Below are 71564 nucleotides of genomic sequence, written 5' to 3'. Positions count from 1 at the left end.
TCTGTTTGAAATGCAGCCATTTGCATACACAAATCAAACTTTTCTGACAGTGCACTAGCTGGTAGCTGCACTTTTACCGAGAATTAAAAAGCATTAATGGAATTAGGTCCAAAGCCGCAATACCACTCCGATGATGTCGGAACGTCGTGGATTAAATGCAGACGAAGACGGGCATCCCGCAAACACCGACAAGCTGGAATGTTGTATATGTATGTAACTTAAAACCTCAAAATGACAAAATCCCTTTTAAACACAACCATCCCACCCAATTTCTTTAGCTGGGAACAGAAAAAAAAATTGTGGGAGATTTTCCCTTTCCCATCAGCTTTCAATTATGGAACCCTTTGCCCAACAATGCAAATCCAAAAAAAAATGACTGCGTATGTGGTGCACATTTGCTGACAGTCTTGCATTACTTATTGTTGTAAGAGAAGTCGCCATTGAACATGTTGAGCCTGCAGACTTTTGAAAAGTAGCATCAAAAGCGAGTGCTTTGATCTACTTATCATGTCGTTATTAGTTTTACTACTTGGGATTTTTTTCTGAAACAATTGGAAACTTGATTGGCACTTAATTGCCTGTTAAGGAATTAATGACTGTTACCTCTGGGCCAAATGATTAATATTTGTATAAATGGAATTTTTGAGAACAGAGCGTGAAATAATATCCAAGATATTTTATTTATTGTTCTATATTACAATGTCAATGTTCAATTTACTGAGAGAATAGAAGAAGCAGAATTAAAAGTGAATTCTTGGGATGTGCTGCATTATTATGCTCTAATAATTATATCAGTGACAAAAGCACAATACAATCATGATGTGCAACATTGTAATGAATAAATATTTTTAATTGGAACATTTAATTCAAGTTATGAGATGTGTGATTGAAGTATTGCCTTCTGTTCGAGGTCGAATAGTTGTTTATAGTGAAGCAAATCACTTTTAACTTTTGTTATGCAATCAAGTCTTTGACAGACTTTTGCCATCCTGAAAATGGATGGCAAAAGCTTTCAAATGTGTATTTTCCTTCTATGTCTATCTTACCTGACCGTCAGCCTCTAGATGAAGATCAAGGAATAAAGACACTACCATTTGCCGTTGCCGTGGCCCGTAAACATTCCACAGCACATCCGCTTCCCAAGCGCTCTTCACATGTTACGAGTTGAGCATAGCCAGAGCGTTATACGACATTTTATCCAGTCCTGTTCAATCCCACGAATGCCAAGATTAAGCGAATGGTCTGCGTGTTATCTTGTCATGCAACAGTGGTAGCAAAGTCAAACCGTTCTTGGTTGCCTACTGCCCTCTCATGTGGTCCGTGACGGCTCTAACAGTCGTGTGATTACCAGCAGCTGTGTGGGCAATGGAAACCTTGCATGTCATGCTGTTGGAATCACAAGAATACAGGTATGTAATCACACAAAGTCATCTAGCCGGCACTCCAAAAAAAAAAAAAACATTACCTGGCCACTCGGGGAGCCAACAAAAAGTAGCATGAAAACTGCAAATTTCAATGTCGGCCTATTAAAAAACAAAACAAAAATTGTCAAGGAATATGACTTTGGATTTCATTGATGGAATTAAAATTCTAACTCTTTACTGATTGAGGCAAGAGAATCAATCAATCACTCTTTCTGCCCAACTATTTGTTAGTCTGATTGACGTGTGATAAAACGCAACCAAATTTTCAACAGGGCCAAATAGGTGTTTACCAGACACACCTGTCCTCCTCCAAGCAGTTTCTCTTGGCTTGTGCAGCCAGATTTGTGTAACTAAGTCTTGGTCACGTCAGATTGGACGAACCGGACGAACAGAAAGTAATAGCCGTACATAAGATCCCTGTAGTATAGTAACATGTAATATTAATCATAATTCTTCATGAAACATTGTTAGTTTGGTTTACAATAGACCAGGAAATATTCAAATACACATCACACAGCTGCTAAAGTACATTTATCATAAGCCAGTGCTTCAGTGCATATGGTTACTGTGGAATTTTGGCTGTTATTTCCTCTTCTTTTATTTGCCTATGAAACCTTATGCCTGTCCGTCACTTTAGTCAGTCGGTTTTTTTGGCATCTGAAAATGTCTTCTTTAGCGTATAGAAAATCCACACCACCCTAAGTAAGACCTCTGGTCTTTTTTTTTGGGGGGGGGGGCTCACACATGACAAAAGTCCATTTTGCAGCTTGATGTAATTGTTTCATTTTTTCTTTCTTTTCTTACCTCAGAATCTTGACAAAATGTCTGTTTAAAAATCTAACGCTTTGTCGCCATTATGACAATTTTAAACGTTCATAATCGGACTCCAGGCATGTAAAGCTCACTGGTATTTAACTGGTTGGAGTACAACATTCTTCTACGAATTGGCAGGTCCCATTGTCAACTTTTCTTTTCACAGCAAACTTGGAAGTTGATATGCCATTTTTCTCCAATCTAGGCTCTTACAATAGGCAAATTCTCCTTGAAAGTACAAACTTTCACTTGCAACAGCAAACCCAGTTACCCAGCAATAGGCTCTCTGTGTGTCATTGGAATGGAAGACAAGTTCTGGTAGACACATGCTGACCCAACCAAAACACATATTGTAGGACATTTTTCGATTCAGCCACTCCTGCCACATGGCAGGCGCCGCCACATGCGGCACCAGCCTCAAATAATAATGGGCTGGTTGACGGTGCACTGCGGTGTGCGACGTTATGTCCATGCTACTACTCGGAGAACAACCAATCTCATTTGAACTCGGAAAGGGCCGTAACAATTCATATAACACAAATGGGCCATTGTTCTAGAATCAACATTTCACTCATTCATTACTAAAAACATAGACCATATACTGCTTGACAAAAGATTTATGATGGACTTCGGTGTGCTTGTAAACCATACCCACCACCCCATAAAGTGGTTTACGTCGTTTGAACATCATCGGTCTGAGAATGAACAAAAGATGACAGTCGAGATCTCAGAAACCTCAAAACTGACCACAGCCATGACAGATTAGGGGAGGGACTACTGAAATTGGTAAATTCTTTTCAAAATTTTTCTCCCCTGAGAATTTTGGTGTAACTAAAAAGCACCTCGGCAGTAAACGCTTTCCTGCATCTTGGATGCCAGAGGTTAAGGTATGTTCGGATGCTTGTCAAACAATTGTCTATGAGAACAACAAACTAAAATTAAATCAATAAACAGAAACATATTGCTATGAAATGAAGAAAATCTACCTGATAATATGGATAAGTTTGTGTTGTTCACTGTAGGTGAGGTTTACTTTATGCATGTTTTTATAAAGTTTAAAACATTCTCCTTGGTGTTGTGCAATACAGTATACTGATGCATTCCTGTCAGTTTCTCTATGATTGCATTCATTAGCAGTTACTACTTTTGTCTTTATCAATTTGATATTGAGTAACAACAGTTCTGTTATCCTCACTTTCATTCTTCTTGTCTGTACTCGCCAACTTTTATTAGTCTACCACTGTGCGACAAAGTCCAGCCATACTTTATCAGTTGGACCAAAGGGAGGCTCTTGGGTTGATCCCGCCCTGTGTCCCCCCAGCAATGAGGGGTGATCCCAGGATTAGACCTCTGTTGGTTCAGGCAGGTCACTGGCCTGAGTCTAAGGGCGCTGCAGTAAAAGAGACATTAAACCTGAAGGATGGGTCGTGGGGGGGGGGGGTGGCGCTAAAGATTGGTTATAATACAGAATGTAATGTGATGGGAATGAGAGGGGGGGAGTGCTGTCCTTGGCTGGTGGAGACACTACAACAGCAACCTGGTAAAAGCTGCAAAAAGGGACTTGTTGCCATTATCATCAAAGGTTCATTGTTAAAAAGATAGAAACTTGTCAATTGATTAGGATGGAACATGACAAGTACGTCAAAAATACATCTTTGTTTCTGTGTTCCCTCCTCCTGATTCTGGTTTTCGATTGCTGGTTTGCACACGGCGGATACCTTCGCAGTGACTTCATGATGACTATGTAGCGCAAAGGAGAGGAGCGGAAGTACAAAGCAGACTTGCGAATGGAAACCATCAGGGCAGACATTTCTGGCACAAATTCACCCACTTACAAGGTGGATGGAGATGGAATGCAAGTCTCAAGAGTCATAAAAATCAAGAAACACTTTTAACACAAAGAAAGTTTATCGTGTCCTTCACCGGGGTTATGATTAAATTAATGCAAAAGATAGAAAAACACTAGCGACTGTAGGCTTTACGTGTAACAATTGACAGCCGATAACTAATGCATCTGGTATTCAGACAACAGTAGCAATATAATCAATGAAAAATAAGACTGAAAACAACTCTCGGTACTGTAATGACATATGAAAGTACTAGTCTTAATGGCAAATCGTTCTGTTTTTATTGAAACTGTCAGAGAGGTACTAATTTAACAATGGGTATATAATAAGGTTACCGTTTTCACTAAATAGCTTGCTTGCGAGAGCTCCTGTCGTGGATGTTATCTGACGTGCTGGCGTACCTAATGTTGTGGCCAGAAGTATCCTGTTTGCCGTAAACAGATTAAGATTCAGATGAATTAAAAACCCAACAATTACTGTCAGATGGAATCAACTCACAATATGGATCTATTGTAAATATTGAATAAAAACGAGATAGATAGATAGATAGATAGATAGATAGATAGATAGATAGATAGATAGATAGATAGAGATAGATAGATAGATAGATAGATAGATAGATAGATAGATAGATAGATAGATAGATAGATAGATAGATAGATAGATAGATAGATAGATAGATAGATAGAGCTTCTTTATCAAGGAGGTTCATACAATAGGCTATAAATGTATTTACAACTGAACATTTCCAGCCAAAAGCCATCATTCGAAGGTCTTTGATGTGCACCGTAGCTTGCAATTGAGCCCTGGTGATATCTGGCGTGATAATGAGTGTAAAAGATGAATCCAACTAACCGATTCCTTCTTTCCCCAGGTGCAGAAACTGTTGTTTCAGACGGACGTCATTGTCACCCCCCTGTTGAGGAACAAAGTGATGACATGCCCAGAGGACCGAAGCCTTTAGCTGCTCTTTGCTTTGACAATAGCATGACTTAACCTGGCTAAACAGTGAGTTTGTGCTTGGAGAGGAGGTGCTAGGTGTCCACAAAGACAAAGACAAATAAGCACATATGCACACATGCGCATGCACACACACTCACACACACATAAATCTCTTCTCTCCTGCTTTGACCTTATGGTGTCCTCCACCAGTATCTGGTTCACCTGTCCACAAGGGATGTCCGCATTTTCATCACCTCCTAGTGTCCACTTATTTTATTGCTGGAGACAGTAGCAGTTTTGGAGTCATAGCAGTTCTGAAGTGAGCTAGTGTTTTTGGCAATCACCACTCAACAAATTGATAGATTTATTCATCTAATATGCATGTATAACCAGATGAAAGGGATGAACACTGTAGTCCAAATACAAATATGTGTACATATACGTATTTGCCCCTATATATAAATGTAAGTGTGTACAGTATTTTGTTTTAAACGACTCTGAAGTATAGAGGTGGAGTGTGCCTAATGAGAAACAGCCCGTTTGCTCTCTCCGGTGGGCAGAGCAGTCACATATGACCTGCAGTTAACCTATCCATGATCAGAATTCACGAGATGAGCTGAGCTGTTGTTTGCTCAGTATTGTTTGTTTTGTACCTTGAGTAGTTGCAGCACTTTTTAATACATTTTCAAAGAAAGTGTGCTGCTATATTTTGTCTGCAGAGACAAAACAATATATGCAGCAAAACATAGCAACACATATTTATCAAACAATCAGGCCAAACAATTTCAGTGGAGCAACTCCACTTTAAACCTGCAGTGGTTGTGAGTGAGAGTTTATACAAGAAACTGTAATTTTGCAGAGGTGCGTAAGATTTATGTCCAAGAGAACAACATGCAGCATGGACTTGATAGTGTTGTCTAATGTCTGATGATGACAGTTCCATTCTGTTCTGCACCTTTACGTGACACCCATCCATCCAACAGAGCGCAATGGCCACGGTGTGTGCATACTGTATGTGTGCGTTACCGTTTGTGGATGTGCATGTGTATGACGGAGACATCCGTGGTTTGGACTACTGAGCCTGTCCTCTCATCAAAGCTCACAGGTGAGAGCAGCATTGTGGGTAGTGACTTCTCATATTTCCCTTTCAACTTTGGGACGGGGAGGGGGGGAGAAGGGGGTGGGCACATCAAAGAGGACACGCACACACACATATACAGAAACGGCACACAAAGAGTAGATTTCCTCCTCACAGAGTCAAATAAACACCATCAAGTGGAGAAGAACATGACAATACACTTGTGGGAAATAAAAAAATGAAAGAAAATAATGAGTTGGTTCCCACTTTTCGTTCATGACGATTGCGTAGTGTGTCACAATCTCTGTTCTAGCGATGGGGTAGAAATTAGGTCACTCATATTGTTGCCACTAACTTCCAGCCAGCTTTACAATGGATTTTAAGGTTGGTCTATAAATCACTAAATGGGTTAGGTCTTGAATAGATGAAAAAAAAAAATGGAATACGTGGGCAACAGAGAAGACGTCAGACCCAAGTGTGAATGTTTTTAAATCCAGGTTGAAAATGTTTTCCATTATTTCCATTTTTAAATGCTATTTCTTTCACTGTACACTGTTTCAATTGTACTGTTTTATTCCCTCTGCCTTAACTGTTTATAAGCTGTTTTTACCCTTTTTAAAATTATTTTAGTCATGTAAAGCACATAGTACCTTATGTATGAAATGTGCTATATACTGTAAATAAATTTGCTTTGCTCCCACACCAAACATATCAAGCTGTACCTATGTGGACCTTGCATTACTCCTGATATATCAAAAGAGCACCTTCCCCCAAAAATATTTCCCAACATGTTTAAATTGTCACAACCAAACCCTTGATTGATGAATATATAGATACAGTGAAATAATAGGTGAGACATAAACTTAAGCGTAACTCGAGTGCATCTTTTCTTTACGTTAAGATGAGCAGACCTCTCAGCTCCCAAAATTTCTTGAAGGAACGTGGTCTTTGTCACTCTGACCTTACCCTGACATAACTGTTCATCTCTCACTATACATCTGTATCTCATAATCCTCCGTGGAATATAGCGTAGACATCTCCTTCCTGACTAAAATATGAATAGAGGCTTATAAATAAGGCTATTCTTGCTTAGGTTTGGCCATTACTCATCCCTCATCTGGATTATGTGGGGATCCTGGGGAGATACTAGTAATGACCTGCCAACTCTTTAGGCCCATCTTTGACTGTTTTCCTGTCCTGGACTTGTATGAAGCGGACCTGTCAAACCTTGTTAGTGAGACTGTGGGGCTAGGCCAGGTGCTTCATTGCAGAAGCCAGAGCAGACTTGAGACACGACTTAAAGGCGCGAGGAAGCATCAAGATCCAAACCTCAGGCTGTGGAGCAAACCACTTTCTCAAGGGCAAGTCAACGCTTTTTTTCTTCTCTTGGAGTACAGTTGGGTTTTTGTGACTTCAAAATCAATGTGTATCTTTGCGTCAAAACCTTGTTGTGAAACCTTCCAAATAACACAGTAATCACAAATGTATTCATGAATCTTCAAGCTCTCTTTTTTTTCCTTTTTGGGTGGACGGGGATAAACATTTCTCCTTGGTGTGCTGTAGTGCAGTGAAGTACCTGTGCTAATGTTTTCCAGTTGTAATGTAAAGCTGCTCATGTCAGATTTTGGCCTGCTGTGCTACTTTGAAGTCTGATCCTTCATCTGATCCAGTGTCTGCTTCAATTTGTCTTTGTTATCTGTGATATGGTCAGATGGGAAATATGTATTCGAAATCCAAGTGTATCGATGTTGAAATATCTCAGATGCACCAGAGTAAGAGAAGACGGTAACAGTATTTACAGTTAAAGTAATAATACCTTCAAAAGTACAGTTCCAAAATCATTTGAATGATCTGGTTTGTTTCTTTTCCATGGTAACCACTGATCTGTTCTAGTGGTCTCTAATACTGGTGGCCCAGCCTTATGTTATGTGATCAACACAATAGGGTTTTGTACGTTTCAGGTTAAAGTTGAAGAACTTCCGGTGAGAATGATTGTTGTATGAGCACTAGAATGCCTGCTTGGAAGTAAACATGAAGAGAAGACATATTGGATGGAGGCTGCTGCTTTGCTTTGGATTTGGACCTCACTTCTCTGAATTTATTTGCTGTGTTGTGGATGTTATGAAGTATGATCCACTATATTTATTGTCACTCTGGACAAAACAATACATTGTTTTAAGTTCTTCAATTTGTCTGCATGCTTTTATTGGTGTTCTCAGATGCAGTTGTTGCACAAACTTGATTTCCTCAATGTTAGTGGATTCAATAAAGATGCATACATGCCATAAGGTAACACAATGATGCGATGATTGACATTATTTTCCTCACTTTTTAAAAGCAGTGTCACAACTTTTTGATTACAAATTGTTGAGGCCACAGACACATTCCAAAAACACTCATGTCAGATTGATTGACGACTCTAAATTATTCAGAGACATGAATGTGAGTGTTAATGGCTCTTTGTCTATATGTGCCCTGCGATTGGCTGACAACGAATTAAGGGTGTACCCAACCTCTCGACTCAAGCTGCTGTGATAGGCTCTGACTCACCAGCTACAGAAAATGGATGAATTAATGTGTTGCCGAATATTGAACCAGTTGGGAACCATCAACAACATAGTAGTTTGCAGAGGTGGGTAGAGGAGCCATATACAGTATTGTGCTCAAGTAGTAAAGTAAAGTAAGATTTGTCCAAGTAATGCTAAGTGTAAGCGCATTTATTTCTAAACGCTAACACACGTGCAAAGGTGTGCAGTGGGCATCATTTGAACCATTGATTAGCCCCTTGAGGTAAAGTTAAGAAAAAAATACAATGGAAAAATTGTTGGTAGAGTTGTAGTTGCTGGTGCTGTCAAGTACTTGCAAAATAATATTTTTTAATATTTCTCACAGTGGCTGAAATGTAGTTTGCCCATTTTGTATCTTCTCTCAGTCTTGTGCCACAAGTTTAGTAGCGATTCAAATATTATGTTTCACTAACTTTACTGCTTCAGTTTTCTTTCACATGGCGTCCCTATTGTTGTAATGAGGAAGTTTTTGTGTGTTGTGTTTTACTAACTGCACTTCTTGGGTATTTTTAAAATGTAGTATGCATTATTCATTCATTCACCTTCTGTACTGGTAATCCTCATTAGGATCGCAGGCATGCTGGAGCCTATCCAGGCTATCTTAGGGCGAGAGGCAGGGTACACCCTGAAATGATCACCAGCCAATCGCAGAACACACATAAAACAAACAACGATTTGCACTAACATTCACACCAACGACCAATTTAGAGTCTTCAATCAACCTACCATAAAAGTTTTGGCAAAGTGGCAAGAAACTGGAGAACCCAGAGAAAAAACACACAGGCATGGGGAGAACATGCAAAGTCGACACAGGGGAGATTGGAGTCGAACCCGTGGTCCTCAGAACTGTGAGACAGAACTGTAACCAGTGCAAAAGAAATGTTCTGTTTCAAATGATCTTTTATGTTGTAAGTAAAGCTTAACTAAAATAAATACAAATAAATCTGGTTGCATGAGGATCCACTCCCTGTTATAAATGGGATGTGACTGTTCAGAAGTACGGTAACATATCACATTCAAACTCCTTTTCGCGGGGAGTTCACGCACCCCTGTCAACATTCAGTTTGAAGTGGGGAAAAAACATGAATAAGGGATTACAGGAACATTGTTTGCTTAATCCACTGAAATGGCTGAATGAAGAAGCAGTTTGTGTGTGTGTGTGTGTGTGTGTGTGTGTGTGTGTGTGTGAGAGAGAGAGAGAGAGAGAGAAACAGAGAGAGATGACAAGATGCATTCTTTTACAGTTACATGTGACCATCAAATAGCACTACTTTTGCCTTATGCAGAGCCAAAAGAACAACATAAATGTCTGCAATTTAGCACAATCTGGGCAGGGAGAAAACTACGCCACTTTTTAATGTTGTTGTTTTTCGTATTGTGCAATGTAAACTCGTTTTTTTTGGCCCGTAAAGTCCAATAAAAGACTTTGAGTCACTTGTGACTTTCTCGTGCCTTTTGATTGGTGAACATAAGTCCAACATCACTGTGGTAATCGCAGTGGATGACACCAAAGTCACCTGATGCAGTAGCAAAATACATAAACCAGGATGTCCAAAAATAGATTGTGCATGCTTTTATTAAATAAATAATAAATGAAAGTAATGAGCGGCATGTAGATTATTGTGACAGTAGAATGTAATTTGTTCTTAACAGAAACTTGTGTAAAAGTAAAAGGTGTGCATCATCAAAACTACTCTGACAAGTACAACTTGTCCAAATGTTACTTGAATAAATGTAACAGAGTAAATGTAATGTAAAGCCAAAGAGGCAAAACACCCGAGAACAGAGATATTGTTGTCTGCCAAATTGAGCCCGAAATGAACAAAGTGTTAGTAGTTATGGATGGATAAACAAGTCAAAATTTTGCATATCTGTTTATGTTTGATGACTAAAGCTCACATTCTTGCAGAGGTGGCCCGTTTGTTGGGTCTCGGCTCAATTGAAAAAGAAATTGAAGAGAAAGAAAACCTGCAACAAATTACATCGTGTGCAACTTTGCCCCAGCAGGACTCCACAGGTTTTGCCTGGATTCATATTTTGTCTGCACTCCACCAGCATACCATACATTCAGTTTACATTGCGCACATGTGGGCAGTATATTTTAGTCTAATAAGCATAACCTCGACCTGTGCACATTCAGTGCCCTCTGCAAAGACAACAAATGAAGGCATTGGCGGACTGCAGTAAATTACGTGAATGATGTCCATCAAACAGAAGAACTCACCCATATTTCATTTCTGGAACGTACAGTATGCTATTCCCTGCTGTGTATCACAAAGGGGTGCACAGCCATGGGCCTACTGTACAGAAGACCGAAGTGATATCGAAGTTGCTGTGGATCGGAATGGATGGGAGTTGACTGAAGACAGTTTATCCACGGTCTGTATTTCTTATTACATTACAAATCACTGGAGTCTATCTTCAGAATCCCTTTTAAGGCAGAAATGATCTGTTTGTAAAACTCAAACATTGCAACGCTGCAGGGAAGACAACTGCTCACCTGTTTAGCATTTTTCAAGGCATCACAGTCCATGTAGGACAATTACACATCTGTTCACACTGACCTAACTGACTGTAAGTCACTTTTATGAGAATGACCCTCGACTTTAAAAGCAACCGCCGATTAGTGTTCTTCCGATTTTGAAAAATCCATCCATTTCCTGAGTCGCTTCTCTTCACAAGGGTCTCAGGAGTGCTGGAGCTTATCCCAGCTATCATTGGGCAGGAGGCGGGGTACACCCTAAACTGGTTGCCAGCCAATCGCAGGCCACATGGAGACAGATTACAGTCGTACTCACATTCACACCTAGAAGGAATTTAGAGTCTTCAATTAACCTACGATGCATGTTTTTGGGATGTGGGAGGAAACCGCAGTGCCCGGAGAAAACCCACACAGCCACGAGGAGTACATGTAAACTCCCCACAGGTGGGGCCGGCTGGGATTTGAACCCTGGTCCTGAGAAGTGTGAGGCAGACAGCCTAATCAGTCAAATCCACGGTGCCTACTTTGAAAATATAGAAAAGATAATAAAAAAAATATAGGGGGATGGTTGAAAATCATTGTGTGAATATACTGTAGATATAGAATACAAAGGACATGCCAGAACAGAAAAAATGTGTCAAGTCCTAAATACAGTATTGGGCCTCCTGGCCACAACAAAATGAACGGCTTCTGCTGTTTTCAGAAGATTCTGAATAAATTTGAGGTCACTGATGTTGGACCTAAAACAAGGTCTGGGTCTCATTCTGTGTTCTCATGCACCCTAAAGGTGTTTGGTTGAGCTTGAGGTCAGGGCTCACCATCATCTCTCTATTACACCCAACTCAACTAAACCTCATCAAAACTGTTTCCTAGATGGGTTAATCTTCTCCAAAAAAATAAAGGTGTATAAAATAGATATCAAGGTGCACAAATGTCTATTCCCAGTCATGCGAGAGGGGCTAGGAAAAATTAAATTGGGTGAAATTGACCCACATGGTCCACAGAAGTGTTTTCATTTACTAAAAGTTATGACCATGCGACATGCCGTCTTTTTAAATTTTCATAATCCGGTAGGATACTAGATTTCTGTCACTCAGGTTCTCAGCAGAGTAGCGAAAGGCCTCCGTCATAAGCTGTATTTATTTGCCCTTGTTTTTTGTTGTAACCTCTTTGGGGCCCCAAGCAAGATTTAGTCGGAGGGCCAATCTCTTTGCTTTGTACAAAGTGACACGCAAAAAATTTTCAATGTACTATTGACATCTAACACCTACGCAGTAAAATCCTCCCTAAAATAGATGCTTTCATATATGTGGTTGGTTTGCCCACAGATGAGAGCTGTGGACAGTATTTTGCAGTGACTACTAATCCGCATGTTAATAGTCACTGCTCACTTTATTTCCACTTCAAAACCTTAAAGTGAGAGACTGCGCAGTTACTGTCTTAATTTAAAGGTCAAGTTTCATCCCTATAAACATGCTAAAATAGATATTGTCATGAAAAAACATCCAACATTATTCACTTCAATGTCTATACAAAAAAATAAATATGAGGGGTGAGCGCGTCATCCATGCGCAAAATTGCGGAAGTGTCATTCGATGACATCCAGGTGGTCGCCATATTGGCTGCATCACCTGTCAATGACGTCACTTCGGACATTCGCCATTGAAAACACGCGGTGGACCCTACTATGGGAAATGAACACACCCCTTCTGACACGAAAGCTCTTTTCGAAGAAGAGAAAATCACACAACAAAGTGAAGTTACCGGGGCAATATTACCCTATTGTTTCGAGCTATATTTAGATGGTAAGCGATCACGGCCAGACGCCTACCCATCCAATCCACTTCCGCAGCAGAGATGAACCATGGCGGCCTGGCACCGGGACGAGCCACCCCGGAAACAAGGCCGGCAGCCTGCTAAGATGAGCCACACTGGGGGGCGACAAGGCCGGCGGCGGGAGTGGCTTGTCGCAGCTGTCCGGGGTGGCTCATTTTCAGCGCCGAGGTGGCTTATCATGGCGGCGAGCCGGGCCGCTTTACAGCATTGTTCATAGCCGCCATCCACGATGAACAACACCGCCAAGCCGGGGTGTGCTTTAGGGCATTGTCGTCCCACGGGGCTGAGTGCACCATTGTAAGGAGCGTTGTTCATAGCCGCTGCCATCCGCCCGACACACAGCCTTCACTGGGAAGGAAACGCAGCAGGCTTCGCCGGCGAGCCCGACGCGCACATCAACACATTTAGCACGCCTGTCATACGTATGCGGATCTTTTGTTACATTATGAGAGACAGATTACGTGGTCCGCCACAAACTATTATTTTTTTTAGTAGCTGTATATACACCTACCTGTCATTTGGAACCCATGAAGCTCTTGTCCATTGCACCCATGCAATCAATTTTTCACGACGAACCGGGTCTCCTGCAAACTTATGAAGGGTAAATCCATCCTTCCGAGTGTTCAAGCAATGTCAAGCAATGCAACGAGCCGGCATTTTGGCTAACACGAAGTAACAACGAGCTAACTTCCCGGAGGTAAAACTAATAGAAACAAACCAGTCCACTTGGGGGCGGTCCTGCCATGCACGTCACTTCCTGCTTCTTCTCAAAAACAATTCCCTTGAGAGGATTTTCATGGCGGGAGTTACAAAAAGCTGTCATAATCATGTTTTGTGTTGAAAAAACGCATATGTCCATGCCAACTGCTGTTTTTATGAATAACATTCTAAAAATCATGCATTTCATGATAATGGCCCTTTAAAAGCCATGTGTCTCTGAAGTGTGATCCTGTTCATACATTATTTGGACAGGCTGTGTGTGAATATTTTAAATTAGTTTATGACATGGTTATCTTTTCAAAGTAAGAGGTTGTGAAATTCAAAGAAAACTCATTATGTTGGGAAGAAAAGAAGTAGATTACTTTCAAAATTCTGGGAGTGAGTCATCATTAGCAATTTGTTTAATTGACCAAAGTTTTACTTCTGCTTGTTTTTGGTTCTGCTCGCAGCCTCATGAAGGAAAAAAGTGCCCAACATCTTCTTTACATCCACGCCTTGAATCAACCCTCATCATATCTCCACCACCAGTGCTAGCAGCTAATCAGAGCTTTGAATAGCATGTCTGTTTTATATCAATCTTAAAAATACCATATTGCACTTTTCACTGCTTAGCTTTCTTTGCGGAAATGATTTTATTTGAATTTTCTTTGCTTCAGGATGATAAATGACTTTTGGAAGCTGATGCAATGTTACACTTCAGGCACATGTATGCACCTTTGATGAGAACTAGAGACACAGATGACAGGTATTTGTTGGTGGGCTTTTCCTTTTTCAAAATAAAGGCTCTCCATACTTTCTTTCAGTGAGTCATTCACATGTAAAAGTGTCATGTTTTTTTTTTTTTTTTTACTGAATGAGAGCAGATCAAAGCTAGAGACATCAGGGTGGAATTTCTTGCCTGACTTCCTCCAATGAACGTGTGCTTTGCATTAACTGTCATTTGTAATTTATTTCCGTGGATCACACCATGATGCTGGTTTATTTCTATATAAGCGCGTCATGAAAGTTCACCAATTTTTGATCACACAGAGGACAAAACAGAATATGTTTGCCATCATCATTAAAAATTGGTATGCCTCCTGAATATTGCAACATTAAAAAAAAGCTTAATTTTTGCTGCAAGATCATTCATTGTGCAGTATTTTTCCAAACTAATGCAGCTTAATTCCACAGTGGTGTGGAGTGACTTGTTAGTGGCTGCCACAAACACCCACCTGGAAACACCTACCAACACCTGCCACTCAGACACACTGTGGCTACAGGTTGGCAAGCCTCCAGTACCCATTTTTACAACTGTCTGGAATACCTCTGATGAGGTGCTAAGCGACTCATAAAAGGTGAGATGAAACTGCTTAAATAAGGACATGAATCCTACCACCTTACGGAACTCTCTTCATCATTTGCCAACAAATGTACCCAGCGTTTTCTAGCACCACACAAAATCCAAAATCCGGTTCAAAATGTGCAAACATTTTGGGGGGAGGTGGGGTGACAACCTTATGTGGGTGCAAAGATACTTTACTTCCTGCAGCTTTCACAACCAATTATACAATTGTCTGTTTAGTAGACTGCTCTTCACTGGCGAATCATAGATACCACATTTTTTGTCATAATTCCAGTCATTTTTGTTTTCAGCAGTTTCTCACATGACCTCAAAACATTAACATAATTTGGAATAATTGAATATATTCTAAATTGCGACCCTCTCCAGAACCTGTCACAATGTGATATGATTACATCAGAACATTTTGTCAAAAATTCGAACCTCTCATTCTGCTCTCCTGGTAGAATCCACCACATCTGTTACAGTTCTAAAAAAAAAAAAAAAACAGCATGCATTTTGAAGTGTGCAGATCACGCCTGCCTAGCTGACAGAACTATAAAAGAAAATTACATAAACGTCAGTTTATATCAGAGCGTACAGTGCAAACACAACTCAGCTTTATTTCATTTAGCACAAATAGAAGTGTACATGGAATAGGTGGCGTTTTTTTCCAAGGTCGTACAGGAACAGGCAGTAGAATGTACTGCCCTGCATTCTCACCAATGCTAAAATGTTCAGGAATAGTTCAAAGAGCCTCATCCATCAATTATGCAAAAAAAAAAAGAAAATGCTTAATTTGTACACTCAGTCACATAAAAGTGAAGAGTCACTTTCTCAAGTACACCAACCAAGCACATTTACAGTATAGTCACATCAGCTTTATATTGATCCATGTACTTTTGTATAATATAATATGTCCATTTATTTATGGTCCAATGTCGTCAACTTCCATTTTCACCACAGTTTTGTGCATAACAGGTCAAAATGAGCCTGTGACATGGTTTGACATAAGTATATTTCTACATCCTTCATTCACAAAAGGGTCAAAAAGGACTTCACAGGCCTACAGTTGGCAATGATTGAGGACATGCCCAAATGTAAACCCCCCAATCAAGAAAGGAAAAAATCAAAACCACATTTGGGAAAAGGAAAATCTTGAGAAAGGACTACAGATGGGGTAATCGCCGTTCCAGAATGAACAGGCTGCAATGGATGTTGGCATCATTTATCATTCTGGTGCTGTACAATGTTCTTTACGGTGACAAGATGCAGCGAATTCATTAAGATGGCATCAGAGTCCATTTAAAGAGAAAAGGCACAACAGAGTAGGAAACCTGTAGATTAGCCAGTAAAATTTACAAAACCCTTGGGTGTTTCTGCCTCAGGACCTGGTCCAGTTGGTGGAAAGAGAATTCGCCACGGCAATGACTCCGGGGCAAGTGGTCCACCTCCATTTTGACCACTGCCAGGACCACGGTACCACTGAGTGGCCTCTTAAAACAAGACATCTTTTGATACTGGAGACATGCAAGATTCACTGCCAACTTTGATCAGCAGAGGCCCACACTGAAGACCTGTGATGCTTCCAACACTTAAGTCGAGGCTGGCCTGTCCTGATTCCAACATGGGACTGTAGGTCAGTGGCGTTTGCATCTAGGTTACTCGCTTCTGCTGGACAATAGTACTCTGTTGGGGAGGATTAGGTTCTGTCGAATGTTTGGGAACCTGAACCTGAACCTGAACAATGGGACACGTACTTGTGTGTACAGGTGCTAAGAGGCTAAGACAATTCAACTGAGTCAAGGTTGAGCACTCAAGCTGGCCTGGAACAATGTCTTTACCAAGCATCTTGAGGGCCTTTGGGCATTGTGAACTTGAAACAACACTGCAGAGGCCTCACTCTGATGGCCCGGCATTGATTGAGATGCGGAAGACCTGCTTCATCCTCTGCTGTGCCCAAGTGCCCTGTGGACCCACAGCTAGGTGAGCTACTGCGGAGACCTCCGTGTTATAGCTCAATATCAGCGCTTTCTCCTAGTGGCACAAGATCTCCATTCAAAGTGCCCCAAAGTGCTGCCTGCCGGGTCCGTTACGACCAAGAATGTCACAGATTTCCTCCGTATTTGGTTATTGGCGTGTACCTGACGGTATCACTATCAGTACTATTAATGGGCCCAGTTCATCTTGACTGACCTTGCAACATTCATGGAAGAGAGAGGGATTAAACATCAGAAGTGCCTTATATCACCCAGACCAATAGAAGTGTGAAGAGATCCAAAGAAACTTGGGTTTCCCGTCTCTTTTGCACTGCAGAGAATTCAAACACGGTCATGCTGGTGAGCTGGCCCTAGGTAGTTCAGAGGAGGCTCACCTGTGCAGATGAATCCACTTCACCCTGCAGTGATACGGATGATAGAATCCACAGGGTACGGGAGGAGAAAACATTTGAACATACAAGATGTCATGCATATACCCTGGCCCCAAAGAAGCAGCGTATGCATACCCTCATGGATAAGACATTCCACTCAGCTAAAGATCCATGATAGCACTCAGCAAGCTGTTCTCAAAAATGGTATATACTCTCACTGGCCAAAACATTAGCTACACCTGCACAATGAGAGATGTAACACAAGATAATATTAGAATGGCAATCCATTTCAGCCTAGAACTGCACCAATTTGGTTCTGCTTTTTTCATCAGAAATGAATTCCCGCAAACAACAATGAAAATCCATATTTAACTCATATTGCCGTGAGATTTATGATATAACCTAGCACTTCACATCAAAAGTTCAGGTTCTATAAACAAAAAACAGAAAGGAATGTGATGTGAGGTGCTTCGATGTAGAGTCTATATGGGAACTTATGTGAAGTCATGATTGATATCGTATGCTGAATAGTGTGGTGTATGGTGTTTTACGTGTATTCTGCATTCTTGGGGAAGGATAATAATAATAATATTAAATGGCCTGGGTGGCACAACTGGTTAGCACATGTGACTCACAGTTCTGAAGACTGGGGTTCAAATCCTGGCCCTGCCAATGTGGCATTTGCATGTTCCCTGTGTGGTTTTAGCCGGTTACTCTCCAAACTACAGACTTTTTTTTTGTGCATGAGTCTGTGGGGAAATTTGTCACAAGTTCCATTGGTTGCCATTTTGCATGTATTTGTGTGTCTGCCTGTCAGGCAATTACAGTACCTACAAGTCATCATAATTTGGCTTCAGGGAAAGGTTTTGGGCGGCACGGCGGAGCACCTAGAAAGTGTTTGCCTCACAGTTTTAAGGACCGGGTTCAATCCCGGCCCTCCCTGTGTGGACTTTGCATGTTCTCCCCGTGCCTGCGTGGGTTTTCTCTGGCCACTCCGGTTTCTTCCCACATCCCAAAAACATGCAACATTAATTGCACACTATAAATTGCCCCTAGGTGTGATTCTGAGTGCGACTTTTTGTCTCGATGTGCCCTGCGATTGGCTGGCAACCCCACCTCATGCCCGTCGACAGCTGGGATAGGCTCCAGTACACCCATGACTCTTGTGAGGATAAGCGGCTAAGAAAATGGATGGATGGATGGATGATGGATGGATGGATGGATGGATGGATGGATGGATGGATGGATGGATGGAAAGATTTAGTCATAAATGGTTAATGGACTGCACTCATTGAATGAAAGACAGCGCCGACCCGACACCAATATAGGCAGAGTGCAATATGCATTAAAATTGATATACAACAATAGCAAACGAGAAACTAAGTGGGAAATAGATTGGTTTATTTAACACCAGTGGATGTAACTTCCGGTGATAAACACTGCAGGAAGGTGCTATATAAATAAAGCTATTATTATTATTATTCTAAGAGTTAAAAATGGCCATTGAGTGCACAGATTGACTGGATGAAAGAAGGAAAAGGAAGTTGGGTGACAGGACGTTCAGTAACCCCTTTCTCTTCCGAGGCTAACAACCTTATTTGCCACTTCCAGGCGAGTGTCTGAAAGCGGATGTTGCGTGTTCGGGGCTGATCTGCACTCCCTCAAGTCCAGCTCTATCACTTCAAAGCATGGCCTCTCAACTGTTTGTTTAAAGCTGCACAGCACTGATTATAAATGGTCTGTAGCCTGGACTACAGTACATACAACTGAGAGTAGGACCCTTACAATCACTGAGAAGCTTTATTTTGCTCAAGTCTGTCATCTAGTGGCACTTGCATTCAGTGCCGCAATAAAGGCCAGGTACTTTTTGTAAAATAAATAAATAAGTAGATTAATAAAATGAAAATGAATGGAAAACGACAGGCTCTAATTGTACGGGCTCTTCCCTAGATGTGTTATTATGTTTCCTTTTCTTTTTTTTTTACTGTGAACATGGTTTGAGTTTCACACAGCTGCGCAAGGTGAGACTGTTTTTCTGATTTGTTGTCCATAATGGTTCAACTTTGAGGGTCATTTACCTCCCAGACATGGATGGTGGTAACAGTTCTCACCTTACCATGATCAGTAAGTGAGGGGGGGCGCACAACTTCCCGAGGGTATTCTGGTGACCTATGTTTAATCAGGAGCAAGGCAGGAAATAGAGAATTCTACAGGTGTCCAAACTCCCCTGGCTATGGACAGGTGCACTGTGCCAGATCCATTACCCTACTCACAAAAAAGTTAGAGATAATTAGTTAGTTATTGGTAGTTAGTTAGACGTCACGAGACTGATACAACTAACAAGTGATGACAAAAGAGTATCTTACCAGGCAAGGATTCAAACAGGATTTTCTCAGAGGTGAAGTGGCCGGCCACTGAACTTACAATGTCACAAAGGGTCATCAAGCAAGTTACAGTCGAGGTGCAAAGACTGGAAGAGTCACAAAAAAGACAAAGAGGTGAACATCCATAGAAATTTATAGGTGGATTAATGGATAAAATGCCTGTGAATGTTGTTCTTCAGCTCCTTGTTAAATAACAGCAAGTTATGCGCAAAGGTTAAAGCACTACAAAGTTCTCCTGGGTTAATGACAATGTATGAATACTATTTATTGTCATTATAGGACTGTACAACTTAACTGGAGAGCCTCTCCGGAGTCAGTGCATACATAAAATCAAATATAATAATAATATAATAAAATCAATATGAAAATAAAAACTTAAAAAATAAATACAAATAAATAAAACTACTTGTAAAACAGACAGAGATCAATTATGACTCCCAGCAGTAGTCCGAACTTGCATGCAAGTCAGAATGCTATAAAGTCATGATTACAGCAACTATGTCTAATAAATCTAAAACTAATTTTAAAAACAAAATGTAGTTCAGAGAAGGCTCACCTGTGCAGAAAATACAAGCGTGAGAGTGGTGGTAGCCAGGAACCACTTCACCCTGCAGTTATACGGATGATAGAATCCACAGGGTACAGGAGGAGAAAACATTTGATCATACAAGATGTCATGCTTACATATACTCTGGCCCCAAAGAAGCGACACGCATGATTTGATAGAACAGTAACTTTGTGCTTTGTGATGCCGCATGACAAAATATTGTTACGCCGCTGCACTGACAAGATCATTATGCGCCTTTGGTAACCTCAAAATGTCAAAATTACAGTTAATATTGTATGAAACACTTGTAAGCTAAAAACACCCTTATAGTGGATAAATACAAAAGTATCAAATGAACAACTCTAAATATCATATGAATGTTAGGACAACCATAAACTGTCGACCCCTGTAGTCTGCAAATGCGTGCGTAATATTTTCGGTTGGGGTCTGACAAAACTGTAAATGTTTACCATAGCTGTCAGTCTGACCTGGGTCAATTGGGGGAGAAGAAAAATAAATACATAAACAAATAATCAACGCGCTCCGGACCCAAAGGAAAACAAAAAAACAAAGAAAGATGGTGTGACTTACAAAAGGCCATTATTTTCTGTGCAATCACTGGGACACTCATCAAGGGCACAACGCTGAAGCATTGCAATGAACTGTTAAGTGTGCCTTCAGGAGCTTTGTTAAAACTACGCTGGAATTTCCACTGTCACAAAATAAAAATTAAAAATGGCAATCCCTCATTTGCCAACAAGTTGGCATTACACCAGCAAACAGAAGCACAGCGAAGAGCCTTCAGGCAGCTGAAAGGATTCAGAACGGATGTGGAATTAGCAACATTACTACTCGATGGATACAATCTCGGCTGTTTTGATGTTTGGGTGATTTGATAGATTCCAAAAAATTAGAGTTCAAAACCAATTACATTTAGTGGTATTGTAAGACTCCATTGCAAATAAGTCACACGACCACTGTAGCAGCTGTACATAACATCAGCTTATCGTGCTAATATTATTAGTAACACTGGTATATTGCTGCAGCTGGATTTGTGTTGTTTTCTCATGACTACGCACTTTCACAATCACACGTTTGAGAATTGCCTTGTGCACGTTTGTCAGAGACTCGAGAAAGGGGCGGCTTAGTGAAGTAAGGCTACATTCAAATTTCGCTTGCAGTTTTAACATTGCAAACCTCCCTTTTATTAAACAAAACGTGTGTCGTCTGGTGGCATCATCTGACTCAGCACTGTCAAGCAGACATTCAGACATACAGATGGGAGTTTAATCAGAGTCACTGTTCCAAAACAGCGGCCTAAAGTCAACAGTGTGTTTTTCTTGGAGAGAGCAAAAGGGGGATAAGGGGTCCAAATTGTGTGTGTGCGGAGAGGGGGGGCTTGAGGGCAGAGGTGAAGTGAGGGAGAAGGTGAACAGGAGGTTGTGTGTACTAGTGGACCTGAGGAAGACATTTGGTTGGGCATTTTATTGGTCTATCTGAGACAGAAACAACTGATGACAGATTTAATGCTTGGGAGGCGAGGCACAAAATCATGTTTGTTATTAAATCCTACGAGATTACTACTTAAATGCACACATTGCGAACATTTCCACAATGTCTGGACGGAATTATGTGCTGAAGAGAGGAACCCCCTCCACCAGATTTACACTTAATTCTAGTCTCTAATTATGGAGGTGTGGCTTTGTCATAATTTTACAGCACTGCAAACAAACACGAACACAGCAAGCTTCAAAGAAAAATCCAAGGAGCTTTTAAACTCAAAACAATGGGTTTTCAAAGTGGAAAAAATAGGAATTGTTTATATTTAACAAGACAAGTGATAATTGTGAGATCTCCAATTGTTTGCCCAAAATGAAGATGTGCAAGAAAAGAACATGGTGGGAACAATAAACAAAGTGCACCACAAATGATGCGAGCCTGGCCTGATGTGAAGGTGCCAAGTGCTCGCTTCCTTTGAAAAAAAGAACAAGGGAGTGTGGTGGTCAGGCTGGTAAACACAGGGTCTGCTGTGTTGCACTCAGAAGATGAATAATGAGTCAGACTGCATGCCAACCGTTGCCAAACAGAAGATGCCAACTAACTGGAGTGTGTGTGTGGGGTGAAGGTGAAGGGAGGACACCGTGCCCTTTTACTGCTCGTCTGCTCTCAGACTCTTAAGTATCACCCGTCAAAACCAGGTAATGTGAGCAGTGACCGAGAAAATCATTTAGCTATCAGAAACGAAAAAGAAATCAATATTTGCTTCGGCGGAATGGTGGAACTTGTTAGAATGCTGGCCTCTCAAAAATATAAATATATTATACCGCCATGGCCATTCAGCAGCAAAAGTTTGCTGTGAGCTCACAGATTTATTAGGAAAGAAATAGTAACAATAAAAATCGACAGAAATGTATTAGATTGGTTACACTCACATACCACAAAAAATACAGCTGCACAATCAATTGATCTTTAAAAACTGTTGAAAAATAACTGCCTTCAACGAAATAAATACAGTCCCGCTGTTTGTGTCATGACTGTCATCGGAATTCATTAACTCTTTAATTTTATGGTCAACTGCTCCGACTACTACTACTGAAAATATTGACCTGACATACTTCCCTGTTAGTCAAATCAAGAATAATTAATTTATTTATTTTTTTACATCTCTTCTTTTGGTTATTTTACAGATCAATTTGATTAATTGGCTGGTGTTTGTATGTGCTTTCTTTTGGAGCCTGCCAAGTCATTATTTGAGCCTGGCTCTGTTTGAATGATTGAGTCCCCATTGGAATGGCTCTCTTTGCTCAGCCTCTTGTTGAGTCCACTGAAGTACTTCTCTCTGAAGGTGTTGTGCCCCTGGTAGGCACTGAAGCGAGGGTCCGATAGATGAGCCAGACCATCCAGTTCCTATGGAATAACAGACAGAGGTTACAGGAGACCACTATTCCCTCTAAGCTGCGCAACTACGCATTTGCGCACTTGTCGCACACTCTCAGCGCAGATAAAAACAGATCCAGCGCAGTGAACTACAGCATGACGTCTTTGTTTTCTTTTTCTTTAATATGGCAGCATACTGCCTCTAACAACGAGCTGCTGCTTGGCCACACCGCGCCACACACTCTACTTCCTAGTTCACCTGACCCCGCCCACCTCCGCTCTGAAAGGGGTACACTCATAATTACAAACACCGCCCACTACCGGTGCTTTAGTTAGCACCACAGTCTGGGCAAAGTAGAGCAAAGAGAGTTCGAGATGCTGCTTACATTTACTCTGGATAATAATGGAGAGCAAAGAGAGTTAGAGATGCTGCTTACATTTACTCTCGATAATAATGGTAAAAGTAAAAAAAAAAAATGTTGTTGCTTTAATGAATGTCGGAGTATGTGACTAATGGAAGAAAATGTGGTGAAACTGGATGAGATTTTCTCTTTTTTGAGTGAGAAAGATCTGGTCTGACGCAAAAGTAGAAACTGCAGGATGAGATGGTGTATAATGTTAAAATTCCACCTTGGCACAGCCTGATCAAGGACGAAAGCATAGATGATACATTGCCCAAAAAGATAATTCTGTATTTTAAATATTGAAAGCAACATAACATTAACCTTTAAACTATTTGGGAGCATCATTCACTTACTTACTATTCAGCTTTCAACATGCATTGCTAAAGATATTCTGCAAGCAATAATTCAGTTTTACACCAAGAAAAACAGACGGGATATCATTGTGGGTTAAAAAAAATGAAACAAAGTTGTAAGCCTTTCAACCTTTCAAATGTATAGTTCATAGTTGGCTTGGTTTGGTTAGCAATGTATTTTTTTGTTTGATGACATTTTCAGTGTAAGTTTGCAAAAAACAAAATTGTTCTTAAAAATGTTCTGATGGGAAAGTAAATGCTGTAATCTGAATCTCTGAATGAGCCGTGGAACTTTAATGGATGACACTGATCTGACGACACTGCATAAATATAATGTTGCTCACAATAGTCAAAGGGGGCGCTCAAGGCCTTAGTGTGATTGCTCAGACATGTTAAAAATTAGAGGAAACATTGCAGGAGATATGTTGGAATGACTCCTTGAACAAAGTGTCCATCCATCCATTCGCTATACTGCTCATCCTCATTCGGGTTTCAGATGCATTGGAGCCTGTGCCAGATGAATTTCATCAGACAGGGTACACCCTGGAGTGGACAACAGTGGCAGTGTCAAAACAAAACAATTTCCTTTAAAATCTCATTTAAAATCGCCACACTTGAGATTTTGAAAAGAACTTTCATTCCACAGTGGTAATATAATCCAGTGACCCAGACCTGCCTCTGTTATGTGCAGCACATTTTCTTACCTCATGTATGGTGTGCCAACACATTAGAGAGCACTATACAACAATAGCATCTCAATTACAAATCCGTGGATGCAGGATATAAACATGACAAAGGCAACCGGTCAACAATGCCAACACATCATTCGAAATTCTTCTCTCGCGCAGATATTCAACAACAATGAGCCCGGCTGGAAAACTGACAGCCAATCAGCGTTTGCCACGCCTGCAGCGCTTCCTGTTCTGACCCCATTGCTTGTGGAGACGGTTTCACCGAACAGAGAACGTCCACTATCTGGCATTTTGTGGCAGATTTTTGTGAAAAATAATTACAGAAAAACAAAACAAAAAAAATTATATTATTAATAATAATAATAATTAAATTAACCCACGGGAGGTTAAAGAAAGACAAATTTGGGTGCGTTTTCTCATTGTTGTTGCAGTTTTGGGTAGAACACGTCGATATCTTGGTCTAGCTAGAAAGAATGGTCTGGAATGCCAACCACCAGTGATGTCACAGGGCAGGGTCAAGGATGTTTCTTCCGGGTCTGGCCGTGAAAGCTGGCACATATCCAGATATTACGTGGATTTCAAAAATGGTCTTTATTTTCTATTTTTTTTCAATTAATGTCCAAAATATATGTAATAATATTACTTCGGATTGGAGGGTTTATTGTACATTGTACAAAGTCTTCCTTTAAGTTGCATGTGTCTCAGATTTTTAACCACTGGGTTTAAAAGTTCAGTTAAGCAACGCATATTGGGGCTCTCACGTATTAATCAGCAACCCAGCTAGAATGGATGATTATGATAGAACATCAATAAAGGAGGCTGTCCGATAACGACACATTTGACTCTTTGTTGCATGAAAAACAAACAAGATGTAGATACATTTTTTTACTTACGTAATGAAAAAGTAATGAGAACTCTCTTGCTGTCGCTGCCGTACTGTCAAGGTTAGATATATTTTTTAGTTTACAGCTGATGTCAAAGACATCTGACATCAACGGAAATTACCAGGAATTCCCTTTTTCTTGCCACCGCCAAGTAGGTAAAAGTCCGTTATTGATTTTTTTTCACTTTGCAATCATGATGAGGTTCTGATATGGGTAACACAGCAAAATATTTCATTTTTAATTGCAAAATTTGAAGTCAAAAGGTGAGGCATTACATCTTCATCCGTATACCAGAGACCTGTAGTGCCCGAAACGGTGATGGTACACAGCATGGCTCCCTGTTTCCAACCCCTTACTTGTTGAGGAGAAATCTGGCAATTTCAGCGACCCTTTTAAAATCTTTTTCCCTCATGAACTCTTTCCAACTGCGCAAGGCTACCCTAATGTTTTTCCTCTTTAGAATGCTTCTTTGCCAAGTTGCCTATTTTTGGTTTCTTGTTGATGCCTCCTTTGCATATCCGTGGTCCTGCATTGTGCTGCAATAGTAGAGCAGAATTGCAGAGCTCCGGTGTCTCCTTCTAACAGCATAGTTATTCCGTGTCATGTGCTGCTTGTCTCTTTATGGTGGCTGTTTTTTCAAGTGGCCATCATGTCACATCCCTACTGGATCACCACTCTTATGTATGAATAAATATAACACTCTTTGCTAATGAGAATTTATCAGATTATTAGCACAGGTCACAATCCACCAATAACGTACATCTCTTTTTCTTCTTTTCCTTTCGGCTTGTCCTGTTAAGGGTCGCCATAGCGTGTCATCTTTTTCCATCTAAGCCCATCTCCTGCATCTTCCTCTGTAAGGCCAAGTGCCCTCATGTCTTCCCTCACAATATCCATCAAGCTGTCATGCGCAAGGCTGGACCACAGCCAAGAAGGGCGTGGCCTGGCCATTGGTCCAAGCGGTTTCATCTATTACACCTGTCGCCAGTCACAGCTGTTTCACATGAGGCACTGTGACTAGACCATGTATTTAAGTTGGAGTTTTGTCACTGGCATTTGCCAGTTCGTTGAGTGTACTTTCCCACATCCAGGGTTATTCCACCATTGCGGCATTATAGACCAGTCACACTTTTGTTATGCTCTTTAGTTGACACATAGTTATCGAACATTGTTTCTTGTTTTTTGGATCCTGCCACGACTGTGTTGTCGTGCACAACTTTAGTTTATAATAAAACCATTGAACATCATGTCCTTGTCTTGGAATCCTGCGTTTGGGTCCGCCCCCCTATCGTTGGTTCGTGACACAACGTTCTCTTTGGTCTTCTTCTCGCTCCAGGGTTCCCACTTTGTGTTGAAATTATTTTCCAGAACTTTTCCAGGACATTTTCAACTGCTGCAGTGCGAATCAAGTTATCACAACATACACTAGTAACTCCCGCCAAGCTTTGGAGAAGTGTTATTAACTACAATTTAACCAGAGTTCTTCAATGTTTATTACTCTCCTTCTTTATCTCTTGCACTTTCTCCACAAAATATTTTCATATGTTCAATAAATGACCAAAACAATTTCCTTTAGTTAATTTACTGTATTTAGATTACAGTACAGTTTACTTTGTGCATGACGACACGACCAATAAAGCTCTCCGCTACTCTTCTGTCACTCAGAGACAGAGAGAGGGAGAAAAACCTCACAATCGATATACAGTAATAAACAACACTTGAACTGAAAGTTGCTAGTTTTGGTACTTCTTTGGAGATAATAAATCCTTACTTGGTTCTAAAAAGTCGGTAAATCTAGCATGAAAGTCACATGGAAACAGTGGGCAGCAGAACTGCTCTAAGCGAACATGCAATTTGATTGGTTGGTAGCGTCACGTGGGGCCCTGTGTCGGCCAGAAGCAGGGATGAAGAGAAGCGCTACAGCTCAACGTTGCCCATTAAAGGCAGCTTAAAACACACACGTATAAAAAGTTTAATCAGTTTGTGTTCACCCACAAGGCAGAGAGAAGCAGAGGGAAGAAAAATTATTTTCTAGGACACCTCGAGCTTTTCCAGGACATTTTATTTTTTTAGTTATTTTCCATGACTGGAAAATTGGTAAATTATTTTCCAGGTTTTCCGGCATGCATAGGAACCCTGTCGGGTCCTTTGCCTGGCAGTGCCATCCTCAGCACCCTTCCACCAATGTAGTCACTCTCTTGTCTCTGGACATGTCCAAACCATCGAAATCTGCTCTCTCGAACCTCAACTCCAAAACATCCAACTTTGGTTGTCCCTGAAATGAGCTCATTTCTTATTCTATCCAACCTGCTCACTCCTACCAAGAATCTCAACATCTTAATTTCTGCCACCTCCAGTGTAGAAATTGATTTTGGCCAGTCATGGGTTAGCTTATATGTAATGTTACAGTGTCCCTTTAACATGTTTATCAATAATTTTCTTTCTAATGTCCTCAGACAACACACTCCTTCTCTTCCTCTGGTCCATGTTAGTGTAGCACACCATGTCACCCAACATCACAGTGTTTATTTGTCACCATTTAAATATCCTGAACAACTGATTACAAGTTTGATGACAAATAACACTATTTAGAACAGTGGTTGTCATGTGGTGACACCATCCAGGACCTGCATTTTCTCACTGTTGCAAAGTCACAGCTCACATATGTAGAAGTTAACAATAAAGCATTTTTAATAAAAATATAGACTCAGAAAACATATGTAGAGCATGTTGTATTTTTAAATGACACTTCAAATCAATTTGACATACTTCCAAAAGCATATTGCTACTGCTAACCAGAGGCTGAGCTGCAACGTTATGTGTTTAGAATAATCTAGTGACTAGAGCAGGGGTGTCAAACATACGGCCCGCGGCCCGGATCCGGCTCGTCTGGTGGTTTGGTACGGCCCGAGGAAGAAACCTGCATTGTATAAAAAAATATGAATTTTCTTTAAAATTTGTAGTTCTTGTATTATCTGCTAGGGGGCGCAGTGTTTTAGTACGTGCAGACAACATGAAAGCAACACTGCGGCGGAACTAGGACCACCTTGACCTGGTAAAATTGAACGTCTGTACAGCATCTATTGGCGACAATTGCATAATCTACTTTTCCGTTTGCCTCGCACCCTCATCAGCAAAATGTCTTTGTCAAAAAGGAGAAAAGTAGACACAGAGTGTCGGACTTTTCAAGAAAAATGGACATGTTCTTATATGTTCACAGAGGTGAATGGGAAACCCGTGTGCCTGGTGTTTCGGTGCTTAAAGAATACAATATTCTGCGCCATTACGAAACTCAGCATGGTGAAAAATACAACAGTTTGCATGGAGAATTGAGAAAACAGAAGTTAAATGAAATGATGGCGCGTCTGAAGAAACAGCAATCTGTTTTCACCCGGAGCCAGTGATGCTGCGGTGAAAGCCAGCTACCTAATTGCGAGCCAAATAGCAATGGCATCAAAGCCGTACAGTGATGGAGAGTTCATCAAAAACTGCTTGCTGACGGCTGCTGAAATTGTGTGTCCTGAGAAGCGACATGCTTTCGCCAATATAAGCTTGACAAGAAATACCGTGGCAGACAGGATTTCGGAACTCTCTGCAGATTTGGACCACCAACTAAAACGCAAAGTGGGGTCATTTGTGACATTTTCTGTTGCGATTGATGAGAGTACTGATATCACGGACGTCGCTCAACTGGCCATATTCATTTGTGGAGTTGACAAGACTTTGAATGTCACAGAGGAGTTTCTCGAGCTGGTGCCGATGATCGACACCACAACAGCTGAGGACATTCTCAGCTCCGTCGTTGGAGCGCTGGACAGAGTCGGAGCGGACTGGTCACGCGCCGTAAGCCTGGCTACTGATGGTGCGCCGTCAATGATCGGTAAAAAGGCAGGTGTTGTGACAAAGTTCAGAGATAAAGTACAAGCCGCAAATGGGGGAGGTAATTTTTGGACATTTCATTGCATTTTGCATCAGGAGGCATTATGCAGCAAATCGCTAAGAGTGGATCACGTCATGGAGGTGGTTGTCTGAACTGTTAATTTCATCCAAGCCAGAGGTCTCAATCATCGTCAATTTGACAGCTTTCTCAGTGACTGTAACATTATCCATGGTGTGCCTTATCACACGAACGTACGATGGTTAAGCAGAGGCGCTGTGCTAAAGCGCTTCTTTGATTTACGTGATGAAATCGGACAATTTATGGAGAAAAAAGGTAAACCTGTTAAGGAATTACAGTGCCATCTGTGGCTGCAGGACCTTGCGTTTATGGTTGACATCACTGAGCACTTGAATATTCTTAACAAAATGTTGCAGCGACGCAAAAAAATCGTAACACAGTATTATGACAGCATACGTGCATTCAAGTTAAAGCTCGGGTTATGGGAGACGCAGGTGGCAAGGGGTGACCCTGCTCATTTTCCCTGTTTAAAAGATATGTGCGCAGCAAGCGTTAATTCTGACGTGAAACGGTACAAAGAGAAGATTTCAGGGCTGTTGATGTAGTTTGAGAAAAGATTTCAGGTTTTTAGCGAACTCGAAACAGATTTTGCAGTTTTTCGCTCACCATTCACAGTCAAAGCTTCTGATTTGCCCGTTGCCATGCAACTTGAAATCATTGATTTGCAGTGTGTAGAACTGAAGGACAGATTTGCCTCTGTAAGCTTGGACACATTTTACAAGTACCTCCTACCAGGCTATCCCACATTGACAGCACTAGCTGCTAAAACATTGTCCATGTTTGGGACAACCTACCTTTGTGAGCAAGTTTTCTCACTAATGAACATTAATAAAACAAAGCTGCGCTCAAAGCTCACACATAAGCATTTGAATGAGATTCTGAAATTGGCTGCTTCTCAGGACATGATGCCTCATATTGATGCACTTGTGCAGGATAAACAATGTCAAGTTTCAGGGGCAAATTCCAAGCAAGACGAATAATTGCTGTGAAACTTATTCATTTGTTCAAATTGCTTTCCAGATGTTGAAAAACAGTGTTTTTAAGTTCCACAAGGCTGGTACTAAATGTTTTTGGAACATTGTTACTATTTCTGTGATCAGTTTTATGTACAACACACTCAAATATATGTTTAACTGTGTAAAAGTGTTGTTAAAATTGCACATACTTTATGTTCTTATGTTATTCTCTTGTTCATAATATATTGTTCATAATGTAAAAGGAAAATTCTGTTAATAAACATTTTGATAATTTACTCATTCTTTGCACTAATTATTAGTATTAGTGATGATAACAAAGGAAAAAAGTGGGCTTATTGTTAGTTCTATGTAATTTTGCAATGAGTTTACTGGTCCGGCCCGCTTGATCTCAAATTAAGCTGTATTCGGCCCGCAGACCAAAGGGAGTTTGACACCCCTGGACTAGAGAATCCCTGAATTCAAAGACACCATAATGCAAAAGCAATGTCTGATAATCAAGACTTAATTTTCAAAAAATGTTCATTTATTTTTTACTTTTGTCAGATTCAGGTTATTTTGTAACCACTGTAGGCTTTTCTTTCAATAACAGGGGGGTTCCAACAGTTTAGCCGAATCCGTATGTGTGATGATACTGGCCAAGCAAGCCATGCTGGTGAATGACTAAAGATGGGGGTTGAACAGTCTCCTTACAAAGAGAAAACTCTTCAGCAAGAATAGATTAATTTGTATTGTGGGAACTATACATTTGAGTGTTTTTAGTGAAAGGGATATCAGATTGGGAGATGGACTGTTTTCCATTTAAAGTGTGATTAAGCCATTTGGGTTTCCAGTATGAAAAAAATAAGTTGAGCAGTACCAGATGGTGAAGCCTAGAATGACACAGTGGCTTCCACTACACATGCACATGCATGTAAAATATGACACATACTCGTGTGATTACATATTAAAGAAAAGTTGATGTCAAGCTATAAAAGGGGGAAGGATAGTCCGTTAAGACACATGCTCTCATTTTACATGAATTACGTCATGTTTTTGTTGCTGTGTACTCTCAAACATACTGTAGTAAACACACAAGTTGTTACTGTGCAGATGTGTTCCGCTCACTTATAATTAGCAAACCACAAAACATAACCTAGGTCAGCACACGAAAAAGTCCTGACTTTAAATGCAATCCATATTAATTTCCATTATAAGGTGAACTCCAGTCACACCAGGAAACAATATTCTTGAAACTGTCCAGATTTTCTCACAGACAAAAAAATTCAAAAAACATCAGCACATTTAAAGGACAGAGACTCTATGAAGCAATGTTATGCATACAAGAGGTATACAAGAAATGTGTGGAAATATATTTGCGCAAATACACAGATTCTCGAGCGCTTCAATAACAGCACAATGTAAAATTTATAATTGAGTAATGATTCATTAATTTTCAAAAATATATGCACCCACCTCTGGTTCTTTGACCTTCTCCATGGTGATCAGGCGGCGGGACGCGTGGCTTGATAGAATCTGTTCACAGTTGCTAATGAGATTCAGACATGGATGGAGGGGAATCATTTCTTTACAGTATCTGCAAATGAACAAAAGCATTAGTCCCCCATTAGTCAGCCAAGGGGAAAAACTAAAGGTTTCAGAGATTCAATGCCAAAACGAATTAATACGTATTTTGCGTTTTTCCACAGGAAAAGGTTGAGGAGGCTCTGACGCAGCTCCAGGCGGAATAGAGTTTAAGAATTTTATTGAGGCGTAACCACCAACAGAGGGCAGCGATGCATCATTTTAGATTTGACAAAAAGCCCTCGTGTTCACACCAATGGACAATTTAGACTCATCAATAAACCTACCATGCACGTTTATGGAATGAGGGAGGAGCCCAGAAAAGCACAGAGATAAGGCGCACACTACACAAAGCTAGAGTCAAGATTTAAAATGATTGAATAAAAAATAATCTCTCTTGATCATTCCAATCATCCTGTGAGGATTTGTGTACATGATTTTGTGTCACCTGTCAAGCTCATAAACTTACACACACATGAACACACACATCCCTGTGCTGCAGCTGACAGAAGGTAGAAAGACACACGATTGCCATTCTTCCAATCATCCAGTCACGGCTGCAGTTATGTACACAAATTGGGGAGCAACAGAAACCTGATAGCTGCCATGTAGAGCTTCAGATTACACCCAAGAGACAGACAACATTTGGGCTGCCACATAGACATGTTCAAAAGCACACACACAGGGGTTAGCCTGCACACAACACAGACAGACAGTTGACATACATCTGACGTGCCTAGAGTCAGACGTTTATTTTGGCAGGGCTCCGACAGACACGGACGGAGTCGAGCACTGGTAGATGAGTAGGACTGAAAAATGTGTGAACATGACGACACGTGTACGCATGTGGTTGTAAAGGAGGCCACACAACCACTTACACAAAAGGAGGAACCACAAAAAAATATATACACTCCAAAGGTTAGTAGCTTTTGTGTATGTGCTGACAAACCTGCAGTAAAACCAAGAGGATGCAAAATCATCTCATCCGCATCACCCCGCAGGCTGTTTGTCTACAAATGGGTGTCGTTGGCGATTGCTGTGGTTCTTACCTATACCGGTTAACACCTACATATGCAGTCAGCACTATGTCTGCACAGAGGTTTCAACAATAAATACCTTTGTTTCATGTCTTTCAGTATTAGTAGTTATTATTGGTGTCAGTGGGAGCTTCCTGTTATCAGTTGTGGTTTACTGGGACCAAATGGATACCACCTGGATATCACTCATTACTAATACTGCCATATACACAGGTAAGTACGCACATACAGGACAATATTTTCTAGGAGTTGAAACAGAATAGCATTTGAGGATGTTCTGCAAGGCAGTGTGCAATTCTGATGAAAAGTCCTTCGTGGTTCTGGTGAAAAGCACGAACTGAGACAGATGATCAAACTGCTGAAACACAGCAGAATGTCCAAAGTCTCTGTGGGCTTTACTATTCAAATGCAGTGTTGAACTGTTGTGGTGAAAAGGTGCCCCCTGCTGGTAGAAAATTGCAAGGAGTGACTCAGAGTAAATCAGGAATGACTTTCATTCATCATTTATCCAGGGTTCATACTCAGTCTAACCAAAAAAATATAAGGGCTTTTTAGGGGCATTCTTAGGGGCTGACACGAAAAATTTAGGGCTGACACGGAAAAAATTTGGGGGGCCGACACGAAAAATTTAGGGCCATCGTGGGAAATCAAAGAGTATGGAAAAAAGACTCACCCAATGGTGCCAACAACCGTTCTTGCTTCATCAAATATTCCAGTACCTCAGTACCTGTGACAGTGATCGCCTGTCACCCCTTGTCGTAGTTGTCATTGATATGACCATTGTCAATGTCTTCACATAACAGTCTACAGAAAAACAGATTCTAACTACAATTGCAACTTTATACACAAATGTCTTCTACTGATGTCTGTCTCAGCACCCCTACTCTAGCTCCTTGAGCCTACCCAGTGCCTCCTCTATTTGTTGCTGCAGAGGTGCCATAGTGGCTCTCTTGTCCTTTGCTTTGCCTCTGAGTGCATTGGCCTCGGTGATAAACCTCAGCTTCCTCTTTTCTTCTCCCTCCTCACACAGCCTGTCAGCCTTCTCAATAAGCGTAGATATGTCAGTCTCTATTCTGGCTTTTTTGGCTTTGAGGCAGTAGAGATGAAAAGTGGGCAGCGATGCCAAATGTAGCCAGGTACGAAGTCTTCCTTTCCCCACAGTGGTAGTTTTTAGCAATGTCACTGTCTGGGAACATGACTGCAAACACTTTTGAATTATTTTCACAAGATTTGTAACTGTAATGGCTGCAGATCACTTTTAAAGTCCACACGATCTCTGCCTTTAACAAGTCCCGTCTTTGTGTATTGAACTACGTTCATAAAGCCTGACTTCTGGCTGGTTGAAGTCGATGGCTGGACAACTGTAGGTCCGCATGCACTGCTAGTACCACTGCCTGAAGTTGATGCTTCACTATTTTGATATTTTAGAAACAGATTCATACCAACGGAAGATGAGAGAGTCTTCGACAAATTAGCGTGTCTCCTGTTTTTCTGGTGCGACTCCAGCGCTTTGACGCCCATCTTTTCAAGCTGGTAACTCTGCTTGCACAGATGGCAGTAAAACATGTGCCGATCTTTTGGATCTTGACGAACCCAGTTCCCAAACTCCTTACTTTCAACCCAAGCTTCTTGAAAAATGCACTCCCCCGTGATACAAGTTGGATCGATGAAAGAACTACGCTACGTCGTAACGAAGACGAAGTGAAATGCCTACTCACGGAAACAAACAATGGAATATCGACAAGATGGCGACTAGTTGTCAACACGGTGACTTCCGTTGAAAATTTCCGGCTGTTTTGGACGCCAGATGGATCGCTATTTTTTTTAAAATAAAAGATAATTTTTTTTAGGGAGAATTTTGGCGGTAGAGGTCCTCCCTTTGATTTTTTTAAATTTAAGGCCTTTTTAGGGGCTTGACTGGTTTTTGGGGATTTTTAAGCACTTTTAGGAGCCCCTAAAAGCACCTTCGAAAATTTAGGGGTTTTTAGGACTTTTAGGGCCACGTGCGAACCCTGTTTATCACTGCCTGTGGACGTGAAGGGTTCTTTCAATCTCTGAGTTATTACTGGTCCATTATTGTGGCATTTTAAAGGATCCAATATTACACAAAATGGTTATGTAGCTGATAATGGAAGTGCTCCAACCTATAATCTAATGATAGCATTTTTATGTTTACTCACTCTGGCCTGTAAACAGGCAACCAGTAGACCAGCCTCCCTCCCATGACCAGGCGATGTGCAGAGAAGTTTAGCATATCAGCAAATATTTCACTCAGGTGGTAGGACTGGGATACAGCCACATGTGACTCGGCATAGCTAGAATGAGCAAAATATTTAGCATTTACCTGTAATGTGTCCCTTTCCCTTTTTGGTGGGAGAAGAATAAGTAACCTTACACGCTATCTGTAGGTTTTGTTGTTTCTTTTTGAGAGCCTGTTCTTCTTGTGGACTCACGGATACCATATGGAGCTGAACACATACGAAACAAACAAGTGACATTTCTAGAAACACTAGAGGTATATATATTTTTAAGAAAATCATAAAAATTCATTCACAATATTAAATAAATTAAACTCATATACATCTTGAAGTTTTTGTAGGTGGAAAACTGATTCTGTAGCGCTAAATGAAACATGAAATATGACAGATGATACAAAGACAAATTAACATACGATCGGTAATGATGGCATCAAAGAGAGCTGCATCCCTCCAAACGGGCTTGGATGCATCAGACACCATCACATCCACGTATGTCTTTTCTGTTCCGTACTGTCGTAGGTTGGCACGGATGTTCTCATCTGGTCCTCGCCATTTCTGATCTTTGCGGCTTGACCTTCCTGAAAGAATATAAAGAAAATAACATTTAGTGGTACTGCTGAATGGCATTTCAATTTCTGACCTCGTGTTTTAGTGCCAGTTTTGAACTGAGAGAACAGGTCCACATCTTGATTAAAATCAAGGATAGTGCGTGTGCGTGTGTGTGCGTGTGCGTGTGTGTGTGTGTGTGTGTGTGTGTGGGCCGGGGTACCTTTGCCATGAATAGTGTTGTAATCAATATCTGATCCACACACGTATGCTCCAAAATGAGAACAAGCAACCAACAGGCTTCCTTTAACATATCAAAAGAGCACTATTTTATTCAACACTCTGTGATATATCAGTTATATTAAAGTATTTAAATGTCAGTCCATGATTCAAAATTGTAACATTACAATCAAATTAATAATTTTGGTACAACCTGAATGGAAAAGAAGACAGTCAAAATAATACTAATAATCATAAAGGTGCTTCTTTGTGTTTCTGCCATGTGCATGAGAGGAAAAAAGTAGCCCACTAACTCACCAGTGCCGACAAATGGGTCAAAGACAAGATCATCCTTTTTGACCTTGGCATGGTTGGCCATGATGAAGGAGAGGCCGGCATCCATACTGGTGTTTCCAATAAAGTGTCTTTTCTTTACACTGTGAGATCGAATCAGTTCACGCTGACCATCCGCTATCTGTGTAGAGGTTCATCAAAAGGGGTTTTGGCATAAAGATGAAATTAAGATCCACACACTTTAAAGATAATATTCAGTTCCTTTATGGGACCTAGCAATTTGACATACTGGTGTCAATAATTTTGGTTCCCGGACACCACTTACTGGTGTAGAGTGTAACATATTTGTAAACTAGTGTGGTAAAAATGCTTTGATAAATTATACAACTTTGTTCAAGAAAAAGAAAGCAAGCTAACACCTTGTTTTCAATATAACATTGTATAATACTGAAATAAACATTTTCTGGGAAATCATATAAATATGGTTACCATTTGTCATAGCAATTATTTTGTTTTCCTTGTTACACTTTCTGATGTCCGAGATCTCCCTTAGTGTTTTAGAACCTCTATGACTTATATCCACTATCAATTTTCATCACTTCAATAATAATAAATTATGCAGTACAGTGAAAAAAGTATTGTCCCACTTTTCAAATTCTTATATTATTACAGTTTTCACACTTTATTTGAGATAATGGTAATCAAAATAAATGTAAATATCAGACATAAAGCAAGTGAAAACAAAATGATGTTTTTAATTGAACCTCATCCCATCTTTGCTTGTGAATGACTGATCAATTCAGGGAAGCGCCTTTTATACAGTGGAAACCAGACGTTTTTCATACATTGTCCAAAATTGTACATTTCATTTTTTGCCTCACTTTCTGAAGTCAAATCAGACTAAACGAAATTATTTTTCACACAGGGTGAGGTCACTTAGAATATTTTTTTCCTCCCTTAATGAATAAATCAGGGCCCCAAGGTAGCGCAGCTGGAGAGCATCTGACTCACAGTTCTGAGGATCGGGGTTCAAATCCCTGTCCTGCCTGTGTGGACCTTGCATGTTCTCCCCGTGCCTGCGTGGGTTTTTTCCGGGCATTGTGGTTTCCTCCAACATCCCCAAAACATGCGTTAATTGGACACTCTAAATTGCCCCTAGATGTGATTGTGAATGCGACTGTTATCTGTCTCTATGTGTCCTGCGATTGGCTGGCAACCAGTTCAGGGTCTACCCTGCCTCCTGCCCAGTGACAGCTGGGTTCGGCGCCAGCACCACCGTGACCCTGGTGAGGATAAGCGGCTTGGAAAATAGATGGATGAACGAAATCACCATTCAAAGACAGCGTTTTATATTTGTCCGATAGTTATATTTGTTTGATGATCTTAAATAATAAAGTGGGGAAAGTACGCAAAAATGAAAAAAATTGAGAAGGGTGGCAATACTTTTTCACAGCACTGTAGATGTAATTTGCAGTCAAATCTCTCCTGTTTCTCACCCATCGGCCAAAATAGATGTAATATGGATGCTGAGGGATGTTGTTTGGATCGGTCCCATAATCTTCCAGCAAGCAGAAGATGTGTTGAGGGTTCTTTAGATTTACAACTCCCTGAAATGGCAGGTAATCCATTGCCTGTACAGGGAATAAACATGAAATTGTGAATATGCAATCATTTTTATCTTAGGTAGAGCCACACCTCTAATGAGATCCAATAGTGTACAACATCTTAAAAATGAATATAGTTTTGGAGTTGACTTGAACAGAACAGCACCGAATTATAATGAATATAGTTTTGTAGTTGACTTGAATTTAACGGCACCGAATTATAATCACAGCGCATACATTTTTTTAAAATCTTGTGTTGGGTCAGAAAGATTTGTGTAGTTTGGTTAATGGTTGAGTTGATCCAAATGCAAATAATTTCATTCAAATTTACTTTGTCACTTACATCAATTCGTTTGATTCTTTCTGTGAAGTCCAAGGTGTTATTGAAGGTGTAAACATTGATTCTGTATGTTGAGTCTTCGTGCAAGAATGGCAACTGCCAAGGAGAAAGCACAGAAGGCAAGTTTTAGTCGAACCATAAACTCTTTTATACAGCAAAACTGATTACTGACCATGTTTTGTTCTGGGTAGTTCAGTAAGGATGTTCTTAGCTCACTGTGGTTTGGTCCATGGCCCCATAGCTCAAACGCAGACCTTGATGTAAGTTAAAAATAATTAAAAATATTAGGATAAATATTGATTTATTGATTACAAGCATGAAAATTCTTACTTTGCACAAACAGACCGGGCCATGATGTAGGCGATATCATCCTCTGTCAAATCATCCAGACACCAGAAAGGACACTTGGAGAGAGAAAGAACTGTTAATTGCTTAATTTAAAATTGAATATTTTGCTGATTTGCATCATTTACATTTACATCATCTTATTCATGATCACAGGGATTCAGAGCCAATCTCAGCTGATTACAGGGGAAAGGAGACAGCCTGGACTAGTCATTAGTCAATTGCATGACAAATATTATGTAGAGATAACCAGTCAGCTGAGATCGGCTCAAACTCACCCCAAACCCTAATTAGGACAAGTAGTATACAAAGTGGGTGGGTGGGTGTATGGATGGATAGATGGATGGATGGATGGATCCTCCATCCAGCGCAGCCCGCCGCTGGCACCACCTATGCCTCCCACAGGTATTGCTGCTATCTTGGTTTTTTTTTTTTTTCACATTTCTACTTGAGTTATGAATACCTTTTCTTCAAAGTTTAAACCAGGACTGAAAGGTTTTCCTCTGAGAGCAAGAAGAGCCTTGATTTCCTGGAGAAATGAACACATAAATAATTACATTATTATTTATCTAAAATATCTCACATATTTTACAAGTATTCATGCTGGAGCAGTAGTGATGAATGATTATTGGCACTAAAGAAAATCCGTGTAATGAAATAACCGACATTGTTTTCTCATATATAATTCTGGTTGATGAGGACAAAATCACTGTTTTTAAAATATGTGCAAATGTGATTACAATAAATTTGGATCGGGCGCCATTGAGATTTTTAAAAAAAGAATAAATTTATCTTAACGAAAACAAAAGTTTATGTGATTTAACACGGCCTACTGTTTACTTAATTATACAGTAACGCTAAAAACCAAAGCCTTCATTTAGCTTGATTCCTGTGTTACCTTAAAGCTTCCGATTGCATTAGCGGACAACTAACACACCACGGAAGGATGCCGTGTATTGTTCAGCTACTTTCTATGAATACATGTACTGTCTTTCATTTAAAGATCATGATGGGATTGATGACGGTTTATGGACATTTACCGGTAACCTGAACTCCAAGTTATCTTGAGCAAGATGGAATAAATATTGAAGGCATGCTCGTCTACCGGGTGCTGCCATGTTTGTTGTTGATTCAAAATACTCCCGGCTAGAAACAAAGACGAGGAAAAGAACGGCCCAGTGAGTGCGTTTTACAATGTGACGTGTGATTTTGTAAATGTGTACTGTACTAACTATGATAAACAACGGGAACCAATTAGTTTGTATATTCAAACAGGTGTATAATGCAGATTAAATTTAATAACTGACAAACGCGAGGTTTATGATTGCTCCCCCAAGACATGTCATTTGGTCGTTAATACGTTATTAATACATTTTTAAAAAGTAACTAACACTGTCCTCCACTTCTGTGTCACGATCAACTGGTGCATTCTAGGTTGTAATCTGCTTTACCGCAACTGGGCAGGCACCATGTCTGCCCCGCCCCCTCTCCGCTTCGATTGGCTCGATGAGTCAACTGGAAGCGCTCAATGGTTTGAAGTTAAGGTCCATCACAGTGGTTTTGCTTTGGCAACAGAGGAAATTATCTGTCGACTTGCTATTGTCAGCAATGCTACTGCACTGTTTACAAGAGCTGGTTTAATGCCACTGAGTACAGTACTATGCACTTCTGCTCAAGTCAACCTGAATTGTACGCGACGCATACAACTTGAGATGTAAGTTTCATAACATTTGTTTAAAATTTTGCATCCTTCAAGGGGTTGGTTATACTGTACTAAGGTCGTTTGTACATTTAGAACTGGTTGAATGTTCAAATGATATGAGAAAGAATACTGTCTTGTAAACTTGACTTTTAAGTTTTAACTAAAACATTTTTTTCCCTCCATAACCAAGCAATTCCTGGAAACTCACAGACAAACCTCAACATCATGGGTGAAGGTAATTGTCCTCTTCAGTTCACAGATGACAAAGCAGTGCGCATCGTGTCCGTCAAAGGCCTGAAGGACAACTGGCAAAAGTGGTCTGACAATCACCAGGAACACCAGAAACATAACCCCTTCAGTCATGACACCAGGCCTGAGGCGGTGGGCCCTCAGAGGGGTCACAGTGACTATGGGAGGCCCCTGCAGGGGTCAATGACAGCACAACGTGGGGAGGATGCTCACACACACATCAGCAGAGAAGTTCAGGAGTTGTGTAAGGTCATAAAAGACATTGGGGTGCAGGCAAACAAAGATGAGGGTGGGAGTGATATTGCAGTACAATTTGGCAAGCTGTTTGAGCATTACATCTCTATCTCGAACAAATTAGTGGGGATTCTTCTAAGGGCCCGGAAACAGAAGCTGGTTGACTTTGAAGGGGAGATGCTGTGGCAAGGGAAGGATGATCATGTTGTGATTAAGTTATTGTGATGACCAGAAAAAGTCATGTTGTGTGCTGCCAGTTTGTTGTAGTTGCGCAAAATGACTTTGTTTAAAATAAATGCTTTTAGTTTGATTTGACTGAAAGTCATAGTTTAAGATTAGTGTGCAGAACAGCTGGGTGTGTAGTTATGAATTCTTTTTCATGAAAACAAATGTAAGCATACCAACATCGCTGTCAAGCTAAGTAGTACTACTGTATTATATAGTACATGAAAAGATGGTTTATATGTGATAGCGGTCAAAGCCAATTCCCGTTTGCCAGCAGTGTTCTCAATGCTTTATGCATTAAACATACAGTACTATACTTTGGTTCCTGTTCTGTAGATGAGATACCTTTTTAAATGAAGTAAAAAGAACAAATACTTGGTGCTAGCTGCTCATCCTCACAAGAGTCACGGGAGTGCCAGAGCCTATCCCATTCTTCATCAGGCAGGAGGCAGGGCACACCATGTGAACTGGTTGCCAGCTAATCGCAGGGCACACGGAGACAGACAACAGTCGCACTCACAATCACACCAAAGGGAAATTTAGAGTCTCCAATGGACCTTTCCGATGGCGACCTTAATTTCCGCCCCCTTAGCCATGTTCCACAAGCTTTCAAAATGCCATTTGAACAGAACTTTTTGAATTCTATTCTCTATCGCCTATTCCAGATAATATTGGGGTATTTTTTTTGCCAAATCCGTCAGACTTGTCCAAGCGAGTTCTATAGAGAGGCCTCAACTATTTCACGCAAGGACATGTACATGCAATTAAGATTTTGGATGGAGCAGGACGCAATGCCAAAGTCTCAGTGAAACGTTGGCGATCGATGCCAAAACGTTTGACACCTCACAAACTTCACATTGAAATTCAACAGGATAAAATAGTGAAATCGCACTGCGCATGTAAAGCAGGGTAAGTACTTTTTACTTGGAAAGATCACGAGTAATATTCATTTGACTTGGCTCGTAATCAAGCCCAGTGCTCTGACTTAGTCCGATGTGATACAAATAGGCAAATAGACATTTCTCTTGCATGACATGACACTAACCAGACTCTTTGGCATAAAACATTACACACTTCATTCAGCAGGACATATATACACTAACAAAGTGAAAGTTGTTCTCCTGCAATATATAAAGCACTGATAATAATTAAATCAAACTCAAAGAAGATACTCTTCCCTCACTTACCTTTGAAAATACAGCCTTGTATTTTTTGATATTGTCCGCATTATTTGTACGTGGGGTCTTCCGCAAGCCTTAATCCATCATAGACACTTCATCAACTGTGTTTTAGGCTTTGGAAGATGAATCAACCAGGCCCCTTGTAACCTACCTGGATATCATTCATCAGAATTGCACGTTCCCCAAGCGCATCTGAGGACCATTTTCTTCGTAACATTAACTTTTCCAAGCTTGTAGCACGCTACTGACAACTAGTTTTGCTTGTGGGACAATACAGCGAGAGGGATGTGTCAAGCCAGGGGTTAAGACAATGCAGCTATCAGATTAGCTGTTATTGTACGAGTGATTGACAGGTCGGAAAGGTCCATTAATACATGTTTTGGGGATGTGAGAGGATACCGGAGTGCCCAGAGAAAACCCACACAGGCACGGGGAGAACGTGAAAACTCCACACAGACGAGGCCGGGATTTGAACCCCGGTCCTCAGAACTGTGAGGCCAACACTCTAACCAGTTGCACCACTGTGCCGCCTGCTAGAATTTACATTTTTATATTTCACTTTAAGTTTGTACTTCATGCATGCAAACATTTACAACCCAATAACTGATGAATAAAATAGCAAATATTTTTCTTGCCAGGATTCGTAGTGGATTTCTCACGAGTTAGTGGATTAGTGGAGGGTCAATCATTTAATCATGTATGCTTGAAATGTGATCTAAAGTGCAGTTTGTTTTGTGACTGTGAGTGCCAATGTTAAATAACCAGTAGGAAGAGTGCATTTAAATACAGTGTTTAATCACAGTATATTAATGCGTCATTAAGTGCATACATTGATAAAAAAAAAAGAGAGAGTATGATCTCCTGTCTTTACATTCTGTTAACATGCAGTGCTCAGCATAATGTAAATGAGGAGGCTACACCACAACTGAGATGATGGAAAAAGAAATCTTCTCTATGGCATGCTATACTAAAGTGCCACATATTTTGCTCCATTGCTATGCTGTAATAGATTGATTTGCCAATGTGCACACTAAATGTTGATTTTTTTTTTTTAACAAATGTTGGAAAATGAGTACACATGAATCCCTTTTTTAAGATTCCACCACAGATGAGTCTCGAGTTTTTTAATTGTTCATGTTCCCTGCAAACCTGATCAGTTTACTTTTCAAAGGGCGTGTAGCCGTGTCATAATTTATGTTGAGGACTACTGTAACTACTCACAAGAATCACTCAAAATTTATCAATTTACTTTTTAAAGGTCAAGTACCTAATAATTTCCAGTCTTGTGAAAAAAGTATTTGCACCCTTCCAAAATTTTTGTCTGTATGCATTGTTTCCCCACTTCAATATTCAATATCGAACGCATGTAAATATCAAACAACGATAACCCATGATACATAACATGTTTTTAAACTGCGATTTTATTTCTGGAATAAGTCTAATAAATTAGTGAATATTATTTCACAGCACTGTCTGTTGTTGAGCAATGTATAATACAAGCCCACTTCCAATTAAGTTGGGATGTTGTGTTAAAAAAACAGGGTACAATGATTTGCAAATCATGTTCAACCTATTTGTAATTGAAGAAATTACAAAGAGAAACTGATTAACTTTATTGGTTTTAGCAAATCATTAACTTGTAATTTTATGGCAATCTCATTGAAATTGGGTTTGTTCAAGACTCACCATATCACTAACTTGCAGACAGAAAAAATTGTATGACGTCCCACCTGTAAAAGGTTTTGAATATTTACTGCTTGTAAGGGTTATTAGAAAACGGTCTTTAACCTGGCATTAGGATTACTTTCATATTTCCATAAGAAAACGAGTCTCATAAATAGTTTATGTAGATCCTACTCAATGGTCTAACTCGTTTCTAATGTTACAAAATACCCAGCAGTTATGATGTCATATAGTTGAGATACTCATTGTATTTGTTCTCCACTTACTATTTGTCATGCTTATGTCTGATGATCCATAGTTAAATATCACATTAAATCAAGCTTTTTCCCTTCAAATAGCAATTCTGTACTTTCAAACAATGTCATTTGTCATTTCTGTAACACAATATCACCACTATTGATGCAGATATGATGCCTGGTATAAAATCCTGAGTTGCTTTCATTTCAGTTTCAAGCAGTTTATGTTTTTATGTTGGAGAAAAAACAAGCAGAAAAATGTACATCTAATGTCTAACAATGTCTCTTAATCTAAACACTATTAGTAATCGCATGGAAACAAACTCCACAATGGATCCCAAGTACATAATTAGCTGGTTTCTTCCTTAGAGTTGAGAAGCTCTATCAGTTGCTCCACCTGGAAAAGATTCAAATAAAATAATACACAGTTGCTTGCTACTTCTTTCTGATTACAGTGAAGAAAATAAGTATTTGAACACACTGCTATATTGCAAGTTCTCCCACTTAGAAATCATGGTGGTGTCTGAAATGTTCATCGTAGGTGCATCTCCACTGTGAGAGAGATAATCTAAAAAGAAAAATCCAGAAATGAAGATGTACAATTTTTTTAACGATTTGTGTGATACAGCTGCAAATAAGTATTTGAGCACGTGTCTTATCAGCTAGAATTCTGACCCACAAAGACCTGTTAGTCCGCCTTTAAAAGTCCAAGAACTTTTTGGTCATAATTCCACTAACCGTGTTTGGAGGAAGACGAATGATGAGTTCCATCCCAAGAGCAACATCCCTACTGTGAAGCACGGGAGTGGGAGCATCATGCGTTGGGGGTGTTTTTCCTCACATGGGACAGGATGACTACACTGCTTCAAGGAGAGGATGCCCGTGGCCATGTATTGTGAAATTTGGGGGAACAACCTCTTTCCCTCAGTCAGAGCTTGAAGATGTGTCATGGCTGAGTCTTTCAACATGACAATGACCCGAATCACACAGCCAGGAAAACCAAGGAGTGGCTCCGTAAGAAGCATATAAAGGTTCTGGTGTGGCCTAGCCAGTCTCCAGACCTAAACCCAATAGAAAATCTATGGAGGGAGCTGAAACTCTGTGTTTCTCAGCGACAGCCCAGAAACCTGTCTGATCTAGGGAAGCTCTGTGTGGAGGAGGAGGCCAAAATCCCTCCTGCAGTGTGTGCAAACCTGGTGAACAACTACAGGAAACGTTTAACCTCTGTAATTGCAAACAAAGGATACTGAGCCAAATATTATCATTGGTTTTTTTCAGGTGTTCAAATACTTTTTTGCAACTGTAACACACAAATAGATTCTTAAAAAAAATCATACATTGTGACTTCTGGATTTTTCTTTTTAGATTATCTCTCTCACAGCGGACATGCACCTAAGATGAAAATTTCAGACCCCACCATGATTTCTAAGTGGGAGAACTTGCAATATAGCAGGGTGTTCAAATACTTGTTTTCTTCACTGTAACAGTAAAACTCTAGTAGGATATAAAAGAGTATATTAACATACAGTAGGTATCCTGTGAGAGAGAAATAGAAATAGAAAGAAGATAGCATAGTTGCATAAGGATGAGGTTACCGTGATGAACCAGTAAGAATTCAGCCTGTAGAACAAACGAGACATGAAACCCATCTGGCTGGCAGGTGCCAGAACGTGAAGGTGAAGATGTGTGACCGAACAGAATGGGGGCCAGTGGAAGCCAAACCTGTAGAGAAAGAAAATTCGATTTTCAAAACAATTTCATACACTGTTCAATACGTAATACACAAAACAATCATCGTAAATAATGTCATACACCATTTTTAAAAAGCTCGATCCAGTGTTCTCTCATTTAACATGTAACATGTTCCAAAACATACCACCGTGAGGTGAAATTGGTTTAGTAGTTGATTTTTTTTTTCATTTTAACATGATTATTGTTATTTTTTCATTTACATGTTTTTTCATTTATAGAAGTTATTTTGTTTACAGGTTTTTTTTTTTGTTTACAAAATATGGTTATTATAGGTAGCATTATTATAGGTAGTATTATAGGTAGCAAGGCTACCGACAAACCTGACTCAGTTACACCAATTCTGTCAGGAGGAATGGGCCAGGATTCCAGCTGAACACTTTCAGAAATTTTTGGAAGTTTACTCAAAATGTTTGACCCAAGTCACACAGTTCAAAGGAAATGCTTTTCAATACTAAGGAAATGCATGCCATGTAAACTTCTAACCTTGAAGAAAATAATATAAAATTATCTCTAAAATTGTCTCTGTCATTATTGTGGCATTGAACAAAATTATATAATTTGGTGATCCTGACTGACCTGACACGGGAGTGGTTTAGTCTGATTTGACTTCAGACAAGTGGGAGAAAAAAATTGAAATGTGTTTTTGCATTTTTGTATGTATACTTCTGGCTTCAATCCATGAAGACCAAACTCAGGTTGTGTAATGGTGAGTTGTATTAATTTTGTAGTTTCCATCCATCCATTTTCCATTCCGCTTATCCTCACTCAGTTTGTGGGTATGCCAGTGCCAATTTCAGATGACTTCTGGCAGGAGGCCAGCCAGGTATACCCCGAAGTGGACGCCAGCCAATTGCAGAGTACAAATAGACAAACAACCATTCACACATTCATTTACACATACAGACAATTTTGTCTTCAATTAACTTACCATGCGCTGTTTTGGAATGTGAGAGGAAACTTTAGTACCTCAAGAAAACCCACACAGCTACAGGAAAGCAAGTAACCTCCACACAGGCGAGGCCAGATTTGAACCAGAGTACTATGAACCATGAGGCAGATATGGTAACCAGTTGCTAAACGTGCTGTCTCGCAAATTCTTTTTGTGATAAATTTCAAATCACTCTTAAAAAAAGTTTGTAGAGCACTGAATTGTGAGGCATAAAAATTGTGTGCTTGAATAGAGCTCACCTGACATCATTGAGATCAGTCACATCGTTTTTCTGAAGGATTTCCTTTCCTATCTCCACCATGCGTTTTACTGCGTATGACAAGTTTACAAGTACAATTTTTAATCAGAAAACTGACCATCAAAATTCTTTTTTTTTAACAAACATACAATAAACTAGCAAGCTGTTCAATTATCAAGGACAGACACAATAGGCTGATCTTTGTGGGTACAATGGATATAAATCTACAATACTCAAACACCAAGTGTTTGTGATCCATCGATTTTCTTTGCTGCTTATCCTCACAAGGGTCGCGGGGAGTGCTGGAGCCTGTCCCAGCTGTCAACAGCCAGGAAGCGGGGCACACTCTGAACTGGTTGCCAGCCAATCAATGCTTATGATATACATTTTTTTTTTCAACAACTAACTTTACCTCTAGTCTGTATAATTTTTTTTGTTTGTTTTACAAAAGGGAAATAAAAAATAAACCACTGAGATATTGTTTACACACGTATGCATGCGCTCTTATAACAGAATGTGGTTGTGTAAATCATTAAAAATAAAAATAATCAAATTCCAACTTATGTTAAATGGGAGTCAGCACACAGCGGTCACATTTTACAACATAAAATGTAATCCCCAGTGACCTCATTGTTCAAAGGTCTCAGTCAAGAGAAGGTTACACAATAACTTCTACGGCTTTAAATAGATTACAGAACACAGTGAAGACAATCTTCAACTGAAGACAACTTGGCACATCAGTGACATTATCACGTTTTTGACATATCTCCAAAACGAATGAAAAGACAAGAAGAAAACTGGTCAGAGTGGCTGCAAAGAGGCTGGCAGCAACATTGGACAAGCTGTGGGGATTTCTGACGGGTTGTACAGGTACAGGTTGTAATAAAAACCATGACAAACAATCTTGTGTCTTCTTACATTTGTCATGATCCTGCCGCTCCAGGCCGGGCTGCGCGGGTGTCCGCGCGGTTGCGCTGATTGGGAGGTGCACACTTGCGCCTCATGCAGCCTGATTATGCTGTGTATTTATATCACCCGATGACGACTGGGCCCGGCCAGTTCGTTGAGCTTCATGTCCCGTTCGAGTGCTCCGGTATCCCTGATCGTCAACCTATGTGTACCAACCTTCGCCTGTTCTCCGACCAACCTTGTAAGCCTGACTCCTTCGATACTTCTGCCTGCTTTGATTGTTCACCTGTGTACCAACTCCTGCCTCCCCGCTCACCTGTTCTATTCGTCCGACGTCCCAACTCCCGCTGCTGCATCTGACTGACTGCTTGATCCCCGACCTTGGCATATAATAAACGTTTCTCCCTGAACTACCTTGTATCGTCTGAGTCCTGCATTTGGGTCCTACCCCCGTTCTGATGTTTCGTGACAGAACGAACTGGCCCACACAGGACCCAGCAGGAAAGACCCGTCCTCCGCTTCCGTGTCTTACGCTCCGCCAGCGAGGTATGAATACGTCCCGAACACGACCTTTCCGGCTCCTCCTATTCTTCTGGACTCTGACTATGCAAGGTAGTTCAGGGAGAAACGTTTATTATATGCCGAGGTCTGGGATCGAGCAGGCAGTCAGATGCAGGAGCGGTAGTTGGGACGTCGGACGAAGAGAACAGGTGAGCGGGTAGGCAGGAGTTGGTACACAGAGGAACAATCAAAGCAGGCAGAAGTATCAAAGGAGTCAGGCTTACAAGGTTGGTCGGAGAACAGGCGAAGGTCGGTACACACAGGTTGACGATCAGGGATACCGGATCAACGAACTGGCCGGGCCCAGTTGTCATCGGGGTGATATAAATACACAGCATAATCAGGCTGCATGAGGCGCAGGTGTGCACCTCCCAATCAGCGGAACCGCGCGGACACCCGCACAGCCCGGGCTGGAGCGGCAGGATCATGACAACATTTGGGGTATGGGATGGGGGCAGAAGTCTTACTCATTCTGATGAAGAAAAACAGTCAAGCCCCACGACATACTTCAGAAACACACATGACATCTCCCAAATGCATGTCTGAAAATGTTTTATGGTCCGAAAAAGAAAAACAAGGTTAAGCTTTTTGGCCATAATTCCAGAAAGTATGTTTGGAACATACACAACATTGATCATCAAAAACAAAAAATAAATATATACTGTGTAAAATGGTGGCGGCAGCATCACGGTTAGGGGCTGTTTTTCTTGGTGGAGGGCATTATGAACAGCTCCAAATACCGGTCAATGTTCACACAAAACATTTGAGCATCTACTAGAAAGCTGACGATGAAAAGGAACTACATCTTCCAGCATGACGTTGTCCCAAAACGAACATTTAAATAAATGAATTAGTTTCATCAGGGGAAGCTCAAACTTTTGGAACGATCAAGTCAAAGTCCAGACCGGAATCCAATTGAAAATTCGTGGCTTAACCTCAAGATTGCAGTACACAGGCGATGCCTTCACAATCTGATATATTTTGAGCATTTTCGTAACAAAGAGTGTGAAAATTTCTGCCACACTGAGTGACACTGTGGACGCAGTAACGCAGAACTTACGTGTATGGTGTAAGGTGGCATGTTAACTTCAAGTGAGTATGTAAAGGCTCTGTCACACCATGACGTTCTGGTCAACGTTCTCTGAACATTTCAATCGTTCTATTTTTCAGCATTCTCAAACGCGGATGACACATCTGGCGTGTGATTAACGTGTGTCTTAACACATGACTTAACGTGTGTCTAACGCACAAGAAGCGTGTAACAGCGACCAAATAAGATACCCCTAAAAACCATTAGCGTGTGCTAACGTGTCACTGCCGCGCGACGAGCAATTTGTCAACGTTAGACGAGCGTGTTGAGCGACTAAACGGGTGAATAACGACAGAAAAGCGTTTTGATGGCATGTAATTTTTACAGTGAAACAGGAACGAAAACGTTGGAAATTTCATACTCACTTCAGTTGTTCTCGTGAGTTTGACCAGTCAGCATCATGCCGCCTAGGTGTGACGGGGCCATAAACACATTGTGACAACATGAGAAATGTGTTAAAACCCAAAATTGAATTGAGGCTGACAGCAGCCTACTGCAGTGTTTGGTAGTCTTTGCTAATAAAAATGTGATGCTATTTCAACTTTAATAAGTACTAGCACCAAGCTATGCAATGTATGCATTCCACAACCCCAGGCTGTCACATATTTGACAGCTTCTTCTTCTTCTTCTTTTCCTCTCGGCTTGTCCCGTTAGGGGTCGCCACAGCGTGTCATCTTTTGCCATCTTAGCCTATCTCCTGCATCTTCCTCTCTAACGCCAACTGCCCTCATGTCTTCCCTCACCACATCCATCAACCTTATCACCTTGTCACATATTTGACAGCAAAGGTCATTTTTCAGTGAGATGGCATTCCAGTAGCTTATAACATTTTGACAGCAGTCACTGCTATGCCACTGAAAATGCTGAATGCATTACGATTGCTTATGGTCCATTGATTCCAATCCAAAAGGACTGAGTGCAGAAATAAATGCCAAAGGTGCTGCAACAAAGTTTTAGTGTGAGGGTGTGCATATCTATGCAAACATCTCGTGTGAAGTCAAGTGAAGTTTATCATTTAAATTTGTCCTTAGAGTTGAGTCATTTCTACATTACAAAAATCTTACTTTACCTAAAGGCAGGTGTTCCTTGCGGAGTGATTTACAATTTCCAACATGTTTAGTCGGGACAACAAGGTAATGGTGCGGAGCTCCAGGCTTGATGTCTCTGAAACAGGAGAGCTCCTCATCCTGTAGTAGATGCAGCATCAGGCAGAGAGAGAGCTATAAGAACGTCATTACAACTTACATTTGTACCACAAATATACTCGTTACACTACGCTCACTGTATCTCAATAACACGGGGCTAGCATGTCCCTACTCGCGTATTATACCCTTAGATGAGTGTAAAGACAGAATATGAGCCAAACATTGTTTACCATTAACCTTAAAATTAAAAAGTAATGTAGATTACGGTTTACAATTGACGCAATTTAGTGTCCAGTGAGATAACGAGATTATTATTGACATACTCGCTACCAAGTATACCATTAAAATTTTCTCACACGGTGGAGAAGTTCCGTGTCCAACTCATGATTAACAATCCTGCAAAAAATACATTTTTTGTCATATCCTTCAGCTAAAACGTTCGCTTTAGAAATATCCTGCACGGATTGCGTCGTAGCGATTTTGGCTCCCTCCATTGTTGTGTCAGATGAGTAGACAAACACAGTCAATCCCTGATGTCATCGAACTAAGAAAGGGAAGCTCACTAGATTTGCCCTCAACAGGAGGCTGAAACTGATGGGGGGGTGTAATCAAATCATACAATGCCACCGCCAGAGGGCGAGAGGTACACGCTTATAAAATTGAACTGTGTACACGAGAACCGGCTACAGCCATAGCCGAAACAGAAAGTAACAGTCTCATAGATTTCAGGAAAATGATAATTGTTATCATCCTTTACCAGATGTCCGCAAGATGTCATTCTGTTTGTAATTTCAATACAAAAACACTCATTAAAGAGTATTTTTAAAAGAGCTGGGAAAGTACTCAAGTACTTAAGGGAAAGAACAGCAAAAGACTGATAAAAGTGCTGATTTAACTTTTATACTCAAGTAAAAGTTAAAAAAAGAAATAGAGACTTAATAATGCAGGAATCTCTCTCTCTTTAACCCGCCCCAAACAGCCTACTTTATTATTGTGCAATAGCTGTAAGGTCATTAACAGTGTGGGATGTAGTGTCTGAAAGCTGTTGGGAATGGGCTCACTAAATAGACCAATATACAACTTTTCGTATAATTAGAATCTCACTAAATTAACACCTGAGAAGTGTCACAGAGAGGTTGACTCCATGCCAAACCGGCAATTGCTGCAGCAATCCAGGCAAAAGGAGCATTGCTGTCCATGCTCATACTTCTCTTGGGCAATTTTCTCGTGGATTTTCTCTGGCCACTCCGCTTTCCTCCCACATCCCAAAAACATGCATAGTAGGATAATTGAAGACTCTAAATTCCCTCTAGGTCCAAATAATTATTTGTTCCCTGTGATTGGCTGGTAACCAGCTCAGAGTGTACCCCACCTCCTGCCCGGAGAGAGATGGGTTAGGCTACAGCACTCCCGCAACCCTTGTGGGGATAAGCAGCTCAAAATGTGGATGGATGGAAAGTTTTAAGTAATATGTCAGATACTGAATTTGGGATTTTCATTAGTTGTCGGTTCATCGAATTATCAAAATTACACATTTCAGTCTGTGTGAAGTGAATGAACAATTTCAGACACAGCTTTAGATTCCCCCTGGCCAAGAGTTTCACCTTTTCGCCCTGATAATTTGAGGAGGTTACCAGTGCCACATCACTGCAGACAGTTCCCTAATCTGTCTAGTGTTCTCTCACTCTATCCTGCCCTCTCTTGTGAAGAAGACAAAATTATTCTTGAAAGCAAGATTTTGCTCCTGAGTTCACACTGTAGACATGACATCCTCATGACACATGACATATTTGAAACTCACTCTCTACGCTCTGACTTTAACCATAAATTCTATCCATAAAGTTAATGAACAACCTTGATGGAGTCCAACCTCCACCAAAAATAAAGCCAACATGGAAATGTGATCCAAGTGCCTGTACTCCGGTTTGAATGAGGTTGAAAGGTCTGTAGTACCAAGCACAGGACGCCTTACTCCCGGGACTTCCTCACCCCAAAAAAAAAAAAAAATAGCTCAATGAAAAACCACATTACAATGTCACTTTCAAAATCACACTGCGGCGTGGCAATGAAGAGCTTGAAACCTCTCTTCATTTCTTAAAGTGGTGCTTATTATGAAGTGACTTGAATTGAGTTTGACATATCTCGAAAATGTCAAAAGTCACAGAAGGTTACTAGTATGGTCGGCCTACATCGTAACCGGGGCCTTGAACAGTGAGTAAAAAGTAGACCCTGTCAAGGGTTGCTGAGCATCTCTGGTTGGCTCCATCAATCATTTTATTATATGTTTGCATGTACCATCCCCACCACTCAACCCAAAACCACCTCTGGTTGATAATTAATTGGAAGACTTATAAAACATTCGGGCTATATCTCAGACTTTCTTTCACCAACTTTCACAAATCCACTCTTTTTTTTTATCTGAGTTCCTAAACGGAGCGGGCATGGAGACGAAGGCAGACGCCATAGAAAAAAGCAAGCCGGAATGCAGGTCAAGCTCCGCAAGAGAGGATTCTGAATATCGTTTCACATACCCCCGAGCGAGCTTCCTCTCTGGTCTCCGATACTCAGACAGCTGGGAGATTATTCTCGCTTTCAGGTCCAGAGCATCAAGCCATGAAGGCATATGTAGAAGAGTGGGTGCAGGACTGATCCAGCCCTCGTCGTCACTGGCTGGGCCAGCTTCTTCTTCGTGTGAAAGAAGGACAAGACCCTGCGGCCCTGCATCGATTACCATGGACTGAACCGTGTCATAATAAAAAATAGGTACCCTCTCCCCCTCATTGCCACAGCCTTCGAACTGATGAAGGGGGCCAAGATTTTAGCCAAGCTGGACTTGAGCAATGCGTACCACCTGGTGCGAACAAGGGAGAGGGATAAGTGGAAGACTGCTTTTAACATGTCCAGGGGACACTAAGAATACTTGGTGATGCCTTACAGACTCACGAACGCACCAGCCATATTTCATAATTTCGTCAATGATGTCTTACACGAAATGCTTAAGATATTTGTTTTTTAGTACCTAGATGACATCTTGATTTTTTCCCCGGACGAAAAATCCCATGTTGGGCCCATTCGTGCAGTGTTACAGCAGCTGTTGCATCACGACCTGTAAGTCAAGGCTGAGAAGTGTGAGTTTCACTAACCCTCCGTGTCATTCTTGGGCTTTGTCTTGGCGGAGGGGGAGATACGCAAGGATGCCTGCAAGGTCGAGGCCGTCCTTCATTGACCCACTCCTACTACTCGCAAGGAGGTACAGAGGTTCAGCTGGTTTGCCATCTTCTACCGCAAATTCATCTGAAACTTTACTACCGTGGCAGCCCCATTGCATGCGCTAACCTCACCCCGCAGTTCCTTTCGTTTGGAATCCGGCCTGCCAGGCGGCCAGCTTTACTTCAGCTCCGGTCGTCATCTTGCCTGATCCTATAAGCAGTTTGTCATTGAGGTCAATGTGTTGGATTCAGGGATAGAGGTGGTTCTCTCACAGAGAAATCCCCAGGACGGATGACTACAAGACTGTGGATTCCTTTCCAAAAGGCTAACTCCAGCGGAACAAAATTATAACATTGGAGAACCGCCCACGTTGCCATCTACGTCGGAACCCATGCAAGTGGAGGGGCTCTGCAGTCTCGCGGAGGAACGCTTACCCCGGCGACGAGAAGGCCGCTGTTTCTATTGTGGTCGTCTTGGACACTTAATCGCCCGCTGTCCAGCTTGGCCAAAGCGCACCGACCTTGGGATCTCGACGACGGTGAGTGTGCGGTATACTGTAGCTAAGTCGGGGCGGTCGCTTTTGCACCTCACCGTAGGGACAGACTCTCACTCGTGCTTAGTGACCGCGTTCATTGACTCCGGTTCAGATGCTAACCTTATAAATCCTTGGGTGGTCGAAGCGTTGCGTGCTGCGACCTTCCCCACACAGCATCCTCGTATTGCTTACGCCGCCAACGGCAAGTTCCTTTGCCGAGTTACACACCGCACACAAACCTTATGCATGGACTTTCCGGACATGTGCACAGAGCACATTAGTTTCCACGTATTTAACTCTAGCAGCAGTGATATAATCCTGGGGAGCCCGTGGCTCAAGAGACACAGCCCCCACATTGACTGGGTCACGGGTCGGACAATGGCATGGAGTGAGGACTGTCACAAGCAGTGTCTCGCCGCCGGGGAGGACGGAGGGATTCAAGTTGCTGAACTTAGTACCGCCTCCGAATTAGACACGGTGCCCTCTTGCTACCATGATTTAAAGGAAGTTTTTTCTGAGTCCAAGGCAAAATCTCTGCCGCCGCATCGGCCTTATGACTGTGCCATCGAACTCCTCCAGGGTACCTCAGCCCCCAGAGGGAAACTGTTCTCTTTGACAGGACCAGAGCACCAGGCAATGAGGGAGTACGTTGAGAAGTCCCTGGCAACCGGACTCATTCGCCCGTTGTCCTCACCAGCCGGTGCAGGGTTTTTTTTCATTAAGAAGGATTCCACTTTGCGACCCTGCATCAACTACCGAGGACTGAATGACATCACGGTCAAGAACAGGTACCCCTTGCCCCTGATCGCTCCGGCTTTTGAACTCCTCCAAGGAGCCCGGATCTTCACTAAACTGGACTTGCACAGCGCGTATCATCTGGTGCAGATTCGGGAGGGCGACGAATGGAAGACGGCTTTCAATACTCCCACGGGGCATTACGAGTATCTTGTGATGCCCTTCGGACTGACCAATGCCCTGGCGGTCTTTCAAAACTTCATTAATGACGTGCTTCGCGAGTTCCTGGACAAAACTGTATTTGTATACCTTGATGACATCCTTATCTTTTCAGTAGACCTGACCTCTCACATCCAACAGGTCAGAGAGGTGCTCCGGCGTCTGTTGCAGCACCACCTGTTCATAAATAAAGTGTGAGTTCCACCTAGCATCCGTGTCCTTCCTGGGCTTCGTCCTGGCGGAGGGAGATATATGTATGGACCCTGGGAAGGTCGACGCGGTGCTGCGGTGGCCTACCCCCGCCAGCAGGAAGGACGTACAGAGGTTCTTAGGATTCGCTAATTTCAACAGGAAGTTCATAAGGAACTTCAGCTCCATGGCCGCTCCTCTGCATGCGCTCACCTCACCACACACAGTCTTAGCATGGTCCAGGACCTGCCAGGAGGCCTTCAGCAGTCTTAAGGCAAGTTTCACCGCCGCGCCCAGTCTCATTGTTCCGGACCCAGATAACCAGTTTAGGGTGGAGGTTGACACATCTAATTCGGGAATCGGAGCCATCTTGTCTCAGAGGAGTCCCAAGGATGGAAGGATCCACCCGTGCGCGTTGCTGTCTAGGAAGCTGACCCCGCCAGAAAGGAACTACGACGTGGGAGATCGGGAACTGCTGGCGGTGAAGAGTGCGTTGGAGGAGTGGCGGCACTGGCTGGAGGGCTCGCAAGTGCCGTTCGTGGTCTTCACTGACCACAAGAACCTCGAGTACCTGAAGTCCGCAAAGCGGTTGAACGCCCGCCAGGCCAGGTGGGCCCTGTTCTTCACCCGCTTCCACTTTACTCTGTCCTTCCGCCCAGGCTCCAAGAACGGCAAGCCGGACGCACTCTCACGGATCCACGAGGGAGGGTGCACGGAGGCCGCTCCTATCCTGCCAGAGGCGTGCTTCGTGTCCGGCTTCACCTGGACGGTCGAGTCGCAGGTGAAGGAGGCCCTGGGAGAGACTCCGCCACCCACGGATTGTCCATCGGACCACCTTTTCGTCATTCAGTCGCTGCGGGGAGACGTCGTCAACTGGGCCCACACCAACAAGATGGTCTGCCACCCGGGTACGGCAAAAACGCGTTCAGTGGTCGAACAGAGGTTCTGGTGGCCCAACCTCAGCAAGGACGTGAAGGATTTCGTCAATGCCTGTCCGGTATGTGCAGCCAATAAGTCGTCCCGTTTACAACCGGTAGGAGAGTCGCGGCCTCTGTCCATCCCTTTCCGCCCGTGGTCACACATCCCATTGGATCCCGTCACCGGCCTGCCGCTCTCTCAGGGTAACACTGTTGTGCTGTCTGTGGTGGACCAATTCTCCAAGATGGTTCACTTCGTGCCACTTCCGAAGATCCCGTCAGCCAAGCAGACAGCCCAGCTGGTATTGGACGAGGTCGTTCGCTATCACGGGTTCCCCCAGGACATCGTCTCGGACAGAGGCCTGCAATTCAGCGCCCGCTTCTGGAAGGAATTCTGCACCCTCATCGGGGCTTCGCCCAGTCTAACTTCGGGCCATCATCCGGAGTCTAACGGCCAAACAGAAAGAGTAAATCAGGAATTAGAGAGCGGGCTTCGATGTTGGGCGTCCAGCACGTGGAGCCAGCACCTCAAATGGGTAGAGTACGCCCACAACTCTCTGCCCTCCGCTTCAACAGGTATGGCTCTACTCCACGTTGTGGACGGCTATCCCCCCTCTGTTTCCCCCCTTGGCCACAGACTCCGCGGTGCCGTCGGCCCTGGCAGTGATGCGGCGCTGCAAACGAACCTGGGAGGTGGCCCGGAGGACGCTGCTGCGCATGGGCAACATCTACAAGTCCGCAGCAGACCGCAAGAGGAGAGCCGCACCAGAACACAGGGTGGGGCAGCGGATGTGGCTCTCCACTAAGGATCTTCCGCTGCGGATGGAATCCCGCAAACTTGCTCCCAGGTTTCTTGCTCCGTTCCCGATTACCAAAATCATTAACCCTCGCTGTATCACTTAGACTACCCAGGTCGATGAGGGTGCACCCTACATTCCACGTCAGCAGACTACGCCCGGATCGTCCTTCGCTGCTGGCCCCTCCGGATACACCCCCCCAAGCATGGTGAACGGCGGGCCGGTGTGCACAGTGCGCCGGTTCCTGTCATCCCGCCGGAGAGGGAGGGGGTTCCAGTACCTGGTGGATTGGGAGGGATACAGACCGGAGGAGCGGTCTTGGATCCCCTCGCGGTTCATTGAGGACCCCTCCCTCGTCGAGGACATCTACATGGCCCATCCAAACGCTCCTGGGCCGGCCGTCGAGGGGGGGGGGTACTGTCATGCTCCTGGGATCCTCTCCAGGCTGGGTGTGGTCAGCCAATTAGTCGGCACACACCTGCACCCTGGTTTGGGCTGTGTACACCCGGTACTTATAGGACACGGGGGACAACTAATCCGCCGGCAGATCGTTGAGCTTCATGTCCCGTTCCAGCACTCTCGTATCCCTGATCGACAACCTGTGTGTACCGACCTTCGCCTGTTCTCCGACTCACCCCGTAAGCCTGACTCTCTCGACACATCTGCCTGCTTTGAACGTTCTCCTGTATACCTGACCTGCTGTGTACCGACCCTCGCCTGTCCCCGGACCATCCAATCGTGCATTTGGGTCCGCCCTCCAGCCTCGTCGTGACAATATCCTCAAATAGGCCTAATGCTAATGCTTAATGCGGCTTCTGGGGAACAACGGCCTGCCACATGAGCTGTTAAAGTAATTCTACACAGCAGTCATTGATTGAGTTCTGTATTCATGCATCCATCACAGTCTGGTGTGGTGCTGCCACAAAAAAGGAAAAACTCCAACTACAAAGGACAATCAAAACCTACCTACCTTTAAAGACTTGCATGCTGCCAGAACTGAGACAAAAGCATCCAAAATTCTCCTAGACCCTACACATCCCGGTCTCCACCCCCTCCAGTCCTTCCCTCAGGTAAGGGCAATCGAATAAGGTAAACTAATGTTAGCAGACATTCCAAAAGCTTCTTCCCTTTTGCCATTTATTTCTTAAAAAGTTAATTTACATTTACATTGTAACATGCTGCAAATTTTGTCATGAAATTGTTGTCAAATCTCTGTTGGGTCAATTATAAATTATTATTACATGATAAAGCACATTGAGTTACCTTGTGTATGAAATGTACTATACAAATAAATTTGCTTTGCTTTGCTATTTGTTCAGTCACTGTAGTAGTCTCGTAACATATTTCTGGTGCATGTCTGTTGTTGACTAATACCGACCACTCGTGCTTGAGAATTATCTGCATCGTTTTCGTAACTGACACTGTAAAGTGCTTCATTTTTTTGAACATCTCTGCCTTTTGCACAATTGTCACTGTACCAGACTGTTGCTCTAATAGTCATTTCAAACTGCTCTAAATTGCTTGAATACAATCATTTGCACAATTGTCAGAAAAAAAATGTACCGGCATTACCACATTACTGGTAGCCTTTTATTGCTGTGACTGTACTGTTTTTCTATTTATATGTTGAAAAATTATTTTCTGTCAAATGTGTCTGTTGCTATACTAAAGCAGTTTGTGTTTTTCCCATACTTGGCAAATAAAGATGATTCTTTAAAAAAAAAAAAAAGCTCTAGAAGGAAAATCTCTGCTCGCCCATCGCCTGCATGGAAATGTGATTTGTGTCATTAGGAGAAAAAAACTCAAAGTGATTGAAACCAATGTATTTGGGGTCTCGTACAATTAATGGTGCACGTGTTATGCACCAGTGCCAGTTCAGTTAGATATACAGTATACAAAAGTTGTGGTCCAAATAAATATGCTATTTTATTCAGTGTCAGCATTAAAGACAGAGCTTTGATTGTAATTCCAAACAAAAACACTGGCAGTACCAGCACCACCAGGGAATTTTTCTTAAATGCCAAAATGTAAAAAGACAATAAGAAATGAAATGTTTTGTGAGCATTTAACCCTCTGAAAAGTCACAGTAAAAACAGCAAAAGGAGAAACATTTGACAGTGTGATACATTTCAAATTCAAATGGAACATATCACATATGATATAATGGCTTTGTGAAAATGAGAACTTTTATTATTTAATCAGACCTTATAGGCCTTTACCAGCAACTGTAGTTCTTAAATGCAGATTTGGTACTGATACTCGGATGACACTCTGAGGCACATCATTACATTGCTTGTACCATGTATCATTTTCCCTTGAAAGGGTTATGTGCAGTACATCGATGTGTCAAACAGTAAACTCGTGTCCACTTACTGTAAACACAGTTTTAACAAGTTACACGCAAGTATGCCAATTGAACATACAGTGCAGTATTCATAATTTCTTTTCTTCCTAAAGGTGCTTTGTTTTCAAGAAGTTTCTTTTCCAACAGGTTTAGGAACTTCAAATTGCTCTCCAAAACAACTGGAAGGCAAGGAAGGCTTAAAGCTGAGTGTAGGCCTCTGACGGCAGGCAGTAGTTTAAGGCAACAGCGCCCCCGAATCACAGGATTTTATGCAACCCCTCATCTTTTAGATGCAGTAACCTCAGACTGGAAACACTAGCCTGAGAGGCAATTACAACAGCCCTGTTCTTTCACCCGCCACCCACACACATTTAGTTACTGCTGGCTACATATAAGCTGTGGTGATTGAAGCAGCCACCTAATTTTTTTCTCCTTTTCTTTCCTAGCAGTTATTGTTCAGTTCCGTACTGTCCAGACCTCGAGGTCTTGTATGATGAAGTCCTTCTGTGTGGAGAGTGGAGCGTTGTGGAATGTGGGACAAGAAAAACTGGAACCTCGGTACAGATCAGCATCTATCCACAGGCCAAACTCTCCCCTATAAAAGTAAAGAGATTATCAGGTAAAACGAGAATTGTTATTCAGTCTTATTTCTTCAATGGTGATGCTCTTATGTGCACCTATTTCTTTGAAGAACATTTCACTTCATGTAAGTTAAGGCCTCTTTACACTTCAGCGTTCACACGGTCAACAACGCCCACATTGCATTGCACCTCTGTGTAGCTTGCAATGCGCACGTCAAAAAATGTTGCTGCGCGGAGAAAGCTGCAGAGCTGATCTCTCGTGATTGGCCCGTTTTAGTCATATGGTGTTAGGACGACCTCACCGTTCCTCCCAGCTCCACATTCTACCTACGCTGCCGCCTTCTTTAGCAATTTTGCAGCATAAGTAAAGGTATCATCTGGTCTTTTAGGTCCATTTGATCAAGCAAACACTGTTCCATGGTTTGCTTTTGTTGTTCTTTTGTTCCTTGCTACGGAAAGGAAAGTAAAAACGACTACGACCGAAATGTGCTGAGGAAACTCCATGCTGTGTCGTCCTAGACAATGCCAGCTGTAACAACACCTCTGATTTGGAGAAGAACTGCAGTATATTTTCAAAACTACGCACGTAGGTTGCGCTGGCGTATAAAGGCAAACTACACATGGGAGAGCTGCAGAGATATCACTATAAAGAATATAAAGAGGCCTTTGTAGGAATGCCAACCTACCCTCCACCTCCAAGATGAAGAGACTCCAGGTTGCCGCTCACAAAGTAGGAATTCTCTCCAGTCCACTTATAAGCCTGAATGAATGGCAAATTGAAAGATTTGGGACATTCGCACACATGTCATTCACTGCTTAGTGTTGTACCATTAAAAATGAAGATTGTACCTGGAAATCAGGGTTGAAGGTAAACAGAAAAGTTTCTCCAGTGCCATAGCAGTATTTGCTTACTCGAAATGGATCAGATGAAAAGGCTCCAAAAACCTGAAGAACATCAGACAGACAGCATGTTGAGGAGGTTTTACAGGAGATCCTGAAATTATCTGAAGAGCATAGACCTGGTACAAACCTTTTTCTGCATGTCTTTGACAACCAGTAGCACTGGACTATCCAGACCTGACATATTTCTGTAAAGTGTCTTTAGGCTGCTTCCATGGACAGCAGTGCTGTAGACTAGTTGCCACTGATAGCCTTGTGTCCTTTCTGGCATGTGAGATGCAAGCTGTGAGAAAATAGGGCATTAGTCAAATCCATCCATCCATCCATTCATTTTCTTACCCCCTTATCCTCACAAGGATGGAGCCTATCCCAGCTGTCATTGGGCAGGAGGCAGGGTACACTCTGAACTGGTTGCCAACCAATTGCAGGGCACATAGAGACAGACAACAGTTGCACCGCCAATCACCCCTTGGGGCAATTTTGAGTGTCCAATTAATGTTGCATGTTTTTGGGAGGTGGGAGGAAACCGGAGTGCTCAGAGAAAACAGGTAGAACATGCAAATTCCACACAGGCGGGGCCGGGATTGAACCCAGGTCCTCAGAACTGTGAGGCCAACGCTTTCCAGCTGTGCCCCCGTGCTGCCTCAATCAAATCGCCTACTGTAATCTAAACACTGGTCAGAAAAATAATGGTCTGGGAAAGGAAACACTTACACTTATTAGGTGTCTGTCATCAAGGAGGTCGCTATAGTCACTTAGGACAGGTAGAACATCCCTAACTTTCTCCCGGTATTCAGGTTCCTCTGTTTCAGAGTCGGAGCTGCACAGACTCAAACGGCGCTTTGAGTCTTTTCCCGTGAGAATCTGGAACAGAGTAAAAGGCAGAAAGTTATTTAAAGTCGATACCACTTGTTGAAATATATTTTCAAAGTCCTTCTTGTGTACCACTCACATCATAGTTAAAATGTCAGTATCTAAGATGTAACATATCATTCCAAAGTGATATGTACAGTCCATTGTAAGACCAATAATAAGACATTTGTAAACCATTCTCCCTCCTCCTTTACCCCAAAAACAACAACAACAACAAAAACATGGTCAAATCCATCATAAAAGTCCTGTACCTGAACATAGGGCTCCTTGTGGTCACTGGCAAAATAAAAAACCTTGAAATTGTCTGATAATGGCTTCATAGCTCCTGAGTTCTTTTTCAAATGCTGTTCTTTATTTGTCTTTGCCTTTGCCTTCTTTGTCTTTCATTGTCTTTGTTCTGTTCTACATGTTGTCCAAATGCCTGCACCCACCACATGCTGCTTTCTCAATAGGTTTCTCTTTAAGAGTGATATTTTATTGGTGAAACGAAAGATGAGGGCTCCTATCAATGGTTAGCACAGCCCCTATAGTTTCTTTTTCCTGTAAACCAGGAAGGGGAGGGGTGTAGTTTAACTGTGCTAGGAAGTAGCCAGAGAACGGATGTCCATATTAAGATAAGAGTGAGGGAGAGTTGCAATGGTTTTAGGTTCTCGAGAAGGACACACTAGGCAATTAGAATTTGAGTGCTTATTCTCTGGACCTCATTGTAACAAAACAAACAATACAATACAAACATGTTTGTGCAGACCCTTACCCCCCAATTTGTTGCTGCAGGATTGCTTAGCTGTTGACTTGAAGATCCCTTGTTCTTCTTTCCTACGTGGCATCGATTCTGAAAGTGGGGTTTGCTATTCTTCTTGTTGCTGTTTTTGCAAATATCTGGTGACCACTGCACAAAGAAGGTGTAGAGGTGGTCAACCCTATAGAGATGAGAGGAGAATGGGCCTGATTACTACATTGAAAACATAGAATATTCCTGCAATAAAATAAAGGTAGTAGCAGTCATACACAGTTTAGCCTGTTTAACCATAACATGAAGTACAGTCACATCAAGTGTTTCTGATGCAGTATATTGCCTCTCTCATGTAGTAGTAGTAACACAAGGTAATTGAACTATCTCATACCACTACACACTACAACCACGAAAATAATCCAACATTTATTCATTAATGAATCAATACATTTCTAAACATATTAAACTATTCTGTTTATGAAAATAGAGGTTTGGAGGCATTTGACAGAATTTCGAAGGCAACTATTGCTTCATTAACTTTTGCAAGTGTATCTAATCTTGTGTCCAGTGAGGGAACGTGTTCACAAAGCAATATACATTTCATCTTAATATGTGGAGAATTTTTTTTTTCTTCAAAATGACCACTTCAGTATTGTATTAATTGCAAGTGATATAACACATTGCACGTGTGAGTTAACACAATTAAACTACAGTTGAAATCTGAACACAATGAAGACAGTGTGGCCTCAACCTGTCAAATGAAAAATGTTTGAAGCAAAACCGCCATTAATAACTGTTGAGACACGCACATTGCAGAAAATTCCGGTCCGCCTTGAATGCCTTCAGTATTAATCACACCCATTCGAGAAAAAAATTGCAACATTTTACAACAATTACACTTGGCTCGTGCAGTGAAAAAAAAGTGCTGTTTGGTTGACGCATACACATGCAATCGTCATTCCGTTGAAACAATCTGCTCCGCAATGACCATGCACGGACAAAAATAACTCCCACTTCAATGTGCTTTCAATGCACAGATGCTCGCAAAAGTATTCACAATCGATCAAAAATGTCTCCATTGTCCTCAGATATGCTCTTCACTTACTCTCCAACGCTATATGCAACTCCCATGGTGTACTGAAAAAGTAGAGATGACGGTGATGTGGGAAGAAGAGAAGGCAAAAGATGGTGTTTGGAGGCTCAATGCTGGAGCAGCATGTCCACACTGTGCTTGTGCGGGAGCTCCTATTTTATAACTTTGGCCCATTGCTGAGTTAAGCCCCTTTTGCCATAAACCCTCCCTTTCTTTCTGAAAGCTGTACTTGGCCTGTTTGAGTATTTCGCAATGGGGGCTGGGAACATATGTTAGTGATTAACTCGACATGCGCTCGGTCCCTGTCCTTAATATGGAGTTCAGTCAGTTAATGTGTCAAGGTTGTGGTTCAGGAACTGAGTGACATTCCAAAGCAAAAGTGTATTGGGTAAAGACAAGCAACCCCTCTCTAGTTTTTACATCATGTATACATTTAGACTTCTGTTTTATTTCATATATGCACTTAACAGAATGAACACATGCATGTACTAACATTCTTGAATGAGGAGAGTGCAAGCGAACCCCTCAATCAAGTTTGGGAGCACCTTGCTCATGGGAACCACAGCAAATGTGAACTCGGACGAATCATTACCAATTTCTAGTCTGGCAGATACACTTCTAGTTTCTTACACATTTTTGTTCGCAGTGGGACTTTAAACTTTCCAAGCTCCAAATTATAATTTAAAACTGTTACAGCCAATTGCTTACAGAATGACGTAGAGCCACGCTGATAGACTAAACAGTTGTCCTTTTTTCTTTCTCCTATTTGATTTATTCTCTCAGACTCATGTATGTTAGAAAATACTTTCAGTGCATTCAATAGGTTTGGTGAGATTTGTCAATAAGCCGACTCAAAGAGATAATAGTCACAGTAGTATCTTTAGATGCTCGTTATTTCACCATCAAAGCAAAGCAAATTTATCATGTATAGAACATTTCATAAACAAGGTAATTCAATGGGCTTTACATGATTGAAACCATTCAAGTAAAAAAAATAAATAAAAAGAGTTGAAAATAAAAAGTTCAATAAAAGAGCTTTTAGGGTAGGGCAAGAAATAGCACTGAAAAGTGAAGTACTCTAAAACGCATGAGAACAAATAGTTTTTACCCTGGATTTCAAAACACTCACACTCACCTCTCTTGGCAACTTATTCCATTTTTTGTGCAGCATCATAGCTAAATTCTGCTTCACAATGTTTGCCTTAGACTCTGACCCAAGACTATATGACTACATGACTTTATGACCTGAGTCAGTCGATCTCAGAGCCCTACTGGGTTTCTATTACATGACCAATTCTGTCATGTATTCAGGACCTAAACCATTTAGTGATTTACAGACCAGGAGCAGAACTTTAAAATCTATTCTAAAACTGACTGGAAGCCAGAGTCAAGACTTTAGATTGAATTTACTGTATATGCTCTGACCGCTTTGTTCTGGTCACAACCCAAGCTGCAACATTCTGAATGAGCTGCAGCTGTTTCATGCTCTTTTTGGGGAGGCCAGTCAAAAGACCATTGCAATGGTCAAGTCTACTTGAGATAAAAGCATGCATGAGCTTCTCCTGGTCTGCTTGACCCATGCAAGCCTTTACTCTAGCTATGTTCTTCAGATGGTAAAAGGCAGTTTTAGTAATTGATTTGATATGACTGTTGAAGGTCAGGTCAGAATCTATCCGAACATCAATGTTTCGGACTTGGTCTTTGCTTTTTAAAGATAGTGAGACCAGGTATTAACGAACAGCAGTTTTCTTATTCTTTATTGCCAAATACAATTATCTCAGTTTTGGTGTGGTTAAGTTGAAGGAAATTGTGGCTCATCGAGTTATTTATCTGCTTTAGACAGTGACACGACACCTCAACTGAACTGTAGTCATCTGGGGACACTGATGAATATAAATGCACAGCTGCATAGCTATGATATTCAACATTAAAGTTTTGAAAAATTTAACCCAAGGGTACCCAAGGGCAGGATAGCACAAGAGGAGTCCAAGAACTGATCCTTGAGGGACCCCAAATGTCATTGCCATTTGTTGAGATTTAGCACTTCCAGTGGTTACAAAGTAGCTCCTTTCCTCCAGGCCGGACCTGAACCATTTAAAGACCATTTCATTTAGTCCTACCCATGTTTCCAACCTGTTTAGCAGTGTTTTGTGATCTACAAACTGCCGCATGCAAAGCTGCACTGAGATCCAACGAGACCAAAAACTGACACCTTTCTTGATTTAGTATTCAATCTTATATGATTTACCACTTTGATGAGAGCAGATTCTGTACTGTGATGCGTTCAGAAACCTGATTGAAATTTGTCAAAAATTCCATTTAAATTCAAGAAATTGCTGAGTTGATGAAAAATAACTTTCTCATCAATCTAGGGAGATTAGAGATGGGTCTATAGCTTCCTAATACGGAAGTGTCCAGCGCTCTGTTTTTTAGAAAAGGGTTAACAGCAGCTACTTTAAGAGTTTTTGGAAACTCCCCACACTAAAACAAGCAATTTATTATTTGTTGCAAATCAGCCCAAGTCAAAATAAGGTAATCACAAAGATACAGTATGTCAGCAAGTAAGGACAGGAGGAGTTACATTGAAAAAAAACAATAGCCAAAAAATGCATGCTCTGGTTTCCAATTATAGGAAAAACACCATACTATGTAATCTGGATTCGTCAGTAAAAGGAGTAAATACATCTGTTTCTCATTGTCTTTCTTCTGTTGCAGTCCCACAATTTTTCCTGTCCTACTTTCAGGCTGAGAAAGGGATCCAAATGAAGCATGGGGGAAAAAACAGCCTGTTGGAAATGATATACCATTGGAGAAGAAGAGAAGGGGGTGGCTGCGGTCTGCAGCCTATGACATAGCACAGAGTGCTTGTCTTGGAGACATTTTAAGCCTTATATAAGGTTCAGCATTTTTTTTATGTGGGCAGAAAAAAGGGGATGGGACTGCAAGCGATATGTGTACTTGCTCACGTTCTATCTACTGTTAAAGTCAATACTATTGTACAAAAGTTCACAAAATTCCATTTCCATGCCAGATAGCAGAAAACATCTGTGTTGAATGTTTCTAAATTGCTTGTATTTCATTTGACCCATTTACATTTTGGCCATTTACACTGATTTACATGATTCCATAACTGATGCACAACATTTTCACTTATCAGTCATTAATACTGCTGTGATTAGACTGCACAATTTATATTTAATCACATTTACTCAAGTAATATTTATGATGAACTGTACTTGCCGTGAACACTAATGTTTTTTTTCTATCTTAGTAAAATATGTTATTAGTGATCCAAGCACGTAAAATTGAAGTCTACACTTTCTCACTATATCACATCCACGTTAGTCAAATGGTGGACAGAATAGCTGTGCCAGTCCATCGAGGGAGTATGACCCTACCCCCTACCCCATGCCCCCTACACCCCACCCACAAGGGGGGAGCCACACCCCTCCCTGCACAGACGGTCTATCGTGTCCACTCCAGTCCCCAAACAAATGCAAGCGCCGATGACAGAAAGAGAAAAACTCAAGAAAGAGACACACCTACAGCACAGCAATCACACAGCACAATGAACCAGGACAAAGTGCAAACAAACAACGTCCCACAGCGCCCCAAACTCCAACCTTGCACCTCAATGATGAAAATTGGAAAAGGAGGCAGCGCCCCCACAGCACCCAGCTCCAATCAAAGAGAAATAACACAAAATCCATCCAATTCCCGAGCCGCTTATCCTCACAATGGCCACAGGGGTGCTGAAACATATCCCAGGTGACTTTGGGCGAAAGGTGGGCTACAGTCACAGGGCACATATCAACACTGTCACTCAGTTGGAACAGAACCTATGCTGCCCACACCAAAGTAATTGATTGATTTCAAATAAAGTCCATCATATCTATATTTTAGTTGCGATTGGTTTTGATTTGTGTTTCGTGTGTTCCATGTTTCCATGTAACACACATGGGTCCACGTGCACTCATTTTGTTAGCTGTGTCCACCTGTTTACTGTCTACCTTGTGTTGACCAATCATCTCCCTCCTGCCACTCCTGTTTTGTCCAGGTTTTTCCCTCATTGTCCTTGTCAATCAAAATTAGTATTCAACTCCCTGATTGTTTTTCACTTCTTGTCAGTCCATTGTTTTGTGAGGTCATGTTTGTCTGTGCCTATGCCGTTTTCTTTATGTGCAATGTCTTGTATTGTTTGTAGTTTCAGTTTATTTAAAGTTTTCTTTGTTATTTTGATTACTGGTTGCTGGACTCTGTTCATTTTGCCTTTTTTTTTGGGGGGGGGGGGATTCCTGGTCTTCAGTCTTGCCTCCCTGCACTTGGATCCTCCGTCGTCTTTGCCTTGCCTTCCTTGCCTTTGCTATCTCCTACCGTGACAAAAATCTAAAATAAATCTTCTTCTTTTCCTTTCGGCTTGTCCCGTTAGGGGTCGCTACGGCATGTCATCTTTTGCCATCTTAGCGTATCTCCTGCATCTTCCTCTCTAACCGCAACTGCCCTCATGTCTTCCCTCACCACATCCATAAACCTTCTCTTTGGTCTTCCTCTCGCTCTTTTGCCTGGGAGCGCCATCCTCAGCATTCTTCTACCAATATACTCACTCTCTCGCCTCTGAACATGTCCAAACCATCGAAGTCTGCTCTCTCGAATCTTGTCTCCAAAACATCCAGCTTTGGCCGTCCCTCGAATGAGCTCATTTCTAATCCTATCCAACCTGGTCACTCCGAGCGAGAACCTCAACATCTTCATTTCTACTACCTCTAGTTCTGCTTCCTGTTGTTTCTTCAGTCCCACCGTCTCTAATCCGGCCGGCCTCACCACTGTTTTATAAACTTTGCCCTTCATCCTAGCAGAGACACTTCTGTCACACAACACACCAGACACCTCCGCCAGGTGTTCCAACCTGCTTGGACCCGTTTCTTCACTTCCTTGCCACACTCAACATTGCTCTGGATTGTTGACCCCAAGTATTTGAAGTCGTCCACCCTCGCCATCTCTTCTCTTTGAACCTCACTCTTCCCCCTCCACCTTTTGTCATTCACGTACATATATTCTGTTTTACTTTGGCTAATCTTCATTCCTCTCCTTTCCAGTGCATGTCTCCATCTTTCTAATTGTTCCTCTGCATGCTCCCTGCTTCCACTGCATATCACAATATCATCTGCGAACATCATGGTCCAAGGGGATTCCAGTCTAACCTCATCTGTCAGCCTATCCATTACCACTGCAAACAGGAAGGGGCTCAGAGCTGATCCCTGATACAGTCCCACCTCCACCTTAAATTCTTCTGTCACACCTAAGGCACACCTCACTATTGTTCTGCTGCCATCATACATGTCCCGTACTATTTTAACATACTTCTCTGCTACACCAGACTTATGCATGCAGTACCACAGTTCTCTGGTACTTTGTCATAGGCTTTCTCTAGATCCACAAAGACACAACGTAGCTCCTTCTGACCTTCTCTGTACTTTTCCACGAGCATCCTCAAAGCAAATAATGCATCTGTGGTACTCTTTCTAGGCATGAAACCATACTGTTGCTCGGAGATACTTACTTCTGTCCTGAGTCTAGCCTCCACTACTCTTTCCCATAACTTCATTGTGTGGCTCATCAACTTTATTCCTCTATAATTCCCACAGCTCTGAACATCACCTTTGTTCTTAAAAATGGAAACTAGAATATTTTTTTTCCATTCTTCAGGCATCTTTTCGCCCGCTAGTATTCTGTTGAACAAGTTGGTCAAAAACTCCACAGCCATCTCTCCCAATTGCTTCCATACCTCTACCGGTATGTCATCAGGACCAACTGCCTTTCCATTTTTCATGCTTTGTAGTGCCTTTCTGACTTCCCCTTTACTAACCATTGCCACTTCCTGGTCCTTCACACTTTCCTCTTCAACTCTTCCTTCTATCTCATTTTCTTCATTCATCAACTTCTCAAAGTATTCTTTCCATCTATTTAGCACACTACTGGCACCAGTCAACACATTTCCATCTCTATCCTTAATCACCCTTACCTGCTGGATATCTTTCCCATCTCTATCCCTCTGTCTGGTCAACCTGTAGAGATCCGTTTCTCCTTCTTTCGTGTCCAACCTGGTGTACATGTCTTCATATGCCTCTTGTTTAGCCTATGCCACCTCTACCTTTGCCCTACGTCGCATCTCGATGTACTCCTTTCGCCTCTCCTCAGTCCTCTCAGTGTCCCACTTCTTCTTCGCTAATCTCTTTCCTTGTATGACTCCCTGTATTTTGGGGTTCCACCACCAAGTCTCCTTCTCCCCTTTCCTACCAGAAGACACACCAAGTACTCTCCTGCCTGTCTCTCTGATTACCTTGGCTGTCGTAGTCCAGTCTTCCGGGAGCTTCTGCTGTCCATCGAGAGCCTGTCTCACCTCTTTCCGAAAGACCGTACAGCATTCTTCCTTTCTCATCTTCTACCATATGGTTCTCTGCTCTACCTTTGTCTTCTTAATCTTCCTACCCACCACCAGAGTCATCCTAAACACCACCATCCTATGCTGTCGAGCTACACTCTCCCCGACCACCACTTTACAGTCAGTAATCTCCTTCAGATTACATCGTCTGCACAAAATATAATCCACCTGCGTGGTTCTACCTCCGCTCTTGTAGGTCACTATATGTTCCTCCCTCTTCTGGAAATAAGTGTTCACTACAGCCATATCCATCCTTTTTGCAAAGTCCACCACCATCTGTCCCTCAAAATTCCTTTCCTGGATGCCGTACTTACCCATCACTTCTTCATCACCCCTGTTTCCTTTACCAATATGTCTATTACAATCTGCAGCAATCACAACTCTCTCGCTGTCTGGGATGCTCAGAACTACTTCATCTAGTTCCTTCCAGAATTTCTCTTTCAACTTTGGATCACATCCTACCTGTGGGGCATAGCCGCTAACCACATTATACATAACACCCTCAATGTCAAATTTTAGTCTGATCACTCGATCTGATACTCTTTTCACCTCCAAGACATTCTTAGCCCACTCTTCCTTTAAAATAACCCCTACTCCATTTCCCTTCCCATCTACTCCGTGGTACAGTAATTTAAACCCTGCTCCTAAACTTCTAGCCTTACTACCTTTCCACCTGCACTCTTGGATGCACAGTATATCAACCTTTCTCCTAATCATCATCTCAAACAAATCCTGAGCTTTTCCTGTCATAGTCCCAACATTCAAAGTCCCTACACTCAGTTGTAGGCTCTGTGAATTCCTCTTTTTCTTCTGACACTGGATCCGGTTTCCTCCTCTTCTTTGTCTTCGACCCACAGTAGCTAAAAAAATCAGAGCCCATGAAAAGCAAACTGTTGCATCAAAAAAAATGAGACATGGGAATTCCCCAAAACAAAAGGCCACAAACTCAAAACAGGAAGTGAAGTTAAAACCCTCGCCTATAAACCACATGACATGACGAAACACCCCAAAAAAAAAACACTTAAACAATGTTACATCCAACCCCCAGTGGAAAGACCAATAAATGAGTCAATCGGGCCACCCCCACTTTCACCACTTCCCAGCCCACATGTCAGATAACGATACTGGCCATAAAGCACCCCAATCAACGGCTCGCCAAAAA

At 41.8% G+C, this 71564-nt stretch overlaps 4 protein-coding genes across 7 annotated transcripts; 1 reads left to right on the top strand and 3 right to left on the bottom strand.

Annotated features, from left to right (window-relative positions):
- Positions 1-18590: 18590 nt before the first annotated feature.
- Positions 18591-39843, bottom strand: trmt11 (tRNA methyltransferase 11 homolog). 2 transcript variants are annotated; one of them, XM_061820235.1, is made up of 15 exons: positions 39721-39843; positions 39144-39209; positions 38666-38739; positions 38508-38589; positions 38339-38431; positions 37888-38022; positions 36416-36572; positions 36102-36182; positions 35746-35910; positions 35470-35542; positions 35255-35389; positions 31930-32050; positions 20342-23239; positions 19768-19871; positions 18591-19666 (listed from the first exon to the last, which is right to left on the bottom strand). In XM_061820235.1, exons 1-13 carry the CDS (start codon positions 39796-39798, stop codon positions 23030-23032), a joined length of 1470 nt encoding a protein of 489 aa, XP_061676219.1. In that variant the 5' UTR covers positions 39799-39843; the 3' UTR covers positions 18591-19666; positions 19768-19871; positions 20342-23029. The 2 variants fall into 2 exon arrangements, with proteins under 2 accessions (XP_061676219.1, XP_061676220.1); XM_061820236.1 differs by lacking the exon at positions 39721-39843 and adding an exon at positions 39579-39712.
- Positions 39844-40243: 400 nt separating this feature from the next.
- si:dkey-29b11.3 (actin-binding Rho-activating protein-like) lies at positions 40244-44342 on the top strand. Its single transcript, XM_061820240.1, has 2 exons — positions 40244-40394; positions 40573-44342. The coding sequence occupies exon 2, from the start codon at positions 40608-40610 to the stop codon at positions 41088-41090; it is 483 nt and encodes a 160-aa protein (XP_061676224.1). The 5' UTR covers positions 40244-40394; positions 40573-40607; the 3' UTR covers positions 41091-44342.
- Positions 43070-51421, bottom strand: hint3 (histidine triad nucleotide binding protein 3). 2 transcript variants are annotated; one of them, XM_061820238.1, is made up of 5 exons: positions 51191-51421; positions 50759-50909; positions 47131-47200; positions 45786-45912; positions 43070-44587 (listed from the first exon to the last, which is right to left on the bottom strand). In XM_061820238.1, the coding sequence occupies exons 1-5, from the start codon at positions 51326-51328 to the stop codon at positions 44540-44542; spliced, it is 534 nt and encodes a 177-aa protein (XP_061676222.1). In that variant the 5' UTR covers positions 51329-51421; the 3' UTR covers positions 43070-44539. The 2 variants fall into 2 exon arrangements, with proteins under 2 accessions (XP_061676222.1, XP_061676223.1); XM_061820239.1 differs by having other exon boundaries at positions 43082-44587; positions 50759-50876; positions 51191-51404.
- A 7916-nt stretch (positions 51422-59337) lies between these two features.
- LOC133500775 (nuclear receptor coactivator 7) lies at positions 59338-64128 on the bottom strand. 2 transcript variants are annotated; one of them, XM_061819890.1, is made up of 7 exons: positions 63973-64128; positions 62889-63054; positions 61976-62125; positions 61392-61544; positions 61211-61306; positions 61048-61121; positions 59338-60375 (listed from the first exon to the last, which is right to left on the bottom strand). In XM_061819890.1, the coding sequence occupies exons 1-7, from the start codon at positions 63996-63998 to the stop codon at positions 60237-60239; spliced, it is 804 nt and encodes a 267-aa protein (XP_061675874.1). In that variant the 5' UTR covers positions 63999-64128; the 3' UTR covers positions 59338-60236. The 2 variants fall into 2 exon arrangements, with proteins under 2 accessions (XP_061675874.1, XP_061675875.1); XM_061819891.1 differs by lacking the exons at positions 62889-63054; positions 63973-64128 and adding an exon at positions 62386-62616.
- Positions 64129-71564: the final 7436 nt, after the last annotated feature.

The sequence above is a fragment of the Syngnathoides biaculeatus genome, chromosome 5 (assembly GCF_019802595.1).
Source record: "Syngnathoides biaculeatus isolate LvHL_M chromosome 5, ASM1980259v1, whole genome shotgun sequence".
Taxonomy (NCBI): Eukaryota; Metazoa; Chordata; class Actinopteri; order Syngnathiformes; family Syngnathidae; genus Syngnathoides; species Syngnathoides biaculeatus.
The sequence above is the reverse complement of the archived record's forward strand: the minus strand, read 5'-3'. Positions and strand labels throughout refer to the sequence as shown.

Bases quoted from the DNA above. Each gene is read 5' to 3' on its own strand.
- trmt11 (XM_061820235.1), bottom strand. From the start codon at position 39,798: ATGGCAGCACCCGGTAGACGAGCATGCCTTCAATATTTATTCCATCTT. The intron at 39,210-39,720 runs GTAAATGTCCAT...TCATTTCTCCAG, and splicing joins ACTTGGAGTTCAGGTTACCG to GAAATCAAGGCTCTTCTTGC. The intron at 36,183-36,415 runs GTGAGTTAGTGG...GATATGTTAAAG, and splicing joins TGACCCATTTGTCGGCACTG to GAAGCCTGTTGGTTGCTTGT.
- si:dkey-29b11.3 (XM_061820240.1), top strand. From the start codon at position 40,608: ATGGGTGAAGGTAATTGTCCTCTTCAGTTCACAGATGACAAAGCAGTG.
- hint3 (XM_061820238.1), bottom strand. From the start codon at position 51,328: ATGGAGGGAGCCAAAATCGCTACGACGCAATCCGTGCAGGATATTTCT. The intron at 50,910-51,190 runs GTGAGAAAATTT...ACGTTCTTATAG, and splicing joins ACACGGAACTTCTCCACCGT to CTCTCTCTCTGCCTGATGCT. The intron at 45,913-47,130 runs GTGAGCTCTATT...CTTTCTCTACAG, and splicing joins ACTGATCTCAATGATGTCAG to GTTTGGCTTCCACTGGCCCC.
- LOC133500775 (XM_061819890.1), bottom strand. From the start codon at position 63,998: ATGGGAGTTGCATATAGCGTTGGAGA. The intron at 61,545-61,975 runs GTAAGTGTTTCC...ATTTTCTCACAG, and splicing joins ATGACAGACACCTAATAAGT to CTTGCATCTCACATGCCAGA. The intron at 60,376-61,047 runs GTAGGTTGGCAT...TTACTTTTATAG, and splicing joins CTTCATCTTGGAGGTGGAGG to GGGAGAGTTTGGCCTGTGGA.